The 59,894-nt window shown below is 39.8% G+C and overlaps 2 protein-coding genes and 1 long non-coding RNA gene across 5 annotated transcripts; 1 reads left to right on the forward strand and 2 right to left on the reverse strand.

The window, feature by feature from the left end:
* Positions 1–2,531: 2,531 nt before the first annotated feature.
* Positions 2,532–19,603, reverse strand: SMPDL3A (sphingomyelin phosphodiesterase acid like 3A). 2 transcript variants are annotated; one of them, XM_052645589.1, is made up of 8 exons: positions 19,326–19,603; positions 13,470–13,683; positions 12,314–12,458; positions 8,223–8,319; positions 7,347–7,516; positions 6,576–6,756; positions 4,791–4,915; positions 2,532–3,384 (listed from the first exon to the last, which is right to left on the reverse strand). In XM_052645589.1, the coding sequence occupies exons 1-8, from the start codon at positions 19,426–19,428 to the stop codon at positions 3,067–3,069; spliced, it is 1,353 nt and encodes a 450-aa protein (XP_052501549.1). In that variant the 5' UTR covers positions 19,429–19,603; the 3' UTR covers positions 2,532–3,066. The 2 variants fall into 2 exon arrangements, with proteins under 2 accessions (XP_052501549.1, XP_052501550.1); XM_052645590.1 differs by lacking the exon at positions 19,326–19,603 and adding an exon at positions 18,613–18,875.
* Positions 19,203–52,402, forward strand: LOC128053121 (uncharacterized). 2 transcript variants are annotated; one of them, XR_008199905.1, is made up of 4 exons: positions 19,203–19,464; positions 20,703–22,377; positions 45,770–45,850; positions 51,858–52,402. It is a non-coding gene; the product is annotated as an uncharacterized LOC128053121 (long non-coding RNA). The 2 variants fall into 2 exon arrangements; XR_008199906.1 differs by lacking the exon at positions 51,858–52,402 and adding an exon at positions 48,146–48,400.
* FABP7 (fatty acid binding protein 7) lies at positions 24,584–28,253 on the reverse strand. The gene is made up of 4 exons (XM_052645591.1): positions 28,174–28,253; positions 27,543–27,715; positions 26,792–26,893; positions 24,584–24,920 (listed from the first exon to the last, which is right to left on the reverse strand). The coding sequence occupies exons 1-4, from the start codon at positions 28,244–28,246 to the stop codon at positions 24,870–24,872; spliced, it is 399 nt and encodes a 132-aa protein (XP_052501551.1). The 5' UTR covers positions 28,247–28,253; the 3' UTR covers positions 24,584–24,869.
* Positions 52,403–59,894: the final 7,492 nt, after the last annotated feature.

The following is a 59,894-nucleotide window of genomic DNA, read 5'->3' on the forward strand; positions in this document are numbered from 1 at the left end:
TACAGTGGAAGTGAGAAATAGATTCAAGGGATTAGATCTGATAGAGAGTGTCTGAAGAACTATGGATGGAGGTTTGTGACATTGTACAGGAGACAGGGATCAAGACCATCCCCAAGAAAAAGAAATGCAAAAAAGCAAAATGGCTGTCTGGGGAGGCCTTACAAATAGCTGTGAAAAGAGAAGTGAAAAGCAAAGGAGAAGAGGAAAGATATACCCATTTGAATGCAGAGTTCCAAAGAATAGCAAGGAGAGCAAAGAAAGCCTTCCTCAGCGATCAATGCAAAGAAATAGAGGAAAACAATAGAAAGGGAAAACTAGAGATCTCTTCAAGAAAATTAGAGATATCAAGGGAATATTTCATGCAAAGATGGGCACAATAAAGGACAGAAATGGTATGGACCTAGCTAACAGAAGCAGAAGATATTAAGAAGAGGTGGCAAGAATACACAGAAGAACTATACAAAAAATATCTTCACGACCTGGATAACCACGTTGGTGTGATCACCAACCTAGAGCCAGACATCCTGGAATGCAAAGTCAAGTGGGCCATACGAAGCATCACTACGAACAAAACTAGGGGAGGTGATGGAAAGATGATGCTGCGAAAGTGCTGCACTCAATATGTCAGCAAATTTGGAAAACTCAGCAGTGGCCACAGGACTGGAAAAGGTCAGTTTTCATTCCATTCCCAAAGAAAGGCAATGCCAAAGGATGCTCAAACTACTCAACAATTGCACTCATCTCACACGCTAGTAAAGTAATGCTCAAAATTCTCCAAGCCGGGCTTCAACAGTACGTGAACCATGAACTTCCAGATGTTCAAGCTGGTTTTAGAAAAGGCAGAGGAACCAGAGATCAAATTGCCAACATCCGTTGGATCATTAAAAAAGCAAGAGAGTTCCAGAAAAACATCTATTTCTGCTTTATTGACTATGCCAAAGCCTTTGACTGTGTGGATCACAACAGACTGTGGAAAATTCTGAAAGAGATGGGACTACCAGACGACCTGACTTGCCTCTTGAGAAATCTGTATGCAGGTCAGGAAGCAACAGTTAGAATTGGACATGGAACAACAGACCGGTTCCAAATAGGAAAAGGAGTATGTCAAGGCTGTATATTGTCACCCTGCATATTTAACTTATATGCAGAGTACATCATGAGAAACACTGGGCTGGAAGAAGCACAAGCTGGAATCAAGATTGCCAGAAGAAATATCAATAACCTCAGATATGCAGATGACACCACCCTTATGGCAGAAATCAAAGAACTAAAGAGCCTCTTGATGAAAGTGAAAGAGGAGAATGAAAAAGTTGGCTTAAAGCTCAGCATTCAGAAAACTATCATGGCATCTGGTCCCATCACTTCATGGCAATTAGATGGGGAAACAATGGAAACAGTGGCAGACTTTATTTTGGGGGGCTCCAAAATCACTGCAGATGGTGATTGCAGCCATGAAATTAAAAGATGCTTACTCCTTGGAAGAAAAGTTATGACCAACCTAGACAGCATATTAAAAAGCAGAGACATTACTTTGCCAAAAAAGGTCCATCTAGTCAAAGTTATGTATGTCATAATGGATGTAGTCATATATGGATGTGAGAGTTGGACAATAAAGAAATCTGAGCGCTGAAGAATTGATGCTTTTGAATTGTGGCGTTGGAAAAGACTCTTGAGAGTACCTTGGACTGCAAGATCAAACCAGTCCATCCTAAAGGAAATCAGTCCTGAATAGTCATCGGAAGGACTGGTGCTGAATCTGAAACTCCAATACTTTGGCCACCTGATGTGAAGAACTGACTCACTGGAAAAGACACTGATGCGGAGAAAGACTGAAGGCAGGAGGAGAAGGGAATGAAAGGATGACATGGTTGGATGGCATCACTGACTCAATGGATATGAGTTTGAGTAAAGTCTGGGAGTTGATGACGGACAGGGAGGCCTGGCGTGCAGCAGTCCATGCTGTCACAGAGTTTGACACGACTGAGCAACTGAACTGAACTGAAGAAAAATATAGAGCTAACATCAACATAGCCATTGATTGAATTAGGAAATAAAACTTTCCCAATGCATTTAAGTCCTCTTATATATCTCTCTCCAATCAACTTTCCCATTCATTAACCTCCAACATTCTTGTATTTGATTTACCAACGTACCTCTTTTGGGGGGATCTGTTACATACATCTCTAAGCAATCTATACTATCAATATCTCTGCAATGTTTTAAATTTGATAAAATATTTCATTTATCCATTCTCTTGCGACATTGTCTTCCTTAAAACCTAGCAGTACTAAAAAGGGTTCTCCTTCACTCACAGAGTGAAGACAGGTAATGAAGTCCTGTCCCATGATGTCTCATAGAATCAGAGACAGCTCTAATGTGACCTTGGTGTTTTCTCAAGAGTACAGACAGTGCAAAAACAGGGTTAACCTCATGATACTTAAAACAGTTTGAACCTGAGTTTACACATGAACTTTCCAAGAGAGTGAATATTAAAAACTGAAAATGACCATATTAAAAATAATTCATTCTACTTAAGGAAAAATAATTTGTTTTATTGTATAAATGACAATTTCAACAAGAGTATAAATTAGGTACAATTATAATAAACTGGAAGATAAGGTGTGTGCGTGTTCAGTTGTATCCCACTTTTTGGGACCCCATGGACTGTAGCCCACCAAGCTCCTCTGTCCATGAAATTTTCAAGCAAGAATACTGGAGCAGGTTGCCATTTCCTACTCCAGGAGAACTTCTGGACCCAGGGATTGAACCTGAATTTCCTGAGTCTCCTGCCTTGGCATTGGCAGACAGGTTCTTTACCACTGAGCCACCTAGGAAGTCCTGGAAGATAGGGTATTTACATTCAAACATCATTCTAGTAATGGGCAATTTAAATACATTCGATATAATAAAAATTGAGAGTACTACATTTTTGCATCATAAAAAAGCAAAGACAGGAATTATTCCTGCCCACTCAGTAACTCACAAAGATTTGCATAACAATTTCCACAAACTGATCTCAAGAAGCAGAGCACTGTTTCATTATCAAAGAGAACAAACCGTGAAATATTACAGACTGTGCTTCATATGATATTGTCTCAAGCAATCTGTATAAGAAATAACATCAAGATTCATAATTGCACAAATCTGAAAGATCTTACATTTTCCCTGACAAATTACACTGCTGTCATAACTCACAAAGAAGTATTTGTAGTATTTTATGAACTGTTTACTCTCTTGGACTGCAAATTGTTTAGCTAACTTATACAAACTTTTTGGCTGCAAATCTTCAATGTCATAGGCCTGGGTCAGGTTATACTCCAGCTTCCAATTGGATTCTCCCTTTATATTAGCATCTGTCAGGTTCAAGTAATACTGCAGCATATCCTATAGTTAAAAAATAGTTAAAAAGAGTAATAAAGCCTGGTTCATAGTTTGGCATATAACGTACTGCATAGCAAGCAGAGTTCTTATTAGGATTTATGTGACTTTCTTAATTTTAAAGTGTAGTCATTTTAAAAACTGAGAATCGCTTTTAAGGAAGAAGAGTCCGGATAGAAAAATCTATATTGTTTTGCTCATATAAAATAGAATGAAAGAACATAACAGAAAATAACCCAACTGTACAGAAAGATATACAGAGTAAAAAGCTTTCAGTTCATACACCTCAGAAGTAACCACTGCTAACAACTGTCTATAAATCAGTTATATGCAGCAGGTGGCTTGTACAAGCCCACAAATGCTGTCAAATTTTCAGGAAACTCACAAGCTAGTTTATATCATTACCACAGCTGGAAATTGGCCATTTGGGGAGTATTTACACCATGGAAATTGGCAAACACTACAAAACAAAGCACCTTCCACCCCCCAGTGAGCCAGCTATTAAACATTTACCAGCACTCCAGTGTATGTGTGCTGTTCCAGACTGTATGTACAAAAGAAATACAGGTATTCAATTTCTTTTTACTATCTTTTTCATTTTTTCATAAAATGAAATCAAACTATACAAACTATTTTGCACTTTGAAAAATGATAAAGTGTCATAGCAGGTACATCTTTCTATGTCAATGTACACACATACACATGAGTTTCAGATCTAAAAACAGGCAACTAATAGTTGCAAAAGATTTCTTTTGGATTATTCTTATCAGTCAATTGTTGTATTATCTTTCTTAATTTAATGCTTATGGATTAAAACCAGATTTCTCCTGTACTATTGTTTTTTGTAAAAACATGCTCCAGGGAATAACAGAACTATTGCTTACTAAATTTACCTAGGAGAAAAATGCAGTTACATCAGTAGAGACTTTACCTGAGAAACTCTTTTCAAATTACATATTTGTTGAAAGGTACAGTATTCATAAACTAATGTCTAGCCTTTTGAAGCTGAATTGATATAAAGCTGACATTCAAAACACAAAAAAGAAGACATCTTGAGATTTCAACATAAAGTACAACTTACAGTAGCTGTGTTGAAAACATTCAACTAAACTGATGAAAACTACATAGACAGGCAAAACTATGAAGTCAATTCTAAAAGTTACACCGACTTAAAGGAACGATGCTAATAGAATCCCCAGTTCTCACTGTCTCACACTTCCTTGTTTCTGAGGATCTTGACAGTTTTAAGGAATACTAGTCAGGTATTTGGAGTCAGGTTTGGAGAAGGAAATGGCAACTCACTGCAGTATTCTTGCCTGGAGAATCCCATGGAGAGAGGAGCCTGGTGGGCTAGAGTCCATGGGGTCGCAAAGAGTCGGACACGACTGAGCGACTTCACTTCACTTACTTACCAATAATTTATAATCATGAGGATCATACTGAAATAGTCTGACACCGGGATTGTTGGTCAGTCTCTCTAAAACACTTCTCACTGGAGTAACAGCAGGAGCCACGAACAAAGAATTTACTGGCTTTCCTGGACAAAACATACGTACATAAATATATGTATTTTTAACAATTGAGCTTAATAATATTAAAGATGCAAAAAGTTTCAGATTAAGAAGTTATCAGTCATAATAGTCAAATAATGCGTGATGCTTGATGGATCCTGATTTAAAACAACAGTAAAGAGACACTTTTGAGAAAACAGGGAAAGCTTTATCAGGAAGGAGATTGAAAGAATTATTGTTGGTTCTGTTAGTTAAGTTAATGGAATTATGATTATAGCAATGTGTGACGCATGTAGTGTTGAAATACATTTAATGTTTGACATATACTTTCAAATACCTCAAAAAAGAGAATCATTGGTAAAACAAATCTTGATAGATATTTCAATATCTCTGTTTTTACATATATTTGAAATTTTTCATGATAAAAATATCCAACTTATTACAAATATACACACATGAAAAATACAAAGCTAGTTTTTTTGTACTCCACCTATGACAATATTCCAATAGTTACATAATAAGAATTTGATTAAAGTGTCACCATGTTTTATATCTATTATAGAACTAAAATTCTTTCTGAGTAAAAAAGCTATCAAAGGCTGGAAAATGGTCATTTTTACCAAGTCCAGTCATCCTAGATGAAAAGGGCAAAACATTTCAAAATGTTCTCCAATTACTGAAATATATATATATTTATCCTGGCTGACTACTAAAAAATCAAAACTTTTATTTTGCTAACTCTCAGTTTTCTGCGCTCATACAGAAGTTATCTTTAAGAACAGATAATCATTGTCTTATTTAATGCACGTGCTCCTTCTGTTTTTTTCCTTTTAATGCTGAGTAGATGACCATGTTGGTAAGCACTTAAAAGTTAAGAGCTTAATATATTTTACTTTAAACCACAGTAAACTGTGCTTTGCTCTTTAAATTCTAAGTAAGACTAGTCATAGCAAAAGAAACTGGAGGACTTCCCTGGTGGCCCAGCGGTTAAGAATCCATCCACCTGCAAATGCAGGGGACACAGGTTTGGTCCCTGGTCCAGGAAGATTCCACATGCTGTGGGACAACTAAGCCTGTGTGCCATACCTACTGAAGCCCGCACAGCCTAGGGCCTGTACTCCCCAACAAGAGAAGCCACAGCAATGAGAAGCATGCACACCGCACCTAGAGGGTAGCCCCCACTATTCACAACTCGAGAAGCCCGCAAGCAGCAGCAAAGACCCAGCGCAGTCAAAAATAAATAAATCGTTTTTAAAAAGTATGGCAAAACCCACCACAATATTATAATTAGCCTCCAATTAAAAATAAATGAATAAAAAAAAGAAAATCGTGAGTCTCACAAGTAAAAGAAAAAAGAAAATCGTGAGTCTCACAAGTAAAAGAAAAACAGTGTTTCTCTAAACTTTCAGATCTAAAAGAACATTTGAGTGAGCTGAAGGTTTCAGAGGCTTTTGGGTCAACAGCAATCAAATGGTGATGGCTTTGGGAAGTTAATAAGAAGTCCAGTAGTTGGACTAGGTATAGTCCTACACACTATAGGACTATATATATATACTCATTGAAGGTAAGTGAGAACAAGCTAGTGCTGGCAAGTAGATTTAATAAACTTTAAATTTACTGGATCAGTAAAAGTTAATATTCACTATTTTGTGTAGCAAAATAGATACAAATAGAACACTCTATTACCTTTTTTATCTGAAAGAACCATAATACTATCTCTGTGAGTATGTCCATAAAATTGCCCTGCAATGATGTCACTGTATTTTCTAAAAATGTCTATCAATTTCTCATTATGGCATTTTCTCATTGCTGGGATGCCCTTTGCAAAAGGCAGATACCCCACTGGAACATGAGCTATGATGTACACCTGGAAAGAGAAACACAAAGAGGACTGATGGGATTCTTTCTGCACATTTATCATAACAAAAAGACATTTAGATACCCAAGATTGAAAGTACATTAATTAAATTTTAGAAAACAAATATACCATCTCGCCTACTCATTTATCAAAAAAGGAGAAATTATGAAACTATTAATGGTCTTAAATTTATACCTGTCTATTTAAACTGCATGGTTTATGATATAATAGCCTTCCCAGGTGGCGCTAGTGGTAAAGAACCCACCTGCCAACGCAGGAGACATGAGAGACGTGGGTTTGATCCCTGAGTTGGGACGATCCCCTGGACATTGTGACATTAGGTAACTGTGACCATGCCACAGTCCAGGGGGTCGCAAAGAGTCGGACACGACTGGGCGACTGAACTGAACTGAACTGACCAAGCCTTAGAGCAAAATAAAACGAAACTAGCATCAACAACAGAGCAAATCATAAACTGTTTCATGCAAGAACATCTTTAAATTTTAATACTTTTCTTATACCTGACCCCTTGCAAGTCTAATAAATTCACAAGTATAACCCTCTGTTTATCCCCAGTGATGTTGATCTATGGCGTCTACCTTCTCTTTATTTTGCTGAGAGAGGTTCAGTGTATTTTCTAGCCATTCAAATTGATTTGCTGGATCAGTCTGATTTAGGGTCATGGAATTTGGGCCATAGTATAAGTTTGTGTTGAGACTGATGATCCGAAGTTTCGGATTATTTGAAACTTTCTGTGTATAAAAGCCACCTATAAAAACAAATTTTAAACATATTCTATTAATAAAATAATACACAGATACATAGACACTGTGAAAGCAAAAATCTTAATTAAGGTTTACAATCCATTGAGGAAGGTTATACTCATTTCTCACTGCCTCGTTTACACTTAAATAGGCTTATCATTACATAAGAATCAGATTTAACAAACACTTACTGAAAACCTTCTCTGTGTCAACTCCAGTGCTGCCCTTCCACATACTGAGGTCACAACAGTTGTGTTTAACATTCTTATGAAAAGATAACCAGGCAATGCGGTATTGATTTTTATCAAGGAACGATTAAGAAATCAACTTCTACTTTTGTATGCTTGGGGAATTAAGATAAGAGATACAATGAAATCTAAAATCTAAAGAATGAGAACACTGAAGATACAACAGCAGATAAATCAAAGCTGCTAGGCTCTCAGGTGAGCTGGGGCTTAAACGCATAACCCCACTCACACCTGTGAACCAGCGGTGACAGAACGCTGCTGTCATGGCGCTTTCAGAGTTAGCCGCCGGGACCTTGGCCCACTCACCATCCATGCCACTCCTCAGCTTTCAAACATGGTAAGGCCTCTAGGAAAACTGGGCACAGAGACCCTTCAGAATTGGCACACCCAAGCAAACACTAAATATCTAAGTCCAAACAATATTAACTGAGACAAAATAAGGCTGAGTAAATCTTACACTTACCTTTCCTTAAAGTAGTAACAGCTTCTTCAGTCAGCCATGGTTTCCAGAGGTTTGCTACTGCATTGTACACTTTGCTAGTGACTACAGGCAGTTGATCCTGGCCACAGACAATATAATCCAACATTGAAACTCTGAAGATACATGGAGGAATTAATTTAAACATGCCTTGAGCAATTACTACCATAGGAGGCATCTGGAGATGCAGGAATACTACATATACTTAATTTTTCGAGGTATTTATGGCTTTGCTGGGGAGATGGAGAACAAAATGCAACCAGCCGTCTGTAAGACAATGTGCTAGGAACCATCGCAAGGATCCTGAGAGTGGAGAAACAAGAATAACCGAGGCTGCCCTGGAGAGTCAGCAGGGAGAGCGAGAAGAGCATTTGAACCAGACCTTGAAGAATGATTTCATCAAGTTGACAAGAAAGGGAATCAAAGCATAAACAATGGCCCAGACACCAACATGGTGCCGTATACAGAAAAAAGCCCTTGTTTTGGCATAACTAGAGTACAAAACGGATGTGGGAGTGTGCTCATTAGACACTGAAGGCAACTTTGCCCGTGAAAATGTAAGTTCTGGTGTAGCATGCCTAGGAAGTGGAGAAAACGTCATGATTTCAGAATTAAGCAAAGTCCTCTGAAATGTTAACACTAGTATAAAGCATTTTAACTTCTTGAAAGAAGACTTATAACCACATGTTTTTGATTTGAAGTCTCTTTATGTCAACCCTGAATATCCATGGGAAAGACTGATGCTGAAGCCGAAGTTCTAATACCTTGGACACCTGATGCAAAGAGCCGACTCACCGGAAAAGACCTTGATGCTGGGAAAGACTGAAGCCAAAAGGAGAAGAGGGTGGCAGAGGATGGGACAGACAGCATCACAGACTCAATGGAATGAATTTGAGCTAGCTCTGGGAGATAGTGGAGGACAGGGAAGCCTGGCGTGCTGCAGTCCATGGGGTCGCAAAGAGTCAGACACGACTTAGTGACTAAACAGCAACTCTTCATGTTAGCCTAAATCATATAATTTTGATTTTCTAAGTACTATATGTATAATATATTATACAGTATTTTTATCATCCTACTTCATCATATCACTATTAAAGAACCCTTATGGTGCTGTAAGCGCTAGACAAGAAAAATAAAGCTTCAAGAAAATAGATACTGAATAAAAACTCAGAAATCATTTGTGAAATTGAGTGATTATTTCTATTTTCTTTTCAAAAAATTATACTAAAAAACTGAAGCCATTTTCTTCACTTTCTTCATTTCCCTCTGCATATTGGTGACCCAGACCTATTTCTTCAAGGAGTTTCACTGACATCATTAATTAAAATGCTTTACCTTTTTAAAAATGACATTCAAGTCACATTAGTTCTTAATACATATGCCTAATACATGATTAAAATATAAATATATTCAGGGAAAGTTATAAGTAAATGACTTCTTTTAACTTAAACTAATTATTCAAAGTATATTTTCAGTTTGCGTCAGAGATCGGAGTGATCTGTCTGAAAGTTACACAGTGGCTTTGCCCAATCTAAATCCTAATCAAACATTGGTAAGCATCATCATCATAACATTTTAGCCATTTGTTTACTTCAGGATGGATGCCAAGATACTGGTATAGTCATGTAGAATCAAAATTATATATAAACATTACTTTAGACTTTTCTCTCTACTTTAAACATGAGAAATATGAGCACCAGAGTTAAGTGATTCGGGGAGAGCTTGTCAGTTCCAGAGCTAGGTCTAAATTCCACGTCTTTCTATCATCACTCTTACATCCAATTATCTATTGCACAATGAGAAGTGGCGCCACCCACAGTTTGGTGGCACCAGCTTTGCCAGTGTAGGAGTATATGAGGATGCTGGTCTGGGCTGCTTCCTTGAGTGGCAATGGGAAGAAATCCTTGGGCTGTCCGTATGAATATCTACTTCTGACATAATGGGTGGGAACTTGTGTCTGTATCTGTGTGTTTATGTAGCTATGTTTATATACATGTTGATGGGAGAAATAACACACCCAATTTATTTGTTACTAACATTCACCAGAATTTGATTTCAGATATGAGTAGCCTCTAGGTGAATTTGTTGTGGGGCTTTCGTGTTACATTTGACATTCCTGAAACTGGGATGGAAGGAAAGATGGCAGAATAGTAGAAAAAAGATTTTCAGATACAAGATCACAAGCTAGAAAGAGGAAAAAATTAGCTGTTTAAGGTATAAAGGCTGCCCAATTTATCCTAGTTGTACAGGTAATAGGATATATTTTAGACTTGGATAGTACCTATATCTTTGAATTATTATAAGATTTCGCTTCTCAAGAAGAAGGCAGAGATAAAAGTAAAATGAAACCAGTCCTCAGAGGAGTTAGGAAACACGTGTCCCATGTCACTGCTTCTTGCTACAAAACCACCACTCCACTGACTGAGGGCTTATAATGTGCCAGGTAAGAAACTATGCCGTTTCCACCGAGCGTCACTAATTCTCCCCAAAACTTTGCAAGGTTAAGTATTACTGCTCTTGTTTACAAATGATCAGGGATAATTACATGCATTACTCAAGGTGCTCAGCTATTAGAAGCAGGACAGGTTTTTAAATTCTAATGAATGTGACACTAAACCCTACAGGTTTTCCATTACAGCAGTCTGTCTGTCACCTAAAGCTTATAAAAACAATGTGTGTATCCTCTGATTCCTGGAGACTGTTCACCTCCAACCCTCTGCTCTGTGTGGTCTCACATTTCAACAGTAACAAAAGCTGACCACTAGTTAAGAGGCTGACTGTCACCAAGACTCACATATTATTCATCTCAAGACTGGAGGCCAGGCCCAGGAAGTCACTTAACTTAAGCTCGTTCTAAAGTGCAACTTTCAAAGTCACAGTTTTTAGATTAATTAGCTAATATATTCAAGACCCTCATTAAGCAGTCTTTTGACATGAGATGGAAAAGATATTCTAAACACAAAGCAAAACATAGCCAAAGAAAGGCATGAAAGTAAACACCATGTTCCGGAAATGCTGATATGTTAGTCTGGTAAGAGCAAAGGACCTGTGAAAGGATGTTTGTTCAACTGAACACAAAAGATTCAGGATGTGGGTTCTGCCACTAAGTGACTGAACACTTAAACGAGCACTGTTCAGGGCCTCAGTTTCCTCGTTCATAAACTGAAGAGTTATCTAGACCAAGGGTCAGCAAACTGTTTCTATACAGGGTCAAATAATTACACTTTAGGCTTCGGGGTCATATAGTCAACATGGTAACTATTCTCTGCTGTCACAGTACACAAGCAACCACAGGTAAAACAGAAAGAATACCCATGGCTCTATTCCCATGAAACTATTATTTACAAAATCAACTGTCAGGCCGCAACTGGACCACAGGCCCTGGTTTGTCAAGCCCTACAATAATCTCTAAGATCCCTTGAATCTGAACAAATGTAAGATTCTGCACTGCTACAGCAGATCCCTGTTACTGGAACTGCTGTCCGACTGTTATGCACAGGCTGTTTAATAAAACAGCCACTCTAATAGAGGTTGAAGCCTAGGTTGTCTCAGACATTAAAAATACTCTGAACATACTCTCTGCCTTGAATTATATTTTGAACATGGACTTCCCTTCTTGGTTCTTAAGATAATTCTCTATACTTTCGTTTTTAATCACAATCCAGCTTAGATCAGAGTATGAGTAGCTTAGTATGTCTAATAGAAATTCAAAAACATGTAAACATTTGTCAACACTAACCTTTTTATGCTAGCCTGAACATGGAAATTAAAATGAACAAAATAATTTAAAAAAAAACAACTGAGGAAGAATAAGAAGGAAATCACAAATTAATAACCCATGAACTAAGTAATCTGCTTCCAAAGCCCCACTATGGACATAACTTTTTATGAACCATTAAGAGTCAGTTTTAAGTCCCCAAACCATGTGTCTTGCCTTCCTCAATGGTTAGTGTTAAGAGCGCACTCTGCCTCCACGAGCCCTGATCCCATGCTCTATTATGAACCAGTCAGTTGCAAAACTGTGACACTACTGGTGGGAAAATCCTCCAAGCATTTGGAGGAGTGGTCAAATTTACCTGTGGCCAGTAGTCATGATTACCCAGTGCAGGGAAAACCTGGAGATTTGGAAAGAGACGCTGGATAGTGGTTGTGAGATTAGCAATCACATTTATGACTTTGTCTGTTGAGAGTTCAAGCACTGGAACATGAGGCGGGCTATCCCTGAAAAGAAGACAAGATCACAGAAAACAAAATCGGTTTCTATAAAAAGTCACTAGACTCTTGTGTAAAGCTTTGCTGTATTGTCATTCGAAGTCCACCATAAATCAACAGATGATAAAGAGTTGATAAACTACTCTGCACTTAGTTTTGTTCCACTGAGAACCCTAAAGAAAAAGAAAACTTGTGAAATACAAAAGATAAACTGAAAATGTCAGCCTGTTTCACTGCCTGACTGAAGATTTGTAAGAGGCGAAAATGCTTAGTAATTAAAAGCACAGACTCCAGGGCCAAAAGTGCCAGGTTTGCCCTCTTATAGCTGTGAGCACTTGGACAAGTTACTTAGATGCTCAGGGCCTTAATTTCCTTATCTGTAAAATGGGAAGAATAATAACAATATCTATTGTGAAGATCAAATGAGTTACAATGTATAAGTTCAGGATGGGGAACATGTGCATACCTGTGGCGGATTCATGTTGATGTATGGCAAAACCAATACAATATTGTAAAGTAATTAACCTCCAATTAAAATAAATAAATTTATATTGAAAAAAAATAAGGCCATGATCATTATTGCGGGTAAAGGAAATACAGACCTTCACTCTGTCATGATGAATAGAATTAGTTAATAACTACACCACCAGAAGATGATGTTTGTAAAATCACTATCACAGGTTAATTCCCATTGCTGACTTTTGTTTTTTGATTATTTAATCAAGGCTTATTATCACATTAATAAACATCTCAAGATAATGACACAAAAAGCTATTTATAAACTCATCTCTTAGTTAATATGGACATATTTCTAGAGGATATATTCTAAACAAATAAAACTGGGACTATGAAAGTTTTTCTTATCCCTAATAATGCTGACTTATTTGATCTAGTATTTTTTAAGCCCCAATAATTCTTAACTTGTAAATTAAGTTTCTTATGAAATTAAACATCTTAATGAAGCTTAGGACACTGTAGATATATACTCAGTAACTATATGATATTTATATAATCACTCACCCTGTCCATATCATAAAAGATACTTTTTGTCCTGAATTTTTAATAAAATCAAGTGCTGAAAAAATGAGGCGATAAGGAGAATCACACATTACATCTCCAAAAGGACCAGGATCTGAGGCTTTTGCACCTTTAGAGGAAGCGCACACTTTTGTGTGGTCACCTGTGATGTGGTAAGTAGGATCTAAGTGGAAGTCCGTCACATGCCAAAACTGTCCTGTTGATGAGAAAACAAGTGGTGTTAAACCTACTTCTCTTTTGGAATTCCCATACAAATATTTACAGTAAGACGAAACAGGCGTTCTGTCCTGTGTTAGAAGAAAGCCTTAGCAATTTAAATATCCATGTGCTGAGTAGCTCAGTAGTCCTGTCCAGCTTTTTGTGAACCCAGGGACTATAGCCCTCCTGGCTCGTCTGTCCATGAGATTTCCCAGGAAAGCCTACTGGAATGGATTTACACTTCCTTCTGCAGAGGATCTTCCCACCCCAGGGATCAAACCCATGTCACTTGCATCTCCTACATTGGCAGGTGGATTCACCACCTGGGAAGCCCAAATATCCATGTGCCCTGAAATTAAATACAGTCTTTCCCTGTGAGAATACTGACTCTAAAGACAGTACAAAGATTTTAGTAGAATTCACTATTTGCACACAACAAAATTGATGAAATCAGTGACAGTGTGACTAATTAACAATGACTACATAACAAACATAAGTTTGCATAGTGATATACATGGAAACCCTTTTCTGGGAAGTCAATAATAATCCCATATATTGTATCTTAATATGCTTATTAAGGAAGAAGCTTAAGGAAGAAGCTTAATATGCTTAAGGAAGAAGCATATCTTCTTCCTTATAGAATTTAATGTTTTAGAAATTATTTTCTTCTTGTAGAAAAATGGACATACAAATATGATGTGTTTTGCTAGGGTTACACAGTGAAGAGATTGCAGATGTATGTATGTATGTTAGTCGCTCAGTCACGTCTGACTCTTTGCCACCCCATGGACTGTAGCCAGCCAGGCTCCTCTGTCCATGGAATTCTCGAGGCAAGAATACGGAAACAGGTAGCCATTGCCTTCTCTAGGGGATTTTCCCAACCCAGGTATCTGCATCACAGGCAGATTCTTTACGGTCTGAGCTACCAAGGAAGAGATTGCAGAACTTGTAACCAATAAATCTTACTCCTAATTTTGGTGTAAAACCTTGTCTCTCAATATTAATGGAAAATGAGCCTTTAATCAGCCAAAAATAGCCACTGCTATTCTCAAAAGGTTCTCAAAAGCAATTTAATAGAGGAACATCTTCTATTATACACTGTCTAAAATGTTAATAATATTAAGGGAAGCATTTGTTAAAGAAGAAGGCAATGGCACCCCACTCCAGTACTCTTGCCTAGAAATCCCAGTACTCTTGCCTGGTAAATCCCAAGGATGGAGGAGCCTGGTAGGCTGCAGTCCATGGGGTCGGGAAGAGTCAGAAACGACTGAGTGACTTCACTTTCATGCATTGGAGAAGGAAATGGCAACCTACTCCAGTGTTCTTGCCTGGAGGATCCCAGGGACGGGGTAGCCTGGTGGGCTGCCGTCTATGGGGTCGCACAGAGTCGGACACGACTAAAGCAACTTAGCAGCAGCAGTAGCAGCATGCTTCCATTTGGGTTTTCAGGAATCATTTGATATCACCCTTGCTTGGAAATCATCTTGACAAAGATTCTTTCACTGAAGGAAACACTAGTACTAATAAGTATAGTAGCAGCTCTCTTTATTAAGTATTCACCATATGCCAGACATTGTGGAAATAACTGAAATACACTATGTAATTTCATTCTCAAAACTACTTCTTAAGCAGGAATCCCTGTTCCTATTTTAGAGTTGAGAAATTAATAATGAGTCAATTAGAACATCTGCTCTAGTATATACAGCTTAAGAAACAGGAGAGCCAAAATCTGAACCCCGTTTTGAAGGGCCCTCAAGTTTGCTTACAATTGATTTACATATATCTTCAATGTTTTGCTGCTTTCTTATATATGACCAAAAAATTGTTTTAATATTGAGACTTTTTCACACTTTGAATTTTGAGCTTAATCTGATAATGACTAATTTACAATAGGAAACACATCAGAAGTGACAGAGTAGCAACATACCACACCAGAAGCATGGAAAAAACTGAGCAGAATACAAAGTTTTATCTACACAAATAATAAAAAGCTAAGTTTGCACCTGAGCAAATAGTTGAATAAAACCCAAAGCTGGATAATAAAGTAGAAAATTTAAAGCAGTTGATTTAAGGTGGAAAAGGCATATTATATATATTTGGGATGTTGTTTCTCCACAACGTTGTTACAATAGCACATTTTAAGCCCATAGCTAAGAAGTAGTAGACAAAAAAAATCCAGAACAAAGTAGTTATCAAATAGTCTTCATGGTCAATTATTCGGTATTCAGTCCTCATTTGAAAACTTTTGCCATGAGTAATTTATTTTATTCCATAATGCAGAAAGTACTCCAACTTTTTTCCAGCTTGGACCGACTTTACTCAGCACATAAAGTGGATTGGCAGATAACAGAATTATCCTGGAGACAGCCCTTCCTTGAGGTATAAATATACACTGCATCTCAGTTTTATGTAAATATGTATATTATTCAAAGAATGTTAAGGTGTGTAGTGAACTTACAAGCAGAAAAGTATAGTGTTATGGTTAAGAATGGGGGTTCCACAGACTTCCTTGGCAGTCCAGTGGTTAAGACTATGTGCTCCCAAAGCAGGGGGCATGGGTTCAAGTCCTGGTTAGGGAACAAAAATCCCACATGCCCGCCACGTAGCCAAAATAAATAAATAATTTAAAAAATTAAAATTAAAAAAGAATAGGGACTCCAGAATTAGACTGCCTGACTTCAAATCCAAGCTCTTCTTCCCAATCTAATTGTATGATCTCAGCCTGTTTCATCTGTAAAATGGAAATAATATTATTGTCTGCTGAATGAGGGTTAAGTGACTTAGTAGAAATAAGGGCCTGGCACTTGGTAAGCTCAGCATTAGTTCTATTGTTATTCATTTGTAATGTCAAGTTTGCATTTGACACTGAATTTCCTCATTTCCAAGTAGTGGAAATGTATTGAGTACTTACTTTAATACTGTTTCTTATGCTTTACATGTATTTACTGACCGTTATTTTCATTTTACAGATAAGTCCAAATCACATATGGCATATGCAACAGAACTAAGACAGCAATTGCAGAAATCTGATTCCAGAGTTGACATTGTTCTGTGTTACTTCACATGCAAAAGTCCTTTCAGAATAAAAAAGTCCTTCCATCTCACTTGCCTCATGCAAAATAGATAACAACAAACCTACAGGAAATACTGTGTCAAGTAAGGGACATGAAATTACTAATATATTAAATTTTTCTAAATAAAATTTTTGCAAATTTTTGTAAAACAAACCTGAAAACACATTGAAGACACTCATCTTATGTAACCTATTACCAGCATCTAGAATATGTCTGATCTATGGTAGGTCCCCAATAAACATTCTTTAATTAGGCACAGGAAGATTCAGGATTTCCTCAAGATCACATGGTGACTCAGTATTGAAAGCTGAAATGGAACCAGTCTCTCCAGACTTTCAGTCTAGAGCTCTTTCCACTACCATTGCACTGCTAGATAAATCAGTAAGGGGTAATTATTTAGATGCACTGAAGGGTGTCTTTAAATAGAAGCCAAGAACGGAGCCCTGACAGGTTCTTAACCCAGGATTATCAATAATAAACATCTAGAGACCTCACCTCCCGCCTCTAATGAAATTCATACAAAATACTGTGTGTGTGTGTGTGTGTGTGTGTGTCCAAGGCTATAGACCTGGCCTGTGGCAGAGCCCACTCTTCAACCCAGGGTTCACAGCCCAACATGCTTTTCACTACTCAATTATCACATCTTGTTTGGCAAATAGGGAAATCTCATGTGTCTCAGTGGTAAAGAATCCACCTGCAATGCCGGTGACACAGGTTCGATTCCTGGGTCGGGAAGATCCCTGAAGGAAATAGCAACCCATTGCAGTATTGTTGCCTGAAAAATCCCCTGGACAGAGGAGCCTGGCGGGCTACACACAGCCCATGAGGTCTCAAAGAGTCAAACATGACTTAGTGACTAAAACTTTTAAAAGATTCTCACAAATGTATATTGGGTGTTTGAACCCTGGTTCCCCCTCTCCCTCCCTCTTCCTCAGGCGACAGCTCTGAGTAGCTTCCTTACAGAAACAAAGAGCTGTGAAGATTCACCAGACCACAGAAATCTGTCATGGAGGCCTTCAGCAATCAGACCCTTAAAACCAAAAGGTGAATTTGCCAAGGGCTGGCCTCCTGCAATCTAGGACATTTTATCTCAGAATCCTAAACAGCCACATAATTGAAGAAAAACAGCTTTAATGAAAGCAGAAACCAGCATACATAAGTATTTGGGGACAATTTTTTGTTACGACTGACAGTTGGGAAACCAGACTGACAGTTCTAGCTTTCAAACGAGTCATGAGTAGCTGAGTCATGAGGACTTGGCTCTTGGACAAACAGAAGGCATGTGAGAAAGTAAAGTGATAAAGATAAGCAGTCTCAGCAGTCAGCACTGTGCTGTTTCAGAGACAGCTATGCCCAAAGCACAAACCATAAAAATAACTCCACCTTGCTCATTTCCCCCTCCTCTAGATAACAGAGCCACCACCAGCACCTGTGCGCAGAGTCTGTGTCCAACTCTTTGTGACCCTATGAACTGCAGCCCATCAGGCTCATAGGATTCTCCAGGCAAGAATACTGGAGTGGGTTGCCATGCCCTCCTCCAGGGGATCTTCGCAACCCAAGGTTGAACTCATGTCTCCTACACTGGAAGGCTGATTTTTTACCACTGAGCCCCCTGGCAAGCCCAGATAACTGAGCAATTCTATTTGAAAATGAGTCAGGGAGGTGGGGATATTCTGACACTGAAGGCTCATATGGCATCATAACGTCTCCCATCCAACGTTTATCTACTCAGGACCAGTGGTTCTCAAACTCCAGCATCTACCTGAATCAGCTGGAGGATTTGTTACACGGATGGTAGGGGTTTCGGATTTAGTAGGACTTGGGGGTGACTAAAAACTTGCTGCACTTTTTACCGGTTTAGGTGATGCTGGGTCTCTTGGTCCCAGACCTCACTTTGAGAATCACTTCCGTCCAGGTACTGGGGTAGGCGTTGGGAATGAATAAAATTGACTCTGCCCTCAGAAAACCCAAGGGCGTCCAGGTAAAGTGAAATGAAGGCCCCGAGCCTTCTAACGTAGCCTAACGAGTAGGGAGCGCGGTGCCTGCGGTTGGTGCTGTGGTTGGTGACGTGGGACGAAAAGGCCACCAAACTTGGCGAGCAGGATATGGAATAAACTCCGAGTCGCGCTGAAATGTACACGGCTGAGCGACTGAAACCCGGCAGCTCCCCCGCCCCTCAAGCGCAGATTCGGGGCCGCTGGGAATGCGGGACATCCAGCCTCCAGCTTCTTTTTTCCGCTGAGACACCCAATGTTTCCTTCCTTTTGCCCGGGAGCAAAACACACCTGGAGACAGAAAGTGAAAAGCACGGCACGAGAGGAGCAGCGCCCCTGCAGCGCCCCCACTGTTATCAGCCAGGCCCGATCTCCCCGCCGAGCCGAGCGGGCGCTCTGGCGCCTCAGTCACCTCGCCCTCCCCGCGTCCCGCTGCCGGGGCACAGCCCCCGAGTTCGGGGCCTTCGGCGCAGGCGCCCCGCTGCCCCAACGCACTGTGCCCAGCTTCGCGCATGCGCTTTGGCCGCGGCTCGCGGGCAGCTCCAGGGACGGAAAGGATACAGACGACTCACCCACCGCGGGACCAGCGCCAGCGGGAGCCAGAGGCAGTCCGAGGCCCGGGCGGCAGTGCCAGGCGGCTAGCAGGCAACAGACAAGCGCCCCCAAACGCGCCATCGCGAGTTCCAGCCACGGGTCTGGGAGACTCTTGCTGTAAGGAGACGCCCCTGCACCGTGGGACCCGGGGAATCGGGGAGGAGGTAGAAGACCTCTGCGGTTGTTAACGCCCAGCGGTCACGTGCTAGATTCCGATTCCTCAACGAGTAGGTTCTCTTGACCTTCAGCAGCTGTCTAGCGATTACCTGGTTTATTGTTGTTTCTAAGTCGGCGACAGGTCCTGGAAGGAATGTGCTTGAGGCAACTCCGCACAGATTGGGTCCCCTAAGTGCCACTTGACCCTAAGTGCATGGGTCTCCTCCTCAGAAGTGATACAGAGAACCTCCAAGTGTCTTGATTTTAGCCAAGTCAGCAGAAATTTCGAATACAGTGGATCTGAGTGTGATCCCTGGAACAGCAGCCTCAGCACTGTCTGGGAAGTCTAGTTGGAAGTGAAAATTTCCCAGTAGGCTTGCCCCAAAGCTGTTGAGTCACAAACAGGACCTGAAGCCTAGTCCTTTGAGTGTCCAAGTCCTCCACAAGATGCTAAAGTTGTGGTGACGTTTGAGAACCACTACTCAGAAACACTGGGCTTCCCAGGTGGCACTAGTGGTAAAGAACTCGCCTGCCAATGCAAGAGATAAAGGAGAGGTCATTTCGATTCCTGGGTGGAAAAGATCCCTTGGAGGAAGGCATGGCAACTCACTCCAGTATTCTTGCCCGGAGAATCCCATGGACAGTTGAAAAGCCTGGCAGGCTAGGGTCCACAGGGTCCCGAAAAGCCAGACACGACTTGAGTGACTTAGCACTCACACTAGGTTTCAGTTTTTGTTTGTCTGGGGTTTTTTCTTTGCTTGCTTGGTTGTTTTTGCAGTTGAGTTAGAGCAATGTCTCAGAACTGTGTTCTATGCATTTCAGAGGTAACACGGAAATCATATATAGAACTGGTGGGTTTTATTCTTCAAGGAATTTTTGAAGATACTCAGTCTGACAAAGGAGCCAAGATTCCCAAACTTCCTTGGGTTCTGTGTTCCTTGTGATATCACTTTGAGGATTCTGATCCCTTTAAGATAAAGGAGCATATAATTTAAATTTATAGGATATGGAATTCCTTTGAAGAAGAAAAAAACCTTCCAGAATTACTAACCTCATAAAAAATGCTATCAAATGTATTTGTTTCCCAACAAAGAAATTCTTATTTTGTATGCTGTGTAATTTAATGGGAAAGTGTCTCATGAAAAAGGCTTTGAAATGGGAATCAAGGTGCCTCCATTTTCTGTTTCGTGTCTTGCCAGGGAACTTCCCAGGTGGCCGAGTTGGTAAAGAATTCGCCTGCCAGTGCAGGAGTCACAAGAGATGCAGGTTTGATCCCTGGGTCGGGAAGACCCCCTGGAAAAGGAAATGCAGTGCACTCCAGTATTCTTGCCTGGGAAATCCCATGGACAGAGGAGCCTGGTGGGCTGCAGTCCACAGGCTGGCAAAGAGCCAGACAGGACTGAGCTATTGAGCATACAGGCATGGCCTGCCAGGGCTGTTCAAGTCTGCCATGGCTTTAGGATGATTCAAAAGCCTTTGGACAACCAGAATGCTTTCTAATTGTGGAAAAAACGGTCTTGGAAAACAACCTTAAGGACAGTAAAAATAACTTACATGTTTCTAGGACCAACACTTTGAAAGACAGAAAAAAACTTTTAAAATTCGTAAAAATAGTGATTCTCACTTTTTCTTTTGCCAGTTTTCTTGTGTGTGTGTTTATGAGAAAAGAATTGAATTTTTACTTCACATCACATGCAAAGTTCCGAAAAAGATCGAGAGAGAAAAATAAAACTTTAAAACATGAGCATACCTTTAACCTACAGGCTAAAAAAGAATTTCTTACATTAAAAGCACATCAAGGGGTTTCCCTGGTGGTCCAGAGGCTGAGACCTCACACTCCTAATGCAAGGTGCCCAGGTTCAAACCCTGGTCAGGGAACTATACCCCACATGCTGTCTTTTACTGATGTTCAGTCAGTTTTACTGGAAGTAAACTGATTGTGAAATAATTCTTCAGTCAGTAAGCATGAAATATGGCATACACATTTTGAAACTTAAGCAATGCTTCCATTTTTAAAAGGTACTATATTGAGTTAATGGGTAGAAACACTGTCCTCCCTTCAACTCTTTCCGCTCTCTTTTGTTTTCCTTTATACCTTGTCTCTGAGGCGCACAAAGCTACAATGCCTTAACATCTCTGGGTGTACAGCTCACGCCTTGCATGTATTTGTAGGTCTCCATGTTCTAAAGGTCTGTCTAGTCAAAGTTAGGGCTTTTCCAGTAGTCATGTCTGGGTGTGAGAGTTGGACTATAAAGAAAGCTGAGTGCAGAAGAATTGATGCTTTTGAACTGTGGTGTTGGAGAAGAGTCTTGAGAGTTGCTTGGACAGCAAGGAGGTCCAACCAGTCCATCCTAAAGGAGACCAGTCCTGAATATTCATTGGAAGGACTGATGCTGAAGCTGAAACTCCAATACTTTGGCGAAGTATTGATGCAAATACCTGATGCAAAGAACTGATTCATTTGAAAAGACCCTGATGCTGGAAAGGATTGAAGGCAGGAGGAGAAGGAGATGACAGAGGATGAGATGGTTGGATGGCATCACTGGTTCAGTGGACATGAGTTTGAGTAAACTCTGGGAGTTGGTGATGGACAGGGAGGCCTGGTGTGCTGCAGTCCATGGGGTCACATAGAGTCTGACATGACGGAGCAACTGAACTGAACTGAACTGATGTTCTGATGTGGGGCTTCCCTGGTGGCTCAGATGGTAAAGAATCTGCCTGCAATGCAAGAGACCCAGGTCAATCCCTAGGTCAGGAAGAACCCCTGGAGAAGTTGGCAACCCACTCCAGTATTCTTGCCTGAAGAATTCCATGAACAGAGGAGCCTGGCAGTCTGTAGTCCATGGGGTCACAAAAGAGTTGGATACAACTGAAGTGAGTAACACTTTCACTTTCACATTCTGGTGTAGGTGTAATTTGTTGTGAGGGTGTATTAACGCAGTGTAGCTTTGCTTCCCATCAGGCCATCCCCAAACCTTCCCCTTCTTCAGAGAGTTGTTATGGAAATGAATGCCAGGATGTTATTTGACCTAATTCTCTGGAGAAGGAAATGTCAACCCACTCTAGTATTCTTGCCTGGAAAATCCCATGGACAGAGAAGCCTGGCAGGCTACAGTCCATGGGGTCACAAAGAGTTGGACATAACTGAGCAACTAAACAACAATAATGAGGTGAAACTAAATCCCTATTCTTGCCTTTATGTCTTTAAAAATGAAGAGGCCAGAAGCCATGCTTCCATTAGAGCATAAGCTGAATACCAAGAGAAAGCTGTATTCCTCCAGAAGCAGAAGTGAAGGCGTTCAGAGCAATTGGAGCAAATACCCTCTCTGTTCCATGCTTTTAAAGACAAAGCTTACTAATTTTAGTAATGGTAACCTGGGCCAGTCTTATCTTGACATTCAGTAATAATTGCACATTCACGTGTTAAATCCTACAGCTACACTTTAGACTTTTCTACTCTTGATTATAGTAATTATAGTAGTTAAAATAATAAAATAGGCAGGTAATAGTATCATTGTGGTGAATTGTATAAGTTAAAGAAAGTTTCCTCATACTTATATCCGAAAGTTCATTGGACCTTGAAATAACTTGTAGAACCTTACTGTACATATTGCTTTGATTAAAAATGAATACTGAATGTCCTGAAAAACACTTACATTTTTTCTGCCTCACCCCCTACCCTTCACAGAGGCTAACAGAAGACAGTTTTCCTAAGAAGTGATTCAGGGAAAATAAAAATCTTACATTTTGTTTCAGGAGGAAATTTAGCTGAATATTAATTTTTAAGACGAATATTATTATTACCAGTATTATTCGCTAGTCAGGTGGCACTAGTGGTAAAAAAAAAAAAAAAACACCCTGCCTGCCATTGCAGGAGACAAGGGAACCAGGTTCAATCCTTGGGTTGCGAAGATCCCCTGGAGAAAGGCATGGCACCCCACTCTAGTGTTTTTCGCCTGGAGAATCCTATGGACAGAGGAACCTGACAGGCTACAGTTGATGGGGTCACAAAGAGTCAGACATGACTGAAGCAATTTAGCATTCACAAAAGAACGTGCACACATGAATCTAATCTTGTTTCCTCATCAGCAAAGTAAAAGTAGTACTTTCTTTACCTGCTTCACACTGTGGGTTTGAGAAAATGTACAAAAAATCATCTTGTAAACAATAAACTATAAAATAACGTTTGTAGTTTACAAATGCAAATCTTAACCAGTCATAAACAGGTATTTACTTTCCTTTGGTCAACTCAGTTCCACCAACCTCCCCCATCTCCCTGCTTCCCTACTACCACACACACACACACAGAGGAATTCAGGTGCCCTTTGCAAACTCCATTTTATCCATTATAGCACTTCTCAACTTAGTTCAGCTCAATGTACTTGCCTGGAGACACATCTTTATGGTCTGGGATAAAATTCATTGCCTGTTTCTATTTACCTTTCAGTAAGAAACTTGAATTACATGACATTTTGATTATATGAGACTTTGATTATATTTACTTTTTAATAAGGCATTTTCATGTATATCAGCTTGCTTCTTCAGACTACCTGTTTTTAGTATCAAGAGGTCATTTGTGCAGCTCAGCTCACCATAACAAATCTCCTTTGGATCCTAGCCAAATTGTCTATGGAAGTTCCAACCCAAACATTTTCCACATTTCTCTAGGCTTCTGATTTTTTTTTTTTAATTGGAGGATAATTATTTTACAGTGTTGTGTTGGTTTCTGCTGTACAACAACTGCAGTCAGTCATAACTGTATATATATTTCCTCTCCCTCTTGAGCCTCCCTCCCACCGCCTCCCATCCCACCCCTTTGGGCCAGCACAGAGTACCAGGCTGGGTTCCCTGTGTTATATAGCAGTTTCCCACTAACTATCTACTTTACACATTGCTTATATTTTAAATTAGTATTTTAAGCAGAGTGCTAACTTCCCCAGCCTAATGTTATACCAGAAAAAAAAAAAGGCTATTTTACTTAAAACTTTCTAATATACAATTCCCAGCCAGATTAGTGAGTGATATTAAAAACAGCAACACATTTCTCACGGGTGTAAGATTTTTTTATTCCAATTCGCTTTGCATTCCAATGGAAATCATAGCACATATTCCCTTCTTGATTTTAAAAACAGTAGCTTAAAAATTTAACGTGAATTATAAAATTTGATAAATTTGCAGATCAAAGATAGCTTTGATTGCTTGCAGCAACAAGTTTTTAAAACAAGGTTGAAAGTCATCATTTTCCACCTCCACACCAAGATAACCTTCTAATTAGTGATCAGCCGCACTGTAATAGCAGTTTAACACTGAGACTTGAGTAAACAGAAAGACTGTAGAGCTTCTCCAGCCCCAGGTCAGGATGTTTTCTACGCCTTCTCATAATGGCGAACAGCAACCACATCACCAAAAGTAAGAGTCTGAAAGATTCCAAAGATAACCAAATCTTACACCGGTACATCAGTGGTTGTACCTACTGATTATCATATTATTTTAAACATTATCATATTATTATCTTAAAGATTGTCATATATATGATTTAAGTATTATACAAAAGAATAATGGCATTTACAAACATTAAATGTTGTATGCTCAGTCATGTCCAACTCTTTGTAACTCTATGGACTGTAGCCCACCAGGCTCCTCTGTCCATGGGATTTTCCCAAGCAAGAATACTGGAGTGAGTTGCCATTTCCTCCTCCAGGGGATCTTTTCAGTCCAAGGATCGAACCCACGTCTCCTGCATCTCCTACGTTACCGGCAGAATATCTACTGCTGAGCTACTGGGGAAGCCCTAAAAGTTGTATAAAAACATTTTCATTTTTTTTTTACGTCTTCATTTTCTAAAAAGAAACCGTTATATTTATTGAGTGAGTGACATGTATACATAGTTCATATCTCTGAAAGAAATATGAAAAAAAACTTAGGTTAACTATCTAGATTCAGGTCAAAAGAATTCCTTTTGCCTTAAATTATCAGGGTAATTGGAGCATTTTAGCTCTCTCTTTTAAAAGTGCATAAAATTTATGGTAGGTTCTCATAATAGTTTACAATTCATGACCTAGATAAATTTTGAAGTTTTTAGACAAATGGTATTTGCAATGACTTGGTCCAAAAGCAGGAAAAGGTAAATGTACAAATGTTCTCATTGCTTTGACTGTCGTGCTTTAGTCTATGTGAAACTTGGTGGTTATGTAGCTATAATGTGCACCGTGGGCTCTTGCATCAAATCCAACTTGAAAAATTGCTATAAATCCTCTTTACAAAATTTAGTGTTTTTAAGTGTTCATCATTTTCATGTAGTCCTGTGATTTTCAAGAGGATAGCATGCCCTTGTCATCCATTACTTTTATTTCCTTTTTTCAACTCAGTCATGCCTCATTACAGTCATACATACCAAAGCTGAACTATCTACTCTTTTGTCTTCAGGAAAAAAATAAAGAAAAAAAGCATAAAGGAGAACTGGAGAACTTCCAATTGAATCTTTTATAAATGAATCGCTCTATCTCTCTCTCTTTTTGGTGATGATGATCACTGCAGAAAAATGTGGCCAAATATTCGTCAACATGAAAGGAAAACTGTCCCTCTGCTCCCCACCCCTACTTCCACCCAGGAAAAAAATGTGAATATGTAAGTCCTCTATCTGAACCTAGAACAGCTGGTAGTCAAGGGAAGGAGAAGAAAACTAGTCAATAGTCTTAAGTAACAAAACCAAAAAACCCATCCTGCTGTTATCTCAGAAGGAATACGTAAAGCAACTCCCATCCAAGAAAAAATCCAAAATGATGTATTGACTTCTTCAATGTCATCCATTACTCAACTCACCCAAAAAAGTATCTAGGGTGCTAGATGAGGATAAAACATTTCCCCCAGTTTATGATGCTACTCCACCATTAGATACATTATTTTTCAACTATTTTCTATTTTATAATTTTTACAAGACTAGTATTTAATAGACATGTTTTAAAGGCACCTTATAAAATTAAAAAGGACTGGAGGGAAGTAATATCGAAATAGTTCTCTCTGAGGGGGCAGTAGAAGGGAATTTTATATTTTTGTTAAATTTTCCTGTTATATCCTAAATTATCTGTACTGAACTTGTAAAACTTTTATAAACTAAAATATAAAAATTTTCACACGATTAAATACCCTTGCTAGTGACTTAATGTTATTAGAAAAGGAAAGATGGGAGAAAAGGAGGGAAGGAGGGACAAGGAAGGAAATGGGAAATTTGAGGGCGGTGGGGGCAGGAGAAGAAGCAGGAATAGGAATCGGGAATTGCTCTACTTACCATGACCATTTTGCCATCCTTAATCTCTCTTACAAAATTTGTTTCTTTGCCATCCCATTTCTGTACATGAACAAGTTTGTCTCCATCCAGGCTAACAACAGACTGAGACCACCAGCAAAATGCAGAACATAGCAATAGGTACAGATCAGATTTCTGATATGGAAGTCAAACAAATTGATTTTTCAAAAAGTAATGGTTGAACGAATAGTGATCAATTAATTATCACAGTAGTACCATTTCCTCTGTTGCTTCCAGAGTTAAAACTCTGAGAAAACTCTAATAAATCATAATTCAATTGAAATGTGTTCATTTAGATGCACAAAGTATCAGGCACATAAATTATCTATCAGAAATAAAAATCCTAAACTAGCGCTTTCTGAAGAATCATCCTACTCCTTTAAACAGGGTCTTAGAATGAGGTAAACTACTGATTAAGACAACTTGAGGCAAAAGAGAGATTAAACAAAGTACAATCTTTCTTTTAAATGAACATGATGAAATACTTTCTGAAATACAGATTTGATGCGAAATGAGAGAAATACGTGGTAAAGAAACAGATTGGAGATTTGAGCTATGGTAGTTGCCCATTATTCAGAACATAAGCTATGGGACACTAGAATGCAAAATTAACCCTGGGTCTTTCTCTCTGAAGTGAAATACTGAGAACATTTTCCACTTCCCATCATCTAAAAAAAAAAAAAAAGTTATTCTCTCCTCCCCTCCCCAGCCCAGAGGAAGGAGCGCTCCTTACCTTACAGTTTCTGTCATCGGCCGTGGTTTCATCAAACTCTTCTCCCAGGTGGAAACTAATCTCTGTGTTCTTGAATGTGCTTTGAGTCCTGATCACCACTCTGTCCCCCTCCTGACTGATGATCACTGTTGGTTTAGTCACATTGCCCACCTGCCTAGTGGCAAAGCCCACACCTAAAATAGTAAAAAGAAGCGATACAGTTGGTGGCAACTTCCAAAATAGCTCATGAAGCAGGAATCCACTTTCCTATTCTGGAATCCAGGTCGTAAAGTGTAAGTTTCATTTGAGTATGTTTAGCCCATCAGTTATGCTAGACGACTACTGAGCCTTAGTCATCTGTGGACTGCCAATTTGGAAGCATAAATATTAAGAGGATGCTGGAAAAAAAGCTGAAAAGGCACAGAAACTTCACATTCTTGACAGAATACTTGGCCCTAGGCAAGAAAGTGGACAAATGCCAGATTTAAACAGCCCTTCCGTGCAAAACGGTTTTTTAAAATCAGCACAGCACGTGATTATGACAATGGGATCTGCTTTTGCCTCTTGCTAATCGGATGGGTGAAAAAAGGAATCCGCGAGTATCTGAAGCTGCAGGTTTAAGAAGAGAACAGCACATCCTAGTTTTACCTACCAAGCGCCTTCATGTATTCATCAAAGTTCTGACTCTCCGTCAGCTTCCAGGTAGCACAGAAAGCCTCCACCATCCTTGCCCTTTCCCCGTTTGCTTCAGAAGCAGATAAAAGCGGCGGAAACGGGGATCTCCGGATCGCAGGGCCACTGCAATTCCAAAGACCCCTTTGCACCTCACCGCAGCTCCTGCCTTTTTATTTAGAAAAGAGGCTGGCAGAAAGCCAAGGATTTGAATTGCAAACACATCCCTCCCGCGTCTCTCTTTCCCGGAGGTTGTTGAAGGGGCAGGGGATGGGAAGGGAGAGGGGCGGGAGGCTCGGGAGGTTCCAATCCTCGTTGTGATTGGCTCGGGCCACTGGGTTAGCGGAGTAGGTCGCGTTCCTCTCAGTCCTCGCAGCTCAGCCCTTCTGCCTGAGAAATCTCTGCAAAGGTTCAATGAGGTTGGAGGCAGGGAGCGGAAAATGAGAGAGGGTCTTTCAGATTCAGCTTGAAAACTTGGCAAAGGCCATTTCAGGCTGTGAGAAAAGAAAAAAAAAAGCACAATAGGACATTCAGATTGATTTCCGTTCATGGCAAAGCTGGTTACAAATGAGGACCACCCCCCCTCACTTCAAGAAAACCACTGAAATGCCAAACTTTTCAAACAAAGGAAGCTGAATAGTGTCTTTTATTTTTCTCTCATATTTATAGGAAGAGCAAAACACGAGCTAGAATATGTCAAGCCAGGGAAAGACGAGAAGGAGGAGACATAAATGCCTCTCCTAGACTGTGCTGCTGAAAGACTCCTCCAGCGGAGTACTAATGACACCCTGATTTTTGCCTCTTCCCAACATGAACTGAGTGAATTTAACGATCCCATTTTTTTCTTTCTAAGGAGATGAGCACCAGACTGAGATGGAAAAGGGACCTAAGGGAGAGGTGTGGTTAGGATTCACTAATGAGCTATAGTAATAAAGCAGAACCCACTCTTTCCCGCACTCCTTCACATGAACTGGACAGAAGTTCATCTGGTAAGATTTTGAATGACCTGCACGCTAGAACCTTTTGATTTCCCGAGGTCACATCTACATCTGTTTGCTGGTTGTGTTAGCAGTAGATGGAGGGGAAGAATTGGAGCAGCAGTGGGAGTCAGAAGACTCTGGCCCCTGGTTCTGGAGTCCAGGGGCTTCCCTGACAGCTCAGCTGGTAAGGAATCCTCCTGCAATGCAGGAGACCCCAGTTCGATACCTGGGTCGGGAAGATCTGGGGAAGGGATAGGCCATCCACTCTAGCATTCTTGAGCTTCTCTTGTGGCCCAGCTGGTAAAGAATCCGTCCGCAATGCGGGAGACGTGGATTCCATCCCTGGGTTGGGAAGATCCCCTGGAGTAAGGGAAAGGCTACCCACTCCAGTATTCTGGCCGGAGAATTTCATGGACTGTATAGTCCATGGGGTCTCAAAGAGTTGGACACAACTGAGCAACTTTCACTTTCACTTTCTGGAGCTCAAACCTTCCAGTCAATGACTGCTGCTGCTGCTGCTGCTACTACTAAGTCGCTTCAGTCGTGTCCGACTCTGTGGGACCCAATAGACCGCAGCCCACCAGGCTCCCCCGTCCCTGGGATTCTCCAGGCGAGAACACTGGAGTGGGTTGCCATTTCCTTCTCCAATGCATGAAAGTGGAAAGTGAAAGTGAAGTCCCTCAGTTGTGCCCGACTCTTCGCGACCCCATGGACTGCAGCCCACCAGGCTCCTCTGCCCATGGGATTCTCCAGGCAAGAGTACTGGAGTGGGGTGCCGTTTATAGTCCCTTAAACTTGCCATGGGCACTAGGCAGGACTTGCTGTTGTGCTGACAGGAACCTGAAGCTACCAGAGGCTACAGTAAAAAGTCTGAAAATCTGAAATGAAATAAGCCCAGAGGGAGCAAAGCTTGCAGTAACATCAGACACATCTGACATCATTTCAGCCTTTTTAAACCAACTCCCTGAAGATAGCCCCACCTAGGAATTTTTCATACTTTTTTTTTTTTTTTTGCTAAATCTAAGCCACTAATTTATCCATTTACACAAAACTAATTTATCCATTTACACAAATCTTTATGGTAGAATTTCTCAAACAAATTTATTTTGTTACATCAAAATGCTCTTCTATGTTCCACTTAATAAAACATATTTAAGCTGGTGGAATGGTTAATTATTATCCTAAAATGTAATAGATCATTTCTTTTTCATAGTCCAGAAATGTAAGATCAAGATTGTTGAGAGAAGGGACCAGGTGTTAGACATACTCACCATTGCTCCTTACTGAGTGTGATGCCGAAATATTTGTTTACCTAATTTATGTCTTCCATTCTTTAGATAAAGTAGCTTTTGATATATTTATTCTAAATTAAAGCATATATTTCTGTAATGCAATTTTTTTACGCCTTATATAAAACATGAAAGTCCAGCAACTTAGAGATAATTTTTTTTGGAATAGTGTATTAATTTGGTAATAAGCAGAATATTGCTATGCAGATGTCTATAGCAAAAATTTTAGGAAAAGCCACTTGACTATTTTGTAATTTCCTAACCTAAACTGACACATTTAATCTTACTATTTTTAATTGTTCAAGATACCATAGATTTACAACCAAGAATAATTGCTTTCAAATAATAGGTAATTTGCTCTGTTTATTGAGGACTTTATGAAAAGAGAAAGTAAAAGAATAGAGAAAAGATTGTGTTCTGCTAAGGAGGATTCAAGTATTAATAATAGATTGTTTTTCAGTTTTCCTAAACCTAGGAGTAATTTATAATCCTGCTATGGCTTTTATAATATAAGTACATCCACAGATTTAAACAAGGAAAGAATCTGACAGATTGACCCTTCTCTCAGGACTATTACCGTTATATAGGTAATATGGACTCTAAAGAATCTATTTATAAAGACTATTTTTAATAATGAAATAAAAGAAACAAAGAAAGTTGCTTTGGGAGATCTTGACAAAATCTCCACATGAGGCTGAATCTCTGGGCTCCTGCTTTATGAAAATTTTTCTTTCTTAAGGAAACAGAAGGTTTTAATAAAATTTTAACACTGTTCTTGAGGCAAGTAAGCCAGCCAAGGTCTCGGAACTATTTCCTACAAAATATCCAAGGATCTTCACCAAAAGAGATTAAATAACATTCAAAGTACTTGCTTGAGTTTCTTTTCTTTTTTTTTTTAATATAAATTTATGTATTTTAACTGGAGGCTAATTACTTTACAATATTGTAGTGGTTTTGAGTTTCTTTTTGTTACCAAATAACACAAAAGAAAATGCTAATAGGTTATGTTTATAGTTGGACATGATGTGTGATTACACCATGAAGGCACTATTTATTGACCCACAGTTAATAAATGACTCATGATAGCTAATATCTTCAGCCAACACTTGTGCTGCAACTGTGGTCTGTCTTGTGCACCACAGTCTCTCCCCTCAAGCAACCAACCAGCAAAACCAACTCTAGGCTTCAGAAATGATAAAGACTCCCACCTTCAAGCCAGAGTGAATGCGATATGGATGATGGAATTCAACAGGAGGAGGTGTGTGGGAAAAGACCTGTGACTTGTCTGTCCCTTGTTGTTGTGAAATTTTTATGTTGTTATGTTTTTAAAAATGTGGACTAGACCAGAGAGGAGATACACCTGCAGGTGTGGCACAATCTTGAAAAGAAGTGCTGTTTCATCCTCTTCTACTGAAGTGTGGAAACCTAATAAAGACAAGCTGCCGAGGTTTGGACTGTCTTTCCAACATCTTTCTCATTCTTTTTCACTTTCTGCAGTTTTTCCCCCTTTGTTTACCTCCCTTTGTCCAAGTATCCCACTCTGCCTATTTTCCTGGGCATAAAATGCAGAAGTCCTTTACCTGCTTCTAGATCTGACAAAGAGACTTGGGAGAGAAATTTGTTGCAAGTTAGTTTAGGAAAGAGTTATGGACCTTCCCTCTCTTCAGGCCGTCTATATCGCCACAACCCTGCTGAGAAAATGTTCCTCTCAAGTCCCCTGGTTACTTTCCAATTGTCTTTTAGAGGTTAAATCAAATATTCACTCCAAGAAGACTGGATCAGAACCCCAATTATGTCACCTATGGTTTTGTTTATATCTTTTTAAATGTGTCATCAGCCAGTTCAGTTCAGTTCAGTTCAGTTGCTCAGTCGTGTCCGACTCTTTGCGACCCCATGAATCGCAGCACGCCAGGCCTCCCTGTCCATCACCAACTCCCGCAGTTCACTCAGACTCACGTCCATCGAGTCCGTGATGCCATCCAGCCATCTCATCCTCTGTCGTCCCCTTCTTCTCCTGCCCCCAATCCCTCCCAGCATCAGAGTCTTTTCCAATGAGCCAACTCTTCACATGAGGTGGCCGAAGTATGGGAGTTTCAGCTTTAGCATCATTCCTTCCAAAGAACACCCAGGACTGATCTCCTTTAGGATGGACTGGTTGGATCTCCTTGCAGTCCAAGGGACTCTCAAGAGTCTTCTCCAATACCACAGTTCAAAAGCATCAATTCTTCGGCACTCAGCTTTCTTCACAGTCCAACTCTCACATCCATACATGACCACTGGAAAAACCATAGCCTTGACTAGACAGACCTTTGTTGGCAAAGTAATGTCTCTGCTTTTCAATATGCTATCTAGGCTGGTCATAGCTTTCCTTCCAAGGAGTAACCATCTTTTAATTTCATGGCTGCAATCACCATCTGCAGTGATTTTGGAGCCCAAAAAAACAAAGTCTGACACTGTTTACAATGTTTCCCCATCTATTTCCCATGAAGTGATGGGACCGGATGCCATGATCTTCGTTTTCTGAATGTTGAGCTTTAAGCCAACTTTTTCACTCTCCTCTTTCACTTTCATCAAGAGGTTTTTTAGTTCCTCTTCACTTTCTGCCATAAGGGTGGTGTCATCTGCGTATCTGAGATTATTGATATTTCTCCCGGCAATCTTGATTCCAGCTTGTGTTTCTTCCAGTCCAGTGTTTCTCATGATGTACTCTGCATATAAGTTAAATAAGCAGGGTGACAATATACAGCTTTGATGTACACCTTTTCCTATTTGGAACCAGTCTGTTGTTCCCTGTCCATTTCTAACTGTTGCTTCCTGACCTGCATACAGATTTCTCAAGAGGCAGGTCAGGTGGTCTGGTATTCCCATCTCTTTCAGAATTTTCCACAGTTTTTGTGATCCACACAGTCAAAGGCTTTGGCATAGACAATGAAGCAGAAATAGATGTTTTTCTGGAACTCTCTTGCTTTTTCCATGATCCAGTGGATGTTGGCAATTGATCTCTCGTTCCTCTGCCTTTTCTAAAACCAGCTTGAACATCAGGAAGTTCACGGTTCACGTATTGCTGAAGCCTGGCTTGGAGAATTTTGAGCATTACTTTACTAACGTGTGAGATGAGTGCAATTGTGCGGTGGTTTAAGCATTCTTTGGCATTACTTTTCTTTGGGATTGGGATGAAAACTGACTTTTTCCAGTCCTGTGGCCACTGCTGAGTTCTCCAAATTTGCTGGCATATTGAGTGCAGCACTTTCACAGCATCATCTTTCAGGATTTGAAACAGTTCAACTGGAATTCCATCACCTCCACTAGCTTTGTTCATAGTGATCCTTCTTAAGGGCCACTTGACTTCATATTTCAGGATGTCTGGCTCTAGGTGAGTGATCACACCATCATGATTATGTTGGTCGTGAAGCTCTTTTTTGTACAGTTCTTCTGTGTATTCTTGCCACCTCTTCTTAATATCTTCTGCTTCTGTTAGGTCCATACCATTTCTGTCCTTTATCGAGCCCATCTTTGCATGAAATGTGTCATGAATGTAATTAAATGATTGTGTAGCTAATTGTTTAATATCGTTCTCTCCCATTAGAACATGAGTCCCCTGGAGCTTCTCTTTCAGCACCTATGTCTTTTATTATCCATTGTGCTCTGTCCTTATCTTCTGTTACAGTATCAGGTTCATAGTGTTTGTTCTACAATGTTAAAGGTACGAACAAATATAGAGTATGGACATAGAGAATCAGAGGACTTCAAAAAATAAGAATGAAAGCAATTGTATAAATGGTCTTTTCCAAGTTTCTAGTCACACTTTTCCTCTCTTTGCAACCTATATAATCCTTCCTGTCCTGTGGGATGGGCTTCCCTGGTGGCTGAGATGGTAAAGAATCTGCCTGTAATGCAGGAGATCCAGGTTTGCTCCCTGGGTCAGGAAGATCCCCTGGAGAAGGGAGGGGCAATCCACTCCAGGATATAGTCCTGTTTGATAAGGATACCTAAAAACTCTTCCTCATACTGTCCATGGAGTTCTCCAAGCAAGAATACTGGAGTGGGTTGCTATTTCCTTCTCCAGGGGGCCATGTTTTGTCAGAACTCTTCTCTATCACCCATTCATCTTGAGTGACTCTGCAATCATGGATCATAGCTTCATTGAGTTATGCAAGCCATTTCACCACAACAAGACTGCAATTCATAAAGAGATCCAGTAGTCATATACAAAAGTGAGAGCTGGACCATAAAGAAAGCTGAGCACTGAAGAACTGATGCTTTTGAACTGTGGTACTGGAGAAGACTCTTGAGAGTCCCTTGGACTGCAAGGAAATGAAACCAGTCAAAGAAAATCAACTCTGAATATTTGCAGGAAGGACTGTTTCTGAAGCCGAAGCTCCAATACTTTGGCCACCTGATATGGAGAGCTGACCCACTGAAAAAGACTCTGATGCTGAGAAAGATTGAAGGCAAAAGCAGAGGATGAGACGGTTAGATAGGCTGAGCTGAGCTTTGAGTAATACTCCCAGAACACACCACTGCATCATAGAAACTGGCCTCCTAAGGAAAGGGTTTTCTCTACTAAAGTCAAAAGTCTGGGGAATCAGGAAGCTGCTTCCCCACCTGCTGATGGGAGAAATCTCTCGCCTTAGCTGTCATTCAGGAATAAGGGAGCGTCTCCCAGAAACAGTGATTCCAGAGGCGTGTCACGTGGGCCAGATCTCAGGAGCAAAGTGGATGTCTGAGGTGCATTTTCTCTCATTATTTAACTGAGTTTTGCATTCAAGTCTTACCCGAGCATGCACGTTAGGCAGGGCTGAATGGAGAACTCCATGGACAGAGGAGTCTGGTGGGCTACAGTCCATGGCGTCACAAAGAGTCAGACACGACTGACTGATCACAGGCATACCAGAGAGAAGATTGGGAAATGTTATTTTGCTCTCTGCTGCTTCCGCAGAGCAGAGAAAACCACAGAAGGCAGTGGGATCAAAGGTCAACCTATCCACAAACTAGAGATAACTGGATATGCTTTTAAAATGTTTGTTCAAAAAGTTAAGTTTAGGGTTATAAAGAAAAGATAGAGATCCTGCTGCTGCTGCTAAGTCATGTCAGTCGTGTCCGACTCTGTGTGACCCCATGGATGGCAGCCCACCAGGCTCCTCCCTCCCTAGGATTCTCCAGGCAAGAGTACTGCAGTGGGTCGCCAGTGCCTTCTCCGACAGAGATCCTAGATGCCTGGAAATATCTTAAAGTAGGTAATCATTAGAGTCACTTGGAGAGACTGATAATAAAGCAGAGTCTAAAGTCACCCAGGGGCTTCCCTGATAGCTCAGCTGGTAAAGAATCCACCTGCAATGCAGCAGATCCCGGTTCAATTCTTAGGTCGGGAAGATCCCCTGGAGAAGGGATAGGCTACCCACTCCAGTATTCTTGGGTTTCCCTTGTGGCTCAGCTGGTAAAGAATCTGCCTGCAGGAGACCTGGGAACCCTGGGTTGGGAAGATCCTTGGAGAAGGGAAAGGCTACCCACTCCGGTATTCTGGCCTGGAAAATTCCATGGAAAATACATGGGATCACAAAGAGTCGGACACGACTGACCAACTTTCATTTCACTTTCACTTTCAGAGTTACCCAGAGAGATTTTGAAATAGGTAGTCTGGGATAATGCTGAACTTTGTACTGAAAAACAAAATTTTAAGTTGAAATTCTGCATATGCTAATTACATTTAATGCCTTATAAAATAAATAGTATACCCAGGGATGGGGGAGCCTGGTGGGCTGCCGTCTATGGGGTCACACAGAATCGGACACGACTGAAGTGACTTAGCAGCAGGAGCAGTCTGTCAGAATCACATTAATTTGGATTCTCATACTTCTTCAATGCAAAATACAAGAAAAAACTAAGGGAACAGTGATACTATTATTGACCCTATCATTTCAGAAATGGTGTGTAACTTATACCAAGGATAGCTTCACATTTAAAATTATGTGTATTACACAATGTGTATACCATGCTGTAAGTCAATTATATCTCAATGAAACTGGAAAGAAAAATATTTTTAAATAAAAAACAATGTGCCATGTGATACCAGCAAGGAAGAAACACGATCCAACTATCCTAAGAATGAAACATTAATTAAACCAATGCTAACAAGTAAAATTCTGTGTTGTAATAGAGAATATAATCTATCAGAGTGCAAATTTATCAAGATTTATAAAATTAAGGCACTCTATTAATTAATTTAAATGGAGACACTTCTGAAGACACTGAGAAGTCTTGTTGCAAGAAAGTATCTGGTCTACCTGGGCCTTGTGAATAAGATATTTTCATACTTGTTTTCTAGAAAAGGAATCCTTGAATAATATGTTGCATCTGAATTTTAAGTCTCTGCAACAGGTAATTTTCAAGACAATTTATTGGAACAGCTCTTGATATAGTTTGATCAGTAACATCATTTAAAATTATAAATGGGCCATTGAGATTTATGGTATTTTTAATGCAATAACTTATTAGAAAGCATAGGAGTATTAGGTTTGTGCAAAAGTAATTTGCATTGTTGGACTTTTCCATTTGATGTTGGAATACATTCTTAAATAAATGTGGTTTTTTAAACATCATTTTATGCATATTTCTTGCTTTATTTTTTTGCTAATGACTTTACTTGTTATTTATTTTATATTTATTTTAGACTCGGTAAATGATGTTAGACAAAGAGCAAATTCAAGCAATTTTCTTATTTGAGTTCAAAATGGGTCGTAAAGCAGTGGAGACAACTCACAACATCAACAACACACTTGGCCCAGGAACTACTAACAAACATACGATGCAATGGTGGTTCAAGAAGTTTTGCAGAGACAAGTGCCTTGACGATGAGGAGCACAGTGGCCGGCTATCGGAAGTTGACAGCGAATCACGGAGAGGATCATCGAAACTGATCATCTTACAACTATATGAGAAATTACCCAAGAACTCAACAATTTGCGTTTGAAGCAAATTGGAAAGATGAAAAATTGGGATAAGTGGTGCCTCATGAACTGAATGCAAATCAAAAAAGCCATCTTGTTGAAATGTCACTTCTTATTCTATGCAACAACAACAAAACCATTTCTCAATTGGACTGTGACTTGTGATGAAAAGTGGATTTTACATGACAACCAGCAATGACCAGCTCAGTGCTTGGACTGAGAAGGAGTTCCAAAGCACTTCTCAAGGTCAAACTTGCACTCAAAAAAGGTCATGGTCACTGTTTGGTGGTCTGCTGCCAGTCTGATCCACGACAGCTTTCTGAAAACTGGTAAAACCATTACTTCTGAGAAGTGTACCCAGCAAATGGATGAGATGCACTGAAAACTGCCAGTATTGCAGGGATGCAGCTGCAGGTTGCATTAGTCAGCAGAAAGGGCCCCATTCTTCTCCACGACGATGCCTGACCACACATTGCAGAACCAATGCTTCAAACGTTGAACAAATTGAGCTATGAAATTTTGCCTCATCCACCATATCTACCTGACCTCTTGCCACTTCTACAAGCATCTCAACAACTTTTTGCAGGGAAAGCTCTTCCACCACTAACCAGAAGCAGAAAATGCTTTCCAAAAGTTTGTTGAATCCCAAAGCACAGATTTTTATGCTGCAGGAACACACAAACTTATTTCTTACTGGTAAAAATGTGTTGATTGTAATGGTTCCTAATTTGATTAATAAAGATGTCTTTGAGCCTAGTCATAATGATTTAAAATTCACGGTCTGAAACTGCATTTACTTCTTCATCAACCTCATCTAAACATTATCTTTGAATGTTAGTGATATAAAATTAAAATAAAATAGGATATTAATTAGTTTATTGCTTATTTCCAAAACAACTTGTTAAAACCATTATTATGATTACATTATTTTTGTTAAGTCATAGGAATGTCATAAGTCATAGAAATGACTTAACAAATGCTAGCACCCATTGATTTATTGAAGAGTAAGCCTACATTTGAAATTGTTAAGAAAATGCCAGAATATCACAAATTTTCTGCTCTTCATATTAATTTACTGTTTGGAAATAGCTAATATCCTGCAGTGGAGATAGTAGTATTAATACATAGCATAATATTGTTTGAAGAGAATTTCTAGAAGATAGATATAGTGAATGATCAAAGTGAAAATAATAGATATAAAGAGAAGGAAAATACACCCTAATTATAGATATTACTAATAAAGACATCTAAACATTGGGTTTCCCTGTTTGTTCAGCTGGTAAAGAATCTTCCTGCAATGCAGGAGACCTGGGTTCCATCTCTGGGTTGGGAAGATCCCCTTGAGAAGGGAAATGCTACCCACTCCAGTATTCTGGCCTGGAGAATTCCATGGACTGTCCATGGGATTACTAAGAGTCAGATTCGACTGAGTGACTTTCACTTCCCAAACAATTGGAATCAGATATGTAATGAACTAAATGATAATTGAGAAAAACTTTCTGTATGCTAAAATATCATCCATGCTCAGTTGCTCAGTCGTGTCTGACTCTTGGCGACCCCTTGGACTGTAGCCCTCCAGGCTCCTCTGTCCATGGGGTTTTTCAGGCAAGAATACTGGAATGGGTTTCCATTTCCTGCACCAGGGAGTCTTCCCTAACCCAGGGTTCAAACCTGTGTAGTTAAAAAATAGGTACGAATATATAGATCAAAATGCCTCATTATTTGACATAATTAATGAAAATAGAACACAAGCTCTCTAATTCTAGCAATATTTTTGAATCAAATATAATTCAAATAAGAATACATAAATATAAGGGGAAATCCAACATTCAGTCAGAGGAAAAGATATTCATAAATCATTGTAAGAAGTATGGCTGACCATAGTTTTTCACTGGAGCCTTTAGAAACCAAATAAATATAGAGCACTGATACAGAAATGTTTTTTAAGTGGTGGCTCAGTTTTTTTCATCATATTGTGAATGTAGAAGAGATTTTCTCTTTGAAAATCAGTCAGCAGTCATTTTCATTTTACCGTTCTCATGTGTTACTTGTCTGTGGGAAGAGAATGTATTAGACATTGGATTTGAGAACTCAATTTACTCTACACTTATATTTCTCCTGCAAAGCCATAAAATCTGATTGCATATATCAGTCATGATAGCCTAGCTGACTTGTGTCTGCCGAGAGACAAGATCAAGGTCTGCTGTCAAATTGTGTCCAAATCCTCATCATCAGAGTCGGGTTTCTGAGTAATTACCAATGCTTCTCTGTTTCATTGTTGAAAGCTGGTTGATGTGCCATATTAGGTTAGTTTCAGGTGTGCCACCTAGTGATTTGGCGCTCACATAAATTATGAAATGATTCCCACAATAACTTCAAACAAAAGCTTATTTTTGATCCATACGAAGTCACTAAAATAGTATCGACCATATTCCTTATGCTGTGTATTACATCCTCATGGCTTCTCGTTTTTATAAGTGGAGCTTTTTACCTCTTAATGCACTTCACCTGTTTCTCCCCTCCCACTGCCCTCCGGCAACCACTGTTTGTTCTCTGTATCAACAAATCTGTTTTCACGCCGTTTTGTCAGCTGGTTTGTTTTGTATTTTAGATTCCACATGTAAGTGAGATCACATGGTGTTTGCCTTTGTCTGACTTATTTACCATAATGTCTTCTAGATCCATCTGTCTTGTCACAGTGGCAAGCTTTCATTTTTTGTGACTAATATTCCAACCCACAGAAAAGATACACACACACACACACACACACACACACACCCCCCTTCCTTGAGGCTGAGGATCCTGAATGTTGAAAGAGACAATGTGTTTAGTTTAAGAAACTATGTTCAAAATTGCATTGTTTTGACTTAAAAATCAAGGGAAGGCTTGCAATTTTTATTAAAAAGGAGATAGGTCATAAAATATTGAAGTAATTCTTCAGTTTGGGATCTTCAGCATCCTTCAGGAGAGAATAATCCTTCTGTCTCTTTAAACATCTTTTTCAAAATTTTAACAGGTCAGAATTGAAATTTATAAAACTCTCAGAAAGGATTGAATCACTGTTACATGCTAGCTCCATTTATTACAAACTGGTACTTCTTTCAGCAATGTGTTTGTCTTCCATGTATAAGTTTATATTCCCAATCTCTTCAAGATAGTCTTTGGCTGTAAAAATAATTAAAAACAAAATGAAGCAAAACTCCATTACCTAGGGATTATCACCTTTAATCTTGTATCTGTTCACAACCAGCATTTAGATAAATTAATAAAATAATCTGCTGCTGCCCTACATGAAAAGCCTATTAAGAGAAGATTTTCTTGTTTTGACTACTGTCTAGGTTCAAAACACAGGATTTCTTATACTGGCTATCTATATATCTATCCTTAGATAAATTATTTAACCCCTTTAACGTTTGTATCTTTGTCTGGAAATGATGATGTTATTCTGGGTCATCAGTTTAGGTTTCTTCTTTTTCTAATGCCCTAGAATTCTTCGGTACTTCTACATTATGTTAGTCCATTTTCAAGTTTCGCTTTATGGAAACTCTATCTGAGAAGTTAAGAGAACTTTGACCTACTTATGTTATCGGTCACCTTATAGGAGCCTCATACTTCATATCTTATGCACTCACCCAGATGCAGCCAGTCAGTATTTAGCAACACCCAGCAACCCACTCCAGTATTCTTGCCTGGAGAATCCCAGGGACAGGGGAGCCTGGTGGGCTGCCGTCTATGGGGTCGCACAGAGTTGGACACAACTGAAGTGACTTAGCAGTAGCAGCAGAGGCACTAATTCTAATTAGGATTCTAATTCAGAGAAAATAAAACAATTCTATTGATGCAAAATTGTTTTTAAGTCTTTGTTGAATTTGTTACAACATTGCTTCGGTTTTTGTTTTGGCTTTTTGTTCAAGAGGTACGTGGGATCTTGGCTCCCTGACCAGGGATTAAACCCACACCCCCTACATTGAAAGTCGAAGTCTCAACCACTGGACCACTAGGGAAGTCCCTGATGTAAAAATTTGAGATTGAAAACATAATCTTTTTAGGAAGATGGAGTTAGGGAAAAAAGAAAGAACTCAATAGCTATGTTTGAGTTTGTCAAGTAAATAATGCTAAGTTTAACCTGGAAATCTCATAAAATTCTCTTCAACATTAAGTTTTATTAAAAATTTGATTGTTTCCTTAATGAGGAGCCGAACACTAATCACTGTCAAAAGCTTTCATTTTAAACTGGTGTGGTGATACATGTCGGAGAAGGCAATGACAGCCCACTCCAGTGTTCTTGCCTGGAGAATACCAGGGACGGGGGAGCCTGGTGGGCTGCCGTCTATGAGGTCGCACAGAGTTGGACACAACTGAAGCGACTTAGCAGCAGCAGCAGCAGTGATACATGTGCTGTTTTCTTTCAGCTATCTACGGCTGACAAAATAGCCCTAGTCAACATAAAAGGAAATGCTCAGCAAAGACTGGTTTTAATTGTTCAAATCAGTTTTGAAACAAGTAGTACATTGCAGAAGCCACACTTATAGATTTATCTCTCAAAATGTTTCATTTTTTCATTTGTAGCATTCTGTAGCTTTATTATATCCATTTTGGTCAGTCCGGCAATATACTTCAATCAGTTCAGTTCAGTCACACAGTCAGTCGTGTACTACCCTTTGCGATCCCATGGATGGCAGCACACCAGGCTTCCCTGTCCATCACCAACTCCCAGAGCTTACTCAAACTCATGTCCATCGAATCGGTGATGCCATCCAACCATCTCATCCTCTGTCATCCCCTTCTCCTGTCTTCAGTCTTTTGCAGTATCAGGGTCTTTTCCAATAAGTCAGTTCTTTGCATCAGATGGCCAAAGCATCAGAGCTTTGACTAGACAGGCCTTTGTCAGCAAAGCAATGTCTCATTTTAATATGCTGTCTAGGTTTGTCATAGCTTTTCTTCCAAGGAGCAAGCTTCTTTTAATTTCATGGCTGCAGTCACCATCTGCAGTGATTTTGGAGCCCAAGAAATGAAAGTTTGTCACTGTTTGCATTGTTTCCCCATCTATTTGCCATGAAGTGATGGGACTTGATGCCATGATCTTAGTTTTCTGAATGTTGAGTTTTAAGCCAGCTTTTCACTCTCCTCTTTCACTTTCATCAAGAGGCCCTTTGGTTCCTCCTCACTTTCTGCCATAAGGGTGGTATCATCTGCGTATCTGAGGTTATTGATATTTCTCCTGGCAATCTTGGTCCCAGTTTGTGCTTTATCCAGTCTGGCATTTTGCATGATGTACTCTTCATAAAAGTTAAATAAGCACGGTGACAGTATACAGCCTTGACATACTGCTTTCCTAATTTGGAACCAGTGTATTGTTCCATATCCAGTTCTAACCGTTGCTTCTTGACTTACATACAGATTTTTCAGGAGGTGGGTAAGATGGTCTGGTATTCCCGTCTCTTTAAGAATTTTCCACAGTTTGTTGTGATCTACACAAAGGCTTTGGTGTAATCAATAAAACAGAAGTAGATGTTTTTCTGGAGCTCTCTTGCTTTTTCGATGATCCAGCAGATGTTGGCAATTTGATCCCTGGTTCCTCTGCCTTTTCTAAATCCAGCCTGAACATCTGGAAGTTCACAGTTCATGTATTGTTGAAGCCTCGCTTGGAGAATTTTGAGCATTACTTTACTAGCATGTGAGATGAGTGCAATTGTGTGGTAGTTTGAGCATTCTTTGGCATTGACTTTCTTTAGGACTGGAATGAAAACTGACCTTTTCCAGTCCTGTGGCCACTGCTGAGTTTTCCAAATTTGCTGGCATATTGAGTGCAGCATCATCTTTTAGGATTTGAAATAGATCAACTGGAATTCCATCACCTCCACTATCTTTGTTCATAGTGATACTACAATAAAGTAATTTTATTTAATTTAAACAACCAGACAAAGAAGCCCAGAACAAAGAAACTTGCTAGGAATAAAGAGGGACATTTTATAAACAGGAAAAGGCAATTACTCAACTACTGTTTCTTGCAAAAAGGCATAAGTGAACATTTTAGAGAAAAAAAAATTCTCCATGTTGATTGGTTTGTTGGATACTTGGATGTGTACGTTTGTCAAAACCATCAAACTGTACACTTCAAATGGACACATTTGTTGCATGTAAACTCATGAGTGCACACTTAGCCACTAAGTTAGGGTTAGGGTTAGGGTTAGGGTTAGGGTTAGGGTTAGGGTTAGGGTTAGGGACTGTAACCCACCAGCCTGCTCTGTCCATGGGATTTTCCAGGCAAGAATACTGGAGTGGGTTGTCATTGCCTTCTCCAGGGGATATTCCTGACCCAGGGATTGAATCTGCATCTCGTGCTTTGGCAGATGGATTCTTTACCATTGAGTCATCTGGGAATAAAATTAAAAGAGAAAAAAGCAACGTTTGCCAAATGAACCATAAGTAGTCTAGAGTTGTATTATAGCATAGTGATGTAGGATATTTGCTCTTTGGCCAGACTGCTAGGGGCTAAATACCGCCTCTACTCCTTACCATATGTAAAATTAAAGGGAACTTTTCTGCACCTCAATTCGTCTTTAAAACTCTCATTGTCATAGTTAAATCATGGTTGTGAGGATTAAATGAGTGCATACAAATTAAATGCTTAGAATAGTGTCACACTAAGAGCTCAATAGATACTTAGCTATTGCCAGAAGTGTATCCTTTGCTTAACCTGATTAACAGTAGATGCTTCTGACAATTTATAACATGACTTTAATATATCAAAAGGCGAAAGCGAAGAGGAGGAGGAGAAGAAATTTGTAATAGCACTTTATTGCAAATCAGTTTTTAAATGAGGAATTATTTAGAATTGGTTTGCTTGTCTAGATTGTTAGTTTGAGCAGCGACAAATGCCTTTCTGTAATTCATTTGCACAGTTGGCATACACCCTGCGGGGAAAGACGGCAGCCAAATACAGTTCAGAATTGTTGCCAAGAACGCTTATGACTTGATTTGGAAATTCTTAGGAGGAACCTCTGGGCTTTCTTTACACACAGGAGGTACTTAATGAGTACATTTGAATAAATTAATGAATGAAAGAGCGTGGGACTCATTCTGGGTTTGGGACACTAGTGATCCTGCTTTATAACTCTTCAAAAGAAAAACCCAAGAAGAGAACAAAATATATGTTGGTCCCAAAGGGCCTTGTTTCTTTAAGAACCTACTTGAAGTACTGTGTAGCTCTACTATTTCCACTGTAAGATTTAGAAGTAGCCCTGCTAATTGCTGTCCTAATGAGCAATGATCTCTAAATAATTTTTATCTTGCGCCTCATCGATAAAATGTTTATCCACCTCATATTTGTGCATTTATTTATTCATAACTTATATACATTTACCTACCATGGTAACATAGCATGCATAACTCATATAAAATATAAATTGAAGAGAATGAGATGAAGACAAATAATATTTTTATATATGATATTGCTAATTGTAGATGACTCCATATTACTATTCGGAGAAGGCAATGGCACCCCACTCCAGTACTCTTGCCTGGGAAATCCCATGGGCGGAGGACCCTGGTAGGCTGCAGTCCATGGGGTCTCAAACAGTTGGACACAACTGAGCGATTTCCCCTTCTCTTTTCCCTTTCATGCACTGAAAAAGGAAATGACAACCCACTCCAGTGTTCTTGCCTGGAGAATCCTAGGGACGGGGGAGCCTGGTGGGCTGCCATCTATGGGGTCGCACAGAGTCGGACACGACTGAAGCGACTTAGCAGCAGCAGCCATATTACTATAAACTACTATTTCAAGGCCAAATGTACACTTAGGTTTGAGTATTACTTTCAATGATAATGGCCATAAGTGCACATTTCAAGTGGTCTTCTTGTAATTGTGAACTTTCTTTTCATTTTCCGTTAAAACTATTTATATGCTCCCAGTTTATACCCTAGACTGTGACTGACAAGAACTTCTGCTAGGAGTCAGAACACGCATACCAGCACTCACTTTTTGCTGTTAAGTCATATGCTCTTAGCATTGTTTTAAATCTTCGTTTTCTTAGACATATTTTCCATCTTTTTGCCTCATTTCATAATGCTTAGTTTAAATAAAACTGGATAACATGATTTATGAATTCACTTAGTTGGGTCCATATACAATGCAGTATATCATGGAACTGAAATGGGATGAAAAATGAGGGACTCACTGTCAAGCACTCTGCCTCGGGACATGGCATGACAAGTGACTGATATGTGCCTCAGTAAAGGACTAATGCAAATCTATCTATCTATTCGTATATATCTTAGTAAAGATTAATTTAGATCTAATTTTACATAAAGTTAAATACGAATGAGGGCATTAATATTTTCTTCTGGCTCCTTTATAGATCACCTTGCTGTTTCACTGGGGTTCCTGTAGCCTCCTTGAGCAACCTGTCAGGAAAGAAGAGAAACCTCAAGGGTAGTAGGTATGAATTTGCAGCCCAGACCCTGTATGTAATAATGTATGTCTTTGTTCTTCTGTAACTGAACTTGACTAATAACTTACTTCCCATTTCGACCTAAAAGCAGAGAACTTTATGTGCTCACTTTTTTTGCAAACTTAGTAAAATTTGTGATTATTGAGACATTTTAGATTTTTCTCCAGCTCAGTTCAAAGATTCCCTCCTCCTTCTCCATGAAGTTTCATCTAAGATCTAAAGACAGAAGATGAGATGAAAGGACAAAGGGCCAGGGGCCAGGAAGGAAGTGGTTGTCAGGATGGTACCACAGGACCTAATCCTCAGTCATCTTCGTTGGACATTGGTGACACTCACCCTGCTGAGATTTCCTGTCCTGTCTCACATGAGAGAAAGGGCAGCATCAAGAAAGATGACAAGATTTTGACTGGAGCAACTTATTGAATTGTAATTCCATTTAGTGCATTTTAAAAATCTAGGGGGGATGTGGTTTAGAAGGGGTAAATCAGCATTGCTCTTTGGAAATGATAAGTGTAAGATGTCTATTATGTATCCAAGGCAGATACCAAGCAGACTTTTGAGTATGGCATTCTAGAGCTCAGAAGAGAGATGTTCCATTAAAATGTACATTTTGGAGCCACCAAAAGCATATAATTGATCTTTAAAGTCATGGGACTGGATTAGGTCATCAAACTCTTAAGTTCCAAAGAGTGAATGTGGACAGCACAGAGAAGCAATTCAACGACTGAGCCTTAAGGACTTTCTGTTAATAAATCAGGGAAAGTAGAAGATTCCAGACAAGAAAGCTTAAAACAAAGTGGCTAGTGAGGTGGGAGGCAAACAAGAATCGTTTTATGTACCAGAAGGCAAAGGAAGAAGAATTTCAAAGGGAGTGACTGATTAACTTTGTCAAATATAAATGAGAAACTGGGAGAGATGAAGACAGAGCTGATCTTCAGATTGGGTCACATGGAGGCTGTTGATATCTGATAGGAGTGATGAGAATGGGTTCCAGAAAAGCTAAGAGAGGAACTGGAGGAGTGAGTACAGAGAAGCCTTTTGGAAAGTTTTTCATAAAGAAGAACTCATAATTTGGGGAAGTGGCTGGAAGTTTATGTCAAGTCATGCAAACTTTTTATTTTCTGACTGTACCGTGCAGCATGCAGGATCTTAATTCCCAGACCAGGGAATAAACCCGTGTTCCCTGCAGTGGAAACACGGAGAGTCCGACCACGGGACCACCAGGGAATTTCTCAGTTTTTTCGGATAATGGCAGGTATTACAGCATGTTGGTATGCTAGTGTTACTGCAGGAGGGCATGGCAACCCACTCCAGTATTCTTGCCTGGAGAATCCCCATGGACAGAGGAGACTGGCAGGCTGCAGTCCATGGGGTCGCAAGGAGTCCGACAGGACTGAAGCGGCTGAGCACGCACGCACACTCATGAAAATAGTGCGGTACATAGGGAATGATGATCAGAGAGGCTTGTACATCAGGGACAGTAAGGCTATGCTAATGATTGTCACTTGAGGCAGTCAGCGGCAGCCCTCATTACAGCCTTCACGGAGAAGGTGCCATTACCTGTGATAGTAAAACGTGGGAGTGGCGGGGAGCAGCAGTGGTCTCGAGGCGCCCTGCAGCCTGCCTGAGAGCCTGCCGTGGGCAAAGGCAAAGTTTAACATTATACAAAGCACAAAACTTTGTACAAAGTAACATTATACACCAAAGTGCAATAGGGTAATATATTTTGTACTGTTTAGCCATGGTGTTTTTCACCCTGGTCATGCTCTTTTATCCCATTATTCTTTCCAACCAGACTTCGAGGCACCTCTTATTACCACCGAAGAACAGGGAAGGCGACAGGCGAAAAGCAAGTTTTGAAAGCTAACACTTTTGAGTTGAAAGAGTCTGACCTTTTGAATTATTTGAAGTTTTCGTGTAAAGCTAAGAAAAAGGGTATACTTTCAAGAGATAAATCCCTGAGAAAGTGGAAAGGTCTGAGAACTACAGGGCAGTGAAGGAGTTGCCTTAAGAGTAGCGCTATTTCTTCCACTGAAACGGAGTGGAAGGGGGGCTGGTCAGAATGTGGGCACTAGAGCCGGAAACCTGGTAGATTTGATTTGAGAAAAAGAGGAAATACCGGGCTGGTAGTCTTCTATGAAATACAATACATTCATCAGCTGAGAAGTTTAAATGAGATGAAACTATCTAGAATCGACAGATTAGGTAAAAATCACTTTGTGGAACTTCTATTTGAAACCAAATTTGACTATAAAAAATAAAATTGCATTTCTTATGCAACAGGGTCTTGTGGGCTAAAATGCTACCTACTATAGAAGAAGCCTGTCTATAATAAACACAAATCACCGCAGAACCGGATCATCTTGAGGGGACAGATGGGAGAGAACTGGCAGACTCCGAAGTCAACCCCAATTTCAGATAAACTGCTGGGCGGTGATGCAACTGAGTGTGAGCAGACTGCTGAATGCTTTGCATTTTCTGGGTAGATGCAGGAGAGCCTATATCAGGAAGAAAACAGATGTCAACAGAGCCTTCTAAACTGCCACAGAAATCCAATTCTCTGAATCCCTGGAGAACACTAGGAAGGAGTGAAAATTTTAGTTAGAGCCCATTCTTTAGGCTCTGAATTTTTTTTCAAAGCTGTGTACAAAAACCTAGCAAGTCACCTTGCAGAGCGGTCATCAAGTAGCAGCCTGGGGTATGTGCTAGGCCACAGACTGTACTTTGGAAGATGGGTTTAGACTCTATGGTAAAATCAGAGTCAACCACTTATTCCTGTAGAGAGATTATTTCAGATAGCTGTTAAACATGACATCTGAAGAAAGCATTTTTCTCTTTCTTTGCCTTTGTGAAAATAGCATTTTGTTCTTAGCCAAGACCCTTACAAAGAGGCTATGGCTAAAACAACAGGGACCATGCAGGCTTAGGTGGACTCAACACGTCAGAGGGAGGCCCCTGACTCTGTGCAGCCGAAGTTTAGCCTGCATTTTCTCAGGCTGTTGATGCCAAAAGACTAGGCCATCACCATGAGGGGGAGTAGACATGGCTAGGGCTTTGTTTGTTGTCGGTAAACTCTAAGAGCCATAAAGTTTGATCTGTTGGGTGGGAGCAAGACTATTCCAATTCATGCCTTCTGTCCTGGCATGATTGTTAATAGTGTGCCCTTTCAAAGGTGTCAGAAGCTTAGACAAAGGATACAAGGCACCCAGTCTATAAGCAAAGCCAACTCTTCACCTTTTATGCAAGAGATCTTTCACCAGAGCTTATTCTATGTGTGTGTATATATATTTGGCTATACCATGGCCTCCCTGATAGCTCAGTTGGTAAAGAATCTGCCGGCATTGCAGGAGACCTTGGTTCAATCCCTGGGTTGGGAAGATCCCCTGGAGAAGGGATAGGCTACCCACTCCAGCATTCTTGGGCTTCCTTTGTGGCTCAGCTGGTTAAGAATCTGCCTGCAATGCAGGAGACCTGGGTTCAATCCCTGGGTTGGGAAGATCCCCTGGAGAAGGAAAAGGCTACCCACTCCAGTATTCAGGCCTGGAGAATTCCATGGACTATATAGGCCATGGGGTCGCAAAGAGTCGGACAAGACTGAGCAACTTTCATATCTTCATTGCAGCTTGTGGAATCTTTTTTGTGGCATGCAAACTCTTAGTTGCAGCATGTGGAATCTAGTTCCCTGACCAGGGGTCGAACCTGTGCCCCCTGCATTGGGAGCGGGCAGTGTTAGCCACTGGACTATCAAGGAGGTCCCCAGAGCTTATTTTTGAAGAAGAGCTTCAACCTGTATTATGGCCAATGTCCCCAGAGAAGAGCAAGAAAGGATGGCAGAAGTTTAGGCCAGCACTTGAAAGAGGAAAAGTCCTTTAAAATGACTGGCAACGCTAGTCAAGGGTGTTGCCTGTGATACTCACTTACTTAGGCTTAACCTTGGAGATAGGGGAGGAAATGTCACCCAGAGAAGCACAGGCTGCATTGCGTGATGAGGAAGTTACTGTCCTTGTGAAATAGGTTCTCTATAGGAAATTGGTCCTCGCTCTTTTGGAGATTGCCGACAAGAACGATCATACCTCCAGAAAAAGTCAGGTTTTTCCCAGAACACAAAGACTTATACAGACAAGATATATTTTGCAATATAAATCATTGATTCCTTGTTTTTGGTCCTTAGCCTTCTAGAATCACATTATTAAATTACTTTGCTAGTCAGCTAAGCCTCCGGGGAGGAGCTGTGCCCACAGAGAAAAGGAGGGGGAGGATATTGGGGTGGCAGACTGGGGAGGGGCAGTGGATTTTCAGATACAGAAGTCAGAACATTTGGGCATAGGGACCCAAGGACATTAACAACGGGTCTGAAGGAAAGCCTGATGAAATAAGAGCCAGCCCTCCAGCTCAGATCTCAGAAGGTCCATAGGAAGTAAAGATTACCTGGGCTGGGGAAAAGGATGGGAGAAGAGAAAGAAGAAAGATGAGCAGGAAACCAGAGAGCTTGGGAGCTTCTGAGTCCCTGCTAAGGCCCAGAGTCCTCCACCGCCTTCCTTTCCTGAGCCGAGTTCTGAGATGGAACATAGGACAGCAATCTTTGACTATATAGTTGGAGGGACCTGAGCGATGAAGAGTCAGTGCCTTGATTCTTCGATGGAGAGGAGGCAGAAGCTTTGTTGAGTTCTCTTCTTACCTTCCAGCATCCCTGAGCATTAAATAAAAGTGGCCCTTTGCATTATTTAACACCTGTCTGATACAGAACCTTCCTGAGCTAAATGTGCTGAAAAGAGGTGCAAAAATAGCTAAGTGTGAAGGGAAACCAGAAAAGCCTGTAGACAGGATGAGGCAGTAACCTGAGCAGAAACTTTAAAGGAATAAGACTTCTCAGCAAGGATGCCAGGAGGCAAGCATAGACGGTGAAAACCAAGGACAAGATGCATGCCCACCCCCCTTGTCCGCTATGACCCGTCACCACTTGGGATCAACATCAAGGATGAGGGCACAGGTAATAACAATAGTAGCAAGCTATCACTATTATAGTTTGCTATTATATTAATAGCTAGTTTTACTATAGGGCTTTCTATAGGCCAAGCACTATTTGATGTAGTTTACCTATATTAACACATCTGCATGAAGTAGGTAGCCATTCCCTTCCCCAGGGGATCTTCCCAACCCAGGAATTGAACCCAGGTCTCCCGCATTGCAGGCAGATTCTTTACCAACTGAGCTACCAGGGAGGCCCCAGCTTACATATATTAACATATTTAATTCTCACAACAACCCTATGATGTAAGTGCTGCTATAAAACCTGTTTTACAGACACACAGAGTTTGTGTGGAAACAGACACACAGAGTTTAAGAATAAAAATCCTGAATTAACTTAGATTAAGTAGAAATTATTGACATCAGTTTCATGATCTCTTCTAGTCTATGATCAAAGAAAATATTTAAGTATATATATATATTCATGTACATTTATGTGCGTATAAATATATTATAACTAAATTTTCACACAAAGAGTTTTAAAAATATTTTTATTGATTTATTTGGTGGTGTCAGGCCTTTGTTTCTGTGTGTGGAATCTTCTCGTTATAGCAGGTAAGTTCTTAGTTGTGACATGCAGGATCTAGTTTCCCAATCAGAGGTTGAACCCAGGACCCCTGCCTTGGGAGTTCAGAGTCTTAGCCACTGGACCACCAGAGACTTCCCCACACAAAGATTTAAACTCACTAAATGGATGCCGAATGTGAACTTTTAATGAGATAATGTGTATCACAGATAATTGAGCAACAAAGTAAAAGCATATTTAGCACAAAAACACAGAAAACCTCAGAGTGACTGAAGCAATCCTGAAGGACAGGAAAAACTCCACAGTATAAACCGAGTCTTTCCACTTCTCCTCATTATCCCATTTATCACCTACGTCCTGACTTCATGTTTCTCTTTTCATGGGCCTCTGTCATTCCAGTGCTGCTCTAACAACACCTTAAATTCTTTTTATGACATCCAGGCTTAGACCAAGTTCCTTGTGTTCTCTGTTCATCCTGACTTTAACATTACTGGATCCCAGAGGAAGAGGAAAGATGGAGGCTCCCATGCCACTAAATATAGGTCCTGTCTCCCTGCCTTGACAAATACATCTTCACAATGACTCCCTGCCCTGACAAATATACCTTCAAGATCCAAAGACATACGTGACTGTGTGAGTTCCTAAGGATGAAAATTAGCAAAATAATGAAGACAAAAGAATTTTTGTTACTGTACGTCTGATTGCACTGTTAGTGAGCTATCTCAATGGATGGATGACTAATAATGAAAAGCAAAATGTATAAATTATACAATTATTCAAAATGAATTTTCTTATCTTCATTTAAGCAAAATAATTGTATTGCAGTTAACAAGATTTTTCACTTATTTTGTGTTCTATTGGTAGCAGTTATTCTAGATGATTAAAAGACAGCATGTACTTATATTCAAAGTGTACAAAGACGGAATATAGTTTTTTTAAAGTAAAGCAAAATTAGATAAAACCAAGGTTTTACTGTATAGCACGGGGAAGTATATTCAATAGTCTATGAAAAATTACCATGGAAAATAATATGAAAAAGAATTTACATGTGTAACTGAATCACTTTGCTGTACAGCAGAAATTCAGACAACATGATAAATTGACTATACTTCAATAAAATTTAAAAAAAAATTTTTTTAAGATGCCACCATGTTTCTGTAGATTCCAGTAGTTCTAACACCCTAATTTCATAGAACTCTATTGGATTGCAAATATATCCATGGCAAAAAAAAAAAAAAAACAAGGAAATTAAAAGCAATGCAAAAAAATAAAATTAAAAGTATTTTCTATGTTTTCAAAGAGCTTTCCTTCTGAAACATCCAATATAACCTATTAAAATTATAAAGCAAATAAAATTTAAAATTAATATTAAATTTCTTAAAATTAATGAATACTAGTATCATTTGGACTTCCCACGTGGTGCTAGTGGTAAAGAACTTGCCTGCCAATGCAGGAGATAAAAGAGATGCAGGTTCTATCCCTGGATTGGGAAGATCCCCTGGAGAAGGAAATGGCAACCCACTCCAATATTCTTGCCTGGAGAATCCCATGGGCAGCTGATGGGCTATAGTCCATAGGGTTGCACAGAGTCAGACACAACTGAAGTGACTTAACATGCATGCATGCAATGTTATTTAATTATTAAAATTTACATAATTCTCATGATATATGTTAATACATTTAAAGCCACTCATAATTCTAGCATTCAGTTGTTATCTAGTTGAACTGGTATCGCAATTTCCATGACATCTAAAAGTAATATAAATCACTTAATACTCTAAAATGTTCCTCTGCCATCGTGCACAACAGTTGTGAATGCTATAATTGATGATTAATACTGGAAACTCAAATTGAGACATGAAAAGAAGAATCAAAATGTCTGCTATTATGGAAAATTGTAATTCAGGACTCCACTGCATTCTTATTGCTTGTGAAAAAGGATAGACGTGAATTATGTCTTTTATCTTAGCTCAGCGATTTTCCTGCTTTAATCTTCACTGTACTCAAACCATTATTTGACCATAACAAGGAAATAGCCCACAAACATTCATGGCAATTAAGCATAGTTGACTTTAGTTTCAAGATTATGGGCTAGAAGAAAAGATATATAAGGAGGCTGCATGACGTTAGTCATGTGAGCTAATATTGAAGGTTACAAGTCATGTTACTCCATGAGAGGAAATATTTAGGGTGACGAGTCATACTACTCCATCTGGGAGCACCAGATCCCCAGAAACAGAGATGTATTTCTTTTCCCTGACTAACACAAAAATGTTCACATATACACAGATGTAGAGAAAAAATTAATCGTCATTTATCTTCCACTTTATCACCGTGGTTATGTGTTCTTTAACAAATGTGAGCAGTATCATAAATTATTGTTAAAATTTAGGAAAATAAGGTATTTGCCTTTTTGTTGATTTGCTCCCCAGTGTAGGTACCAAATTAATCTTCAGTTGAATTTCACAGAGTTCCGATGGGGCTGACCTTCTCTTCCTTGCCACAGTGGAGAAAATAAGAGTCAGTCATGGCCAGTCCAAGTACCCTCTCTCTATAGCTAAAAGGTTCAGTATGGAACATGTTTTGGGTCGGATGGACCAAAGTATCCCAGAAATTATTCATTGAACCTGTTGAGAAACAGCAGTCTCTTTCCCCTGTGGAAAGTTTAAGCTAGGAATCAGGAGTGTGGGGTCATCGATGGCCATCTTACCAGTCACACGTCTGGTTCTGGTATGGAAAATCAGTCAGGCGAAAGCAAGCAACACCTAAAGAGAGGGTCAGAGCCCTGTGACTTGCTTGAGCTCCTGACTACAACTGTGAATAATCCAAACACACACACAGAGCTAGAAGTGTAGTCAGAGTCCAACAGCATTACTGAAGGCTCTGGGCCCACATTTTAACAGGTTGGCTACACTTCTGGACTTACAGTTATATGAATCAATAAGTTATTTTTGCTTAAATTAAGACTGAGTGCATCTTGCAGACACTGATGAATACTTTGTTCATCTTAATCTTAAATACTTTTTGTTAATCTTATTAAATCACAATTAAGATGGTTAAGTATGGGTCATATAACAGATGAGTCTAGATACTACCTAAACATGGCAAACAACAGGTGGAGGAGGTCTGTCCTCAGGGGTGGTATGAGTGATGCAAATTAAAACATCATAAAAAGTGTGCATTACAGACACTCTCCCAGATAGTAGTAGTGAGTTAACTGTGAAGCAAAGGTTAATTGGTTTCAGTTCAGTTCAGTCGCTCAGTTGTGTCCGACTCTTTGCGACCCCATGAAGTGCAATATGCCAGACCTCCCTGTCCATCACCAACTCCCAGAGTTCACTCAGACTCACATCCATCGAGTCAGTGATGCCATCCAGCCATCTCATCCTCGGTCGTCCCCTTCTCCTCCTGCCCCCAATCCCTCCCAGGATCGAGTCTTTTCCAGTGAGTCAACTTTTCGCATGAGGTGGCCAAAGCATTGGCGTTTCAGCTTTAGCATCAGTCCTTCCAAAGAAATCCCAGGGCTGATCTCCTTTAGAATGGATTGGTTGGATTGGATTGGTTTAGTATCCTCAAATAATAGACATTTAAGAGTTCATTAGAGGTTTGAAAATAGTGAAAGTACAAGGGATGAATGACATCGCATGACATGAAGAAGAAAGTCACTATTTCACTTTTTTTTGGCTGTACTACAGGTTTGTAGATCTTAGTTCCTCAGCCAGGGATTGAACTCATGCCCCCACATTACAAGCACAGAGTCCTAACCACTTAACCATCAGGGAATTTCTAAAAGTCACCATTTCAAAACCTTTATCTCTGCTGCCAGCACCTTCTTATTGGTTCACACCTTCCAGAGAACTCAAAATCTTGGACTTGTGAGACAAGTAGCAGTATTCCAATTATCTTAAGAAATATAGTAGATATTTTTAAAATAGCAATCTTCATGAAAAATAATCTTTATGAAAAATAAAAAAATGGAATACTTGGGAAAATCCATTTTAATTTACCAACCTCTGTGAGCATTAGCCCATATATAAGAAGTATTAAAATTGATTAAGATTTTGATTAAATTAAGTATTTTAATTTAATTATTAATTAGGTATTTAATTTAAATATTAATTAAATTTAATTAAGTATTAAAATTGATATAAGATTGAATACAGCTTTTTTCCTTTAAATTTTGGAATGTGCTTGACTACAAACAAATTTAGAATAATGCATCATTAAATTTTAAAATTTGATAATCATTGCCTAACCAATGATATAATACCAACAATAATGTTGATTTAGTTCATTACTGAAGAAAAACTGAAAAATAGTAATTTGATTACATTAAAATGTTTTTTGACAGTATATTAGACATCAAGATTTAAATATTTTCACTGTTTTAAAGGAAATAAGGATTACTAGAAGAAAAAGGGGGCTTCCCAGGTGGCACTAGTGGTAAAGAACCCATCTGCCAATGCAGGAGACATGAGACTGGGGTTCAATCCCTGGGTCAGGAAGATCCCCTGGAGAAGGAGGTGGCAACCCACTCCAGTATTCTTGCCTGGAGAATCCCATGGACAGAGGAGCCTGGCAGGCTACAGTGCATGGGGTCGCAAAGTCGGACACAACTGAGAGACTGAGAACACAAGATTTACTGATAATTAAAATGTGTGGCTGTCCTGCTCAACTAAAACATAAAATGACCTTTAAAAAGTATACATACACAAGCATAGGCTGTGCTCAAATGTCATAAAATATGCAGAGATGTTACATACATAATTTGATTTTTCCCCTCATTTTCTGTTTTCTACCTGGATCCAGGAAAACAAATAAATACCAGTAAAGCAAAAAGCTACCATGATTTTCTTGGCTTTCTCTCCCTCCTTTCTACTTTGGAAAAATCTTGACTTTGATGCAAGGCTTCCCTGCTAGCTCAGATGGTAGAGAATCTGCCTGCAGTGTGGGAGACCCAGGTTCAATCCCTGGGTCAGGAAGATCCCCTGGAGGAGGACGTGACAACCTACTCCAGTATCCTTGCCTGGAGAATCCCGTGGACAGAGGAGCCTGGTGGGCTACACTCCATTGGGTCACAAACGGTCAGACACAGCTGAACGACCACTTTCCCTTTCACTTGATCCACCCGGGTGACCAAAGTTTGAGTACTGCATTTGCTTTGTTTTGAGTCCTGCTGTGAACTTCTTAGATTTACTTTTTTCCATGCTACACAAAAGTGAAGAGGAATAAATAATTGACACAATGAATTCTGAGGAGGAAATCCAGACATTTGCCAAAAGGAATAGGCAATTTTTGTTTGTTTGTTTTATGCTAAACTTTTCCAATTTGTTGTCTATAAGCATAAATATTTATGACAAACCTAGACAGCATTTTGAAAAGCAGAGGCATTACTTTGCTGACAGAGATCCATCTGGTCAAATCTATGGTTTTTCCAGTAGTCATGTATGCATGTATGACCATGTAGGCATGTGAGACCAACATGTAGGCATGTGAGACCAACATGTATGCATGTTGGACCATAAAGAAAGCTGAGCATGAAAGAATTGATGCTTTTGAACTGTGGTGTTGGAGAAGACTGCAAGGATATCAAACCAATAAATCCTAAAGAAAATCAGTCCTAAGTATTCATTGGAAGGACTGATACTAAAGCTCCAACACTTTGGCCACCTGATGCAAAGAACTGACTCATTGGAAGAGACCCTGATGCTGGGAACGATTGAATGCAAGAGGAGAAGGGGACAACTGCCGGGGTCCAGCCCCGGTGGATCCAGGGTGATTCGAAGGTGGGGACGGAGTTAGCGTCTTTGGAAAAATACATATTTAATCACAGATATAGAGAGATTAGAAATGGATAGTGTAGTAGGAAGATTAGTGGAGAAAAAGAGGCTGAATAACTTGGATTACGTGGAATAGCATCCATGCTCTAGATGGGAATTCAGCCAGAAAAACGGGAGCAAGAAAGAAGTGACATGGGGGAATCAGTCTTTCCAGAAACTGATCCAATTTCTTTATTTTTGGGTTTGCTTATATACCTTTTGTTACACATAGGGATGAATACAGAGTCACACGGGAGTCAGCAGTCCTGACCTTTATCAAAATCAGGTGCTTCACATAAATGTATAAAAGAGGTACATCATCTTCTGGCCATGAGTGAGACCTGCTGACATTTTATGATCCTTTCTTTCTGATAACCAAAAAACTTATTTCTTCCAAGGGTGTTTTTTCTTAAACCAGGCACCACCCTCCAAATAAAGTTACATTCCTATAGGGTGAGGGTGTAGTGAGTTACAATCAAGAAAGGAATTTATTTAACCCAAGGTTAACATGATTAGTCTTAAAGGTTAATACTTATTTCTCCTATATGCTTAAAGGTTAATGCTTATTTCTCCTATATGCTAGTTATATTCATTATAAGGGCAGGGAGCATGGAGATGTAGCAGCAAACATCAGCCCAACAAATGAAAATCCTTTCACCAATGCTCCCCTTAAGATCTATTTAGTCTTAAGATATGATAAAGTTACATTTTTACATAGCAAGGACACAGTGATTTATAACAAAGTACAGTGGCCTATTACAAAAGAGCAAATCCATTAACTCAAAAAGTCTAGTATTGCTAACATCAAAAACTACTATATTTCCTTTGCTATATTCCAAATACACTGATTAATATATTCCCAGGTGCCTAAGGATACGGAGGCCTGGCGGCAATCATTGACTCAACAGGAAGAAAAAGCCCTGTGCTAATTAAGACTCTCAAAATACTCCAAAACTCTCTGTGCTGTTTATGGTTGAGAGGTAGTAAACAGTCATGTGGTAGTGGCAGGAGTATGGATAATCCTGTCACACAAGCTAGTGTGTCAGCAGAGAGGTTTGACCTGAGACATCCTTGTCCCACCCAGAGCAGGGAATTAGCAGCAATTATTGACACAACAAATGAAGAACCCTTCACCAATATAATTCCTAACCAACCCATTATACTAATAATTTCTAACTCCCCAAAAGATTTTGCCTTTAGTAAGTCTAAAACATCTCATGCCTCTCAGGTTGGGAGGCTGTAAACAATCACATGTGGCCAGACGAACCTATACAGGCGGGCTAGATCACCTTCAGAGGAGTCCGTAAGCTGAAACACTCTTGTCACGCCCAGGAATTTTTATTGCCTTGGAGTTTACTCCTTCTCCAAGAAAAACGGTTATGGGGGAGAGCCCCCTGTAAAGTCAGAGGTGTAGGTGAGAGCATAAAACAGACTCTGGTTTTGGGGTAGATGCTCGGGAACAGGGGGTTTCCTGAGGCTTGATCACGCCTTTGCGTATGCCAAACCTCCTTCCTCATGACCTTTGCCATGGGCAGAGTTCCTCATGCTGGCTCCCGGCAGACAACAGATGGTGAGATGGTTGGATGGCATCACCAACTCGATGGACATCAATTTGAGCAAGCTCTGGGAGTTGGTGATGGACAGGGAAACCTGGCGTGCTGCAGTCCATGGGGTCGCAAAGAGTTGGACATGACTGAGTGACTGAACTGAATTGAAGCATAAATATTTATGATTTAGAATTTATTCTATCCCATACGATAGATTGTGATTTTGGAAGTTTCCCTTATAGGTAACTTGTATTCATGTGAAGGAAAAAGGTGACACAATCAAGTTATATTTCCAAACAATAACAAAAATTCTTACACTCTTGAGTCCTGTTTTTGTTAAGCAAAAAAGCAAAAAGAGATGGCCTGAGTCATCATGAAAGACAACCCCTATCACTCCTTTTGCCCCCATCCCTTCTCACACTTCTCCAAACACACACACACACACACCACACACATACACAAAACCAAGTATCCAGCCCCCAAAATACAAGAAGACAGCTTTGCAGAAAGGGGTTTACATTACATAACAATGTAATATTAATATTTTCTGGAAAATAGGGTAAGCTATAGGAAAGACAAATTCACATAGGAGCAGTAAAGCATTGTGTAATGTTTGCTCTTTATGCCAGTGATAATAGAAGCTGCAGGTTTATGGAAGATGAAACATGGCTTCGCAATGTGATTTATTTTAATCTCTAGACTAGAAGTCTTCAAGTGCACCAAGCTCTTTACATGGAAAAATGCTTTTCAGCAGCATACTTGGCAAACTGTAAAGATGACCTCCCATGGCCACATGGGCTCTGAGCTGCTTCCTAATTTACTTTTTGCACGGTTTGTTACTTGATGTCACACATACTAATGTGCCGGCCTGGACTAATCTGATTTCTCAAATATTTCACCATGCCTGTGTTTCGATCTCACTGCTCTTCTTCTATTATCTGTCGAAATTGTTGAAATCAACCATTTCTGTCGGGAGAAAAGCATAATATAGAAAAGATGGTGCTCATGACTAAAACGCCTGAAATGTGTTTGCTTTCCATTTGATACTGGTGGAGCCAGCAGACTCTAAATCCAGTATGTCCTTCAATAATTACTCAGTAGAGAGAGAACCA

This window comes from Budorcas taxicolor, chromosome 9 (genome assembly GCF_023091745.1).
Source record: "Budorcas taxicolor isolate Tak-1 chromosome 9, Takin1.1, whole genome shotgun sequence".
Taxonomy (NCBI): domain Eukaryota; kingdom Metazoa; phylum Chordata; class Mammalia; order Artiodactyla; family Bovidae; genus Budorcas; species Budorcas taxicolor.

Excerpts from the sequence above, each read along its gene's own strand:
- FABP7 (XM_052645591.1), bottom strand. The coding sequence starts at position 28,246 with ATGGTGGAGGCTTTCTGTGCTACCTGGAAGCTGACGGAGAGTCAGAAC. Across the intron at positions 27,716-28,173 it reads TGAATACATGAAGGCGCTTG|GTGTGGGCTTTGCCACTAGG; the intron begins GTAGGTAAAACT and ends TTACTATTTTAG. Across the intron at positions 26,894-27,542 it reads CCGATGACAGAAACTGTAAG|TCTGTTGTTAGCCTGGATGG; the intron begins GTAAGGAGCGCT and ends TGGTGGTCTCAG.
- SMPDL3A (XM_052645589.1), bottom strand. The coding sequence starts at position 19,428 with ATGGCGCGTTTGGGGGCGCTTGTCTGTTGCCTGCTAGCCGCCTGGCAC. Across the intron at positions 13,684-19,325 it reads TGGCGCTGGTCCCGCGGTGG|GACAGTTTTGGCATGTGACG; the intron begins GTGAGTCGTCTG and ends TCTCATCAACAG. Across the intron at positions 8,320-12,313 it reads ATCATGACTACTGGCCACAG|GATCAACTGCCTGTAGTCAC; the intron begins GTAAATTTGACC and ends GTCTGTGGCCAG.